The sequence below is a fragment of the Haliotis rufescens genome, unplaced genomic scaffold, assembly GCF_023055435.1.
Source record: "Haliotis rufescens isolate VD_foot unplaced genomic scaffold, xgHalRufe1.0.p SCAF_24, whole genome shotgun sequence".
Taxonomy (NCBI): domain Eukaryota; kingdom Metazoa; phylum Mollusca; class Gastropoda; order Lepetellida; family Haliotidae; genus Haliotis; species Haliotis rufescens.
In genome coordinates, this window is record NW_025963935.1 from 8,858,183 (window position 1) to 8,930,271 (window position 72,089).

Below are 72,089 nucleotides of genomic sequence, written 5' to 3' on the forward strand. Positions count from 1 at the left end.
CAGCGTCTGGTCAAGTGTTTGTGTACATTGACCGTTATTCGCCCACGTCCAAGACGCCACTTACCAGTGTGCGATGGAGTTTGTTGTTGCAAGGTTACCCCCTTCATATTGAAGGTGTGGACGATGTAACAGCGAACACTCTCTCCCGAGCACCCCTCATAAACTCTTTTGGTAATTGGAAGTACCACCGACAAATTCGAAATGAACGATTACAACCCGGGTTGTCTAATTTTAAGAGCTTCACTATGCCTGGGTTGTCTAACCATGCATGAGTGGTTTCTCCATGTCTCAGTGTAATCAGTGTAGTCACTGACCTGTATGATCCGATTGGGATAGACTTTCAGTGGGCATAGGGGTGTTTGGGTAGGGACAACTTGAGAGGGAGATAAATTTAGCAGTGTATTTATTCAAATTCTTAGTAAAGGAATACGATTAATTAAATGTTTGTTTTCAATCAAGAAATGTACATGTAAGTGAAAAAACATAGTTTGACGACTCAGAGATCAATAGCAGATAATAACCACAGGTTGGTAGATCAGATGTTACTTGATATTTTAATAGCAAATGTGTGTGAAACATTTGATCATGTGTAAACAGGCAAAATCATTTTTATAACATATCCGAACAGTGAAGTGTCCATGTGGAATAATTGTTGAATCGTATGCTTGTCATAAACGTTAAAGTGTCTATGTGGAAAAATTGTTGATTCTAATGCTTGTTTTGAACAGTGAAGTATCTGTGTCGTGTATTTGTTGACATCATTATGCTTGTGGCTCATCTTAAGTGCTAAGATAGTAAAGTAAACAATGCATGGAAGTTTTTCTTTTTCTTTTAATTTCGTGTAAAATGGATCGATCCACATGCCTACTTTGTCTGACTAGCAAAGTCATTCATCCCTGACTATACCTGCGTTGCCTAATAGCTGCTGTTTACCTGTTTAAAAAAAAGACGAAGCGGGTTGAGTAAGTGAGTGAGTTGGGTTTAAAGCCGCTTTTAGCAATATTCTAGTTATAGTACAGCGAGTCAGCTTAATGTGGGAGGAAACTCTGCACAGCGATTCGAGGCGCCTTATACTAATTCTGTTTCATTTGCACATTTGATAACTTCATAGAATCTAGATTTTGAGGATGCCTCCATAAAAGAGTGCCATTGTTGTTTGAACTTATGTTCAGGACGTCTTCATGGAGATTTATTGACCCAACAACCATTGTATCCTGTTCTTAAAGGAATACTTTTATTTGTTGTGATCCATCTGTTCACCATAACGTGACTGGTGATTCAAATCTATTGTATAGGACGGTTAAGGCAGGCTTGTGAGGAACCTGTCACACAGGAAATAGGAAAATGTGCTGGAACAATATTAAACTTTGCCCACAATGGTGTCTGTACAAATGTATCATGTCAAGACCCGCAGATCTGTATCTACAGGTTGGAGTGTATGTAAATTATGTAGTTGTTGGGCATGCTCTGGAAATACAATATCAAGTCCTTTTATTGTTCTACTAAAGTGGGGCGGTCGGGTAGCCTAGTGGTTAAAGCGTAAGCTCGTCACGCCGAAGACCCGGGTTCGATTCCCGACATGGGTACAATGTGTGAAGCCCATTTCTGGTGTCCCCCGACGTGATATTGCTGGAATATTGCTAAAAGCGGCGTAAAACCATACTCACTCACTCTACTAAAGTGAAGGAGTGATACACATCTTCCGACTCTAAGCTGTACGTTAATATGCACATTCAATGCATAATTGATCCGTGAAGATGCAGGGTAGAATAGGTCTTCAGCAGCCCTTGCTTGCCGTAAAAGGCGACTATACTTGGGCGACTTACGGGATCGGGTGGTCGGGCTCACAGACATTGTTTTCGCATGTCATCGTATCCCAATTACATGTATCGATGCTCATGATATCAATCACTGGATTGTCTGATCCATACTTTGTTATTTACAGACTTCTGTCACATAGGTAGAATATTGAGTGCGGCGTTAAACAACAATTAAACAAACAAACAATAACTTGCAATAATGCCTGGGTTATTCCTTCCCATCTATGCGAATTGACAGTGCTTCGTAGGCATGCAGTAACAAGTACTTCAGCATGCAGATGTTGTTCTTCTTATGTTCCAATAAAGGTGTAGTGACACACACCTCCCATCTCTAAGCAATACGTAAATATGCACATTCAAGGCCAAATTAGAAGAAACATTCGAAACGAGTGATATATTTTGTGAAGGGGCCATAAAACCTTCTCTTTTCCATTAAACTATATGATGAGTGGACACTTTACTTCAGGACAGTGCATGGCAGCAACGCTTCTGGCATCTGTTTCACCTCTTGCACCAAGGACATCTTTAAGATTTCCACGACTTTGTTAAAACATTTTCTGAGTGAGTGAGTTGGGTTCAGCGTCGCTTTTAAAAGTATTCCAGTTATATCACGGTATGTCAGCTTAATGTGGGAAGAAATCCCGAAGTGATGCAATCGTAGGTTTCTGGCGTGCCCAAGCGACCCAACTCTGTACAGCGAAGCACTGCACCTTTAACGACTGGGCCACCCATGCCCCCAAAACATCCACTGTATATGAATGCGAATATGTGGTCACCAAGGGCTACCTTATCGCATGGGGTCTGGGCGCGTTTGTGTCGTCTTCCTGAATTTGAAGAGAGAAAGAAAGTATAACATGTTCAAGGTTTCTTCCAGAAAAAAAGACAGATATATTATCTCAGGGGTCTGGGTATTATCACTATTATGCAATGATCTTATTTATCCCTGGGCATTGTTCATGTAAACACTATGTTTATAACGAACACTTTTATAACAAACTGCATTTGGTCCCGGCATATACTGTATATATGCCGTAAATATGCTTTACTTAGTGGTCCCTTTCAGTTCGTTATAACCATAGTTTACTGTACATTTCCAAACGTTAGACATTCATACTATTTTAAGATGTACATATACAAATACATAAATAAAGTTTCTTACAATTCTTCAATTAAACAAAATGAGATAACGATTTAAGCTGTTTCTCAAACACATCTGATACAAAACAGTTAATACATGTGACACACTTGTGTGGGAAATATATCTTTGAGCGTCATTTTTAATAGATGATACTGTTTTAGGGTTTGTAATTTTTCAAAATGTGCCAAGCTTACCTTTCATGGAGAGATGCTTCAGTGTCAGCACCACGAGAACAATGACATGGCAGAGAGCAATCGGAGCAAACATACTCCCAACAACATATGCAGTCGTCAAGGAGTTGCGTCCATTGTCATTTGACTTGGCAGCAATAACTGACAATGTCATAGCTGAAATTAAGGAATTCATGTACAAGAATTTGAACATATACACATATACTCGATGATAGCGACAGGAACAGACCAAAACATGTTCTCATATTGACGTTTGTCATAAAGCTATCAATCAATTATAATCTTGATTATATTATCAATAACAATGACTGGCAGTGGTCATCTTCCCGAGGCAAGAGAGTTAACGGACTTTAAAAGTCCACTTTCCACCCTTGCCAAACCAGGCTGGAATTCCTGGGCCCGATCGTAGAGCCAACATTGGTTATTATGAGTTATGTCCCTTCTAAGCCTCTACTATGGATAAATCAAATTCCACCTCTCGTATCACGTAACCGCCGAGTCAGGACGATCTGATCGATAATCAAGATCTATCTTGTGATAAAATGGGTCTTACATCGCGAAGTGCATCAAATCACGTGAGCACCTTGTTTAAAAATGTGAAAAGATTTGAAAAATATCTATTGTCCCAATCCAGGTTTTGTCTCTTGAAGGCCAATTACACTACTGCCTAGAAGTTCATTCCCCTTACACGCATGGGCAACGCGTTACGCAACCAGTGTGCATCGGGTTGGTCACGCGTGTGATACCCGTGTGCAACGCGTTGCACACGGGTGTGCACCCCGTCCGCCACTCGTGTGCAACGCGTGACACACTCATTAGAGGGGTAACAAACTTTTGACCAAAGGAGGACCCGTCTTAAGCTGAACCTGGAGGTGGTAACAAGGAGAGAAAAAAATTTTATCCTGACGAAAAATGATAATACACATGTATTTGCTAATGTCTCCTTTCTTTATGTGATTTTGTGGGAATAACTTGAATACTGTTGTGTTTAAATAGATCTGTCTTGTTTTATACGACCATTGCTTCTAAATCCGATGGTGTTAAGAGAATACATGGTCCTGGAACATGTTATTGCAACTGAAATGCTTTTATTGTGATTTGACATTAACCGTCTGTAGTACGACTTTCAGTGATAATATTATGAGGTTTGGCGGGGCATTGTTTTTATTGGACCCTAATTACTTTATGATGACTTGGACTCTTTATCTCAGCTCCATAGCGGTGAGGCTGGGAAAGAGCAGCATGTAATTAATGAGGCTGGGTTATATCATTGAGGATACACTTGAGGGAGAGAATACTAATTACCGTACTACAGGAAGAGACCTGTAGACGTAAGCGCGGGGTTGTGTTTTAGCTGGCCGTTCGATAATGGCCGCCAGGAGAAGTGAGCTTTGACTGCGTCATCTAAAATAAATAGTAAGAAACAGCAGTGTTATTTTCACGGGTCTGTTGAATAAACTCCCAGCGCTACGGTCAATGTATCTTCTACTTGATCCTTGATACATCATTTGGGCATTCACAATATATAGTAATTAAACGCACAAAGGAGCACTGATCTAAAGCAATTCCGCGGGAGTAGTTGTTACCTGTGCATTACTGTATTTTCCCAGTGAGTACCCGGTTGATATAGCAGAAATCTAGACTTGTTCGCGACCTGTGCTCGCCATTCGTAAGCGCATTTTTATTGAAAGTAGAAGGACGTATGGTCACATTGATCAACAAAAATGAAATACAGTTTTGGAAATGTAGGTATATTTGTGGGGAGCATCGGTAATGGTGATGCAGTTTTGGTAAGTCACTTGCTTGGTAATTGTGCGATCTTTGTGTACACTATTTTGACTTGCAACACAAAGTAAATATTTCATCTGAACATTGCTGATTTTACCGTGTGTATATGTTTACATTCAAAATGTAAACATATTTCACTAAGGAAATTTATTAAACGCCTAAATATTCAGTTTATTTTACAAATTAACTGAAATTTATGTCCATCTTTATTAATATGATAACGAATTCCAAATATTTGTTTATGATTCATATCATCACCAAGTACAGTTCTGTATTGTTGGGCTTCTTTTCTTAGCATAATTAATATATTGTGATGTGTTTAAGCTCTTTTGATCGTCTTTATCATTTCTAGCCTGTCGGTTAAATAAATGAATGGATTATTCAGTCAATTTGTAAAATGACTGAAATATTTAGATATTTAATAAATTGCCTGAGTGAATCATATTTTACACATTGACTGTAACATATACACGCTTACAAAAGAAAATACTTGTGAAAACAACGTCTATCGCGCATCGAAAAACTTCCCAAACAAACGGAAAGGAACAAGAATGATTCTGTTCAAAGCTGCAGCGAATGAATGAAAACAAAATGCAAATATAATTATTACAACCTACCAAAGTTATAATGTATCCGGGAATATCAACATAAAGGAACAATATCCATTGCGTCTGCAGCTGTACAAAAATACTTATTCGATGTCAAATGTCTATGTGAGAATCAAATACTTTAATAATAATTATTTGGAAACAATATTTGGAATATATATGAAATATATTAAAATATTTAAATATATCGTTTTAAACGTTATTTAAATGTATCGAATATTATAACCCGTGTTTGTTTCTTAGCTGATCACTTAGTTTGTTTCAATTGTTTCACATAGCTGCCAAGTTAGCTGAGAAAGCCCACGTGACAACTATTTTTATAATGTCCTCGGTTCTTAAAAACATACATTGAGTTAGATAACAATGAACAACCAGTCAGTGTATTATCGGTTACCCTTTGAACAAAGTACGTTGTTTTTACATCTGTACTTCACGCCATGATATGAGTGTATTGCCTAGGTTTAGTAAACCTACCTTCACATGTTAACACTTACTTTTGACATATCCACTGTGCAAGATAACAGTAATTAATCAATCAACGTATTTCCTGTTGATCCTTTGATGTCTGGGAATGATCAGTCGATTTACAAAAAAAGTAAAGCAACTGACCATACATCTCTTGCTGGGTTGCCACGTGCGTATCACATAACTCACATTCCACCTCACTTCAAACCTGGATTTAGATTGAATAATTACCCCAGGTACAAGAAAGACCAAATTTGAACCTTTATAATCTGAGTGGTGCTACAACTATGTATACATGTTATAAATTCATTAACTGAGCAGCAAGTGAATTACGACAAATACACAAGTGTAGGGTTATACCAGAAAATGTGGATGACAACAAGGGAGTAGTAATTGTATCATCCACGCAATCCGAAATCCGCAAATGCTTTCACTCAGGGATACTTTTTTTTATTATTAAACTGTAACCATCAGGGGTATTTCCAAATACCGACATCCGATGAGCTTTCGCCGTTATTTGTCTGTTTGTTTAGGCTGAAGAAATTAATTACCATGCGCCCTTTGTTGAAATCTTCATAGATCACGGGTAACCAATCAGTTTTCAAAAATGCGTAAGCTTATTTGGCTGTCCTTGCAGACTGGTAGCCCAGTCTCTTGTCACGCTCGGTTGCGTTAACGAGCAAATTGACTCACGGCAGCTGGAAAGCCCAAGCGGAAATCCAAAGGTCGTATTACCTGAAGAATCAACCTTCATTTGCGAAATATCTACTGCTCTCAAAATTAAAGTCAGAACTTTCTAACCAAGGATTACCAGTTGAAACAGGTCGATGGCTGAACGTTCCCAGGGAAGACAGCCAGTGTCCACTCTGTGAATCTATCGCTATGGGAGATGAATTGCATTATTTATTCCAATGTGAAGCTTTTCACCAACGGCGATATGAACTCTTAAATAAGCAATATCTTAAGTTTCCAAACATTTAAGAAAATTATGACCATTAACAGTGTAAGAAATCTAAAAGGCCTATCTAAATTCCTTAACAATGTGTACAATACAATTGGTAAATTGTATTAGTATCCACGTATCCTATTTTTATTATTTTTGTTAAATTGTACATAATAAAAATTGTAGATAATTGTATGTCATGTTATTCTAAGAATAAATGAGTTTGAGTTTGAGTCCGACACCCGAGAAGAAGCCAGAGATTAGTGCCCCTTTGTGAATAGTTTACAATCATGTGTTTTAGGGTTAGCTGTGTTGGCTTAAACGTATTTTTATTTCAAAAGAAATCTGGATCGGTAAACAAGCAAAACTTGCTTATGTAATACCACTCCAGGTAACAACTTAACAACAGCTGGATATATATAAGAGAGTGATGAACATAAACATACAAAATGCACAAATGAAATACACGAAGCCAATACACTGAAGCAAGTGGTGTCTGTGAAATAAGGTAATGCAGTTTTCCTTTACTACATGCATAAAATTAAGCTACTCAAACCTTTTGCTTTTGACAATGATGTCGTGAACTGATTTAAGAAGAGTCATGTTTGTAGCACTGCTTACCTACTGCCACGTAATATCATTTTTAGACCATACCCATGTGTGTAGAAATACACAGTGTTTCTGATATTATCGTATTTTTTGACAGTTATAGAAAAAGTGAATTGCATCTTCAAGGTGATATCCACAAGTGCAGTCTGGTATGTCTGATACATGTCGTCTAAACTTATCAGCGTTTAAGTCACTGCAGCCGAGCCTAAGGCGACAGTGGACAATTTGGCATGATCTATGAAAATATTTGAAGTCAAAATTATTAGTAATTGCATCAGAACGATTAATTAATGATTTGATTTCTTTTAATGAGCGAGCATTAGTTACTTCATCGGATAGAGGGTTCCGCAGGTTGATCATATCCAGAAGAAATTATTATTAAGCATAGGTCTGTGTTCTACATTTGATTGTTTGTATGTTGAATCTATTTCTAAGGTTATATTTGCTGTTATCAGAGAATTGAATATACACTTTTCAAATATTTTGGCTGAGCAACTGTCTATAATTTGAGCATTCATGTTCATCGCTGAAACTGACACCGCATCAGCCCGGCAGTGGACTTGACACAGTTATTTGCGCACCGATTATATAACTCCTACAGACAGGGTGGGGTGGTTGTTTAAAGCGAAACGGACGACCCCGTCTGTTATCTAATAAATGCTGTGCGGCGCCTTTGATCTTGCCTCAAAACATACACCTTATAGTAGTAAACGACGATCAGGATGGCCTGGAAATAAACACAATTCTGTCTGTCCAGTGTATCCACAATTAACTAGAATGCTTCATATCCACAAATATATATATAGAAAATAGATATTTGCCCACAGCAAATATTCATTTGTTTAATTGCATCAGTATGGTTTATCAGAACATGTACAATGCTTTCTTACGCTTGGTGTGGCAGACTGAAATTGAACATTAGGATAACGTCAGCAGGGATAAAAGAGGTCATACCAAAGAACTTTTATTACTAGTGGAAAAGTCAGACATTCCGATCAACCACTACCAGGCCCGGCCGGATCACAAGGTTGACCAGATCAACACCCCAAAGGAACATCTCTACGCCAAACAAGGAGTCCCTTTCGTCATGGTGCACAAGAATGGGGGACAGGACATCGAGTACGACATCACACACTACACAGACTTGTACCACTTCTTCCAGAGTAGTGGCGTACCGACCTCAAACCACTTCGTCGCCAATACCGCCGCCCTCCTTGCCAAGAGTCTCTACCAGAATCCCAACCCCCAGGATGAGAAGCTGACTAAGAGACTACTAGAAGGATACCGCCGCTAGACTTCTAGCCACACATGCTTGCCAGCCGACGCCGTGCCTTCCCCAACCCCTTTAACTTTATTAGAATAGGCTGTAAACTTATATTTTTTTCGGGGGGTGCACTTCTTTATTTAATCATTACGCTTTTTTACCCTAATAGTATAAGTGCTTCCCCGTGTGCGAGATAGACTTAAGTCGGAAAGCGCACGTTAAATCTCCGAGGTACCTATCTACCAGAACTTTATTTGCTGTTCTGGTCATACATAAATATATGTAAGTTACGTACATGGGGAGGCTAGATTATTTACAGCTAACAGCCATATAGTGCAAATATTATGTTCAATAAAAGAAAACGTTGATAGATCTATAACACACTTTTTGTACTATTAAACAAACTGTGGACTTTTAAGACATTTTCGCTTATTGTAATAACATCTAGCTAACAAATCATGTCTATCTCTGAAATCCACAAGCATAGTTGCTGTCAAACCTAAAAAACATATTCAGGGAGGTCAGTTTTGACTTTCCAAGCACCTTAAGGTGAGTTTATTTTTAAACTGTCAAAAGCGATTGTCCCTTCAATACTAGTATATGGCTGGAAGCTGTTTCTCGGACTGTTATGAGTTATGATGTATTTTATGATATTCCTGGGGAATGTTCAAATTAGTTACTGTCATTTAATCCAACGTTCTAACTGTCAACTGTCTCAACAGGACCATAGGTTTGGTTAGATATCTCCTCCCTGTCTCTATGTCTTAAGTTGTTAATCGGTAACTGCGGTCCAAATGTATCAACTTATTCATCTATTGTTGCAAACTTAACTGATTTAAACATATCTAATTGATCATGAACTACTCAGTCAGTCAAGCACCTGTATCAGAAATGTAAAACCAGCCATGTTTCATGTAGTCCCAATATCACTGAAAAATGCCGATGAAACGTGACATATAAATTTACTCACAGACAATATATTTTTCGTGAGAGTGAAGCACAATTTTATTAAAGTTTTATTAACAATTTCATAAACTATAATAATATTAATATTAAAATTCATCATCACTTGCCAAGTTTATGAACATGTCCCCATTTCGGAGATGTCACATATAAACAAGGATTCGAACTAAGTTTGATCGTCTTTGACACTGAGGTTTATCCCCACTTTGCCAGCAAACTGCAGAAGATTAACAGTGAGTGAGCATCGTTTCTATGTTTATACAAGAAAAGATAATTGCCAAAAACGCTCACAGTAGTTAGTGAGTAAACTCACGACCTGTCATGACCTGGTTGAGTGACTTCCTCCAATCAACGTGAAAGGATTACCCACAGAGAAAGAAAGGATAAAAGTCACCCATAAATCTTATCCTAACGTAGTACTCCAACTTCTAAATGCCTCCCAAAGAAGGATTAAAATCCTAAATATATCCTATGTACGTGGTATAGGTACTCACAACCTCTAATAATAAACTGTTACGTTTGGTATCCCCAGCAATACTCACTATGGTCATTGGGCAAATGTAAAAATCACAAACCCTAACGAGATTCTGTCTACATGGTCACACCCGGTGATTGTGAAGATCTCAAATTCTATCAACAGTCAGACAGCATGGCTGTTCATATTCATTTATAACATCCTCTTATAATTAGTATAAAAGTGTCCCACACAAAACCTTCTTTTATTTATTCTTTCAAAATACAAAACAGAAAGTGGGGTGTGGGGAAATGGGACATATTCCTACGTGAAATAATGAGACATTAGTAGTGGTGACGGCTATATCATAATTGTACTGTCTAAAGTATAAATTTGGCGAACGAAAAACGTTATATTTGCAATCAAATGGAATGACTCGTGTGGGCAAATGAATATGTTCGCAAATCCACAAACAATCATTTTATTAATGGCGAACATTTACCAACCCGCGACAATCGTGTCAACACGGGGGTTCCCCTAGCAATAAACTTGCATCTAAATTCACTTCTGTTCTACTGTCGGCTAGCCACAATGGCTAGACGGGACCCTAGTGGAATGGTTCATGCCATAAAAGTCTAACACCCGAACACGAATTAAGACGGGCCGACCTTGTATTTACGGTCTGGTGAACACAGCTCAATGGCCGCTCATTAACTCAAATTTCACATCTCACTGTTTTGTTTTATCTCACTATTCATTTGATAATTTTGTCAATTTCAACTGGAACCCGGTCCCGTGTTACAACGGGTTGCACACGCGATGCACACCCGTTGCACACCCGTGTGCAACGGGTGCTCACCCCGTGTGCAACCCGTTCTCAACGCGTGTTAGGGGAATGAACTTTTAGGCAGTAGTGTATGTATATGTATGCAGTCCACACACACTTAAGCTAAGGAAGTTCATGTCATCTGTAGTACTACTGGTACCTACTGTTGGAAGGCCAGTGTTGGAAATCTAATACGGACAATTGAAATATGAGTACGTGACTCCGTGATAATGATTAAAAAAGTTATCTTCATAAAAAATCTAATCCACTCAAAAAAATCATTTGGAGAAAATTCTAAATGTGCATCTTATATTATGAGCATAACACTGCTCCACGATGCATGTCACATTACACTTTCATCGCCATAACCATTGTACACGACATGCAGACTGTACTAGGAAATGTATACACGTTTGTTACACTTGCATCGCCACAGCCATGGTACACGACATGCAGACTGTACTAGGAAATGTAGACACATTTGTTACACTTGCATCGCCACAGCCATGGTACACGACATGCAGACTGTACTAGGAAATGTAGACACATTTGTTACACTTGAAATAGATAAACGAAACCATTTATTAGTTAAGATAGGGTGTATTACCGAAGGATATTAGACAGCTGTGATAAAGGGGTGAATAGGCGTATAGTGTAAAGATTTATGAGCATGAGGTACCCCCAGCTTGTAGTAGAATTCGGGAGGAAATTGAAGACACAATTTAAGTTTCCCGGACTAAATTAAAAATTGCTCTCCGAGAGATGGGATTTCGATACAGTGCGCTGGGCGATGGCCGATCAGTTTTCAGGGGGAAATATTCCATCCTGTCTAAGGTCACATTATCTCCGCACCATTCATAACTATCACAGTCAGGACTCCCAGGTCATTTATCTTGATGAAATCTGGATGAATAAGAATCATTCCACTCGCTACATGTGGCTACCGTCAGATGGACGAAAAGCACCCAATGGTACCATCAGAAATCGTGTCATTGTTTTGCATGCCATAACCCGTGATCTGGAGCTTATTTGATACATGAGAGCCGGTTTTCGAGGCGATAAAGGAAATTGGTGATTATCATAAGGAAATGAAAGATGGTTGGAGATCAGCTTCTGCCCAATCTAAACAACCTTAGTGACTTTGTTGTGGATAACGCCAGTTGATATAACGTCAAGAACCTGATACTGTCGCGCCGTTTATGAGTAGTCTCAAGCCGACCGTTTCCGGAATATATTGGTTAACTGTAAAGGGTTCGAGACAAGACATAGCACAGCATTCAAACTCACACATATCAAACGGATGATAAACACAGCCTTGTTGAACCAGTTATCATACCTTTGGGTGATAGTACGGATTCATATACAATTCATCTTTAGAACAAATACTTCTTGATTAAAAAACTGCAACCAATATCCAGTGAAAGAAGTATGTGTTGTGAATCATGAGGTGAAATGGGGTTTAACGTCGCGTGCAAGATTATTGAACATGTATAGCGATGTGCATGCACTTGTGTGTATGTCCCGACTCAGACACAGTATACGGACTTCACGCTCTTCCACTGGACCACGGAGGCTGTCCGCGTATTGAAACGTTTGTCATAATGGGAAGAAATTATTATGATGGGACTAACTGAAGCAAACCATGTACTTCAGCAAGCTGACTATATGTATAAGGTCGACCACAACAGCTTAAATATTTGATATTGCAGCTTTTCAAACCGACCCCCTTGAGATTGGACACCATGCACAGTAACTTGGCAACATGGTAATCGAGTCAGAAGTCTCATTGTATGTACCTGACAGAGAACAGGCCACAGCACTGACATCTGGCGTTGCTTCAATGGTTGTTTTCATAAATTTTGAATGTGTTTTATGAGCACTGACTTAGATTTCTGGAACTTGAAAACTCTTGGGGGAGTAAAGGACAAAATTGACATCACTGGCCCGGAACGCTTTATGCACAACATGTAAACAATAAACAACAATTGCACAATGAGCGGAATACCTGCTCTGACAACACAAACACACACAACACAAACACGGACCTTCCAGCTCAGGCATACATGAGGTGAGCGGAGCTTCATCTCAACCTCAAACCTCAGGACGTTTCCTACGAGCAGCACATCCTGCTCGAGGTCGTCCCCACACAAACACTAGGAATACACAGCTTCCTAACAGTGTAATGGTAACACATATATAGTAATGAACAACAATGGACAGACAATGACGTTGCTCTGGACATGGAACTTCTGGGGGTGATGAACCGACATTGCTCAGGGGATGAACAATTAAGGCAATAAATGTCATAGTACAGATAACAGTAATTAACGGAAAGTGATATAGTAGCCCAGGCTGGCTGACAGTCAATATATGAAGATAAACAACGGGGATTAACAGGGTAATTAGCCTTTTAAATCAAATGTTCTTCAGACAATGGTTGTCGTGGTTGTTGCAATGTATTATACTTGCATGCTGCGACAAGTGAAGTATTGAGCTCCCCAGGATTGTTATCTGACTACACACAGATCCAGTTGACCTGACCGCAATGACAACATGCTAGGGCTTTGCTTGTATATGTGTTCATATCGGATACAATGGATAAATAAAATCAAATAATAAAAGCTTCAAAATCACTTTCATGATTTTAGGAAATCTCAGCTAAAAACAGAGTTAATTGTATTCTGTTATATCTTGAGCGTAAATTTATAAATCACTGTCACATAATAATAACACAAAGTGTTACCGAAAAGCTTGCCCCGTCAGTAGCATCGTCAGAAACTCATGCTAAGACAAGGCATTTTTTTTCAAGTCCAAAAACGCATATTGTACAAGTCAATATAGTAACGGCCTATGACGTTGACGCACACATCTTCCATCATGTCCCAGACATGTGGGGGAAAGGTCCGGGTTGATTTCTGGCCATGGGATTCTATGGATGTTGTGCAGCACGATGAGCACGGGCGTTGTCGCCCTGACAGACAAAACCTCGATCCACACGCCTTGCAAACGTGACAACAAGGGTGCCAGTGTGTTATCCCAATAATACTGTCCAGTGACCCTTCCTTGCACTAATGGTGTGGGGTTGCGCCAGCCATAGTGATGCCATCCCTCACTATAACCGATCCAAAGCCAAATCTGGTATGATCTCATGTTGACTTGAAGTTCATTTCGACGTCGCCAGGCACGATCACGGCTACCAAGAGAGAGCAAAGTGAATCGGGACTCATCTGAAAACATCACACGCGACGGGCAACGTTTTCCACAGTTTCGACGTTGTGCACGCCATTGACTTCCGTTGGCAGTATGATGATTTATAAGATGCGGCACAACACTGGTTTCGGATCAATCGATTCTGCAGACTACTACCAATTTCCAGCGTGTCGATAGCACGTAGACGCTCCGTGCTTTGCAGACGCCTAATCACTAACAATTGCAAAAGTAAATCACAACTGTGTGAAGAAGAGTACTAAGACTGAGAGAAATAATGGTCCACATTGATTAATCCTTGAAAGTGTCAAAATCAAGAATAACACCCTACGCTTGTGCGTACTGCGTGAGGTACATGGAAACAATAGGATGCATTTTGGTATTATAGGTAACAGACATAAACGTTCTTGTGTGGGATGTTTGTCGTTATAATTTATCTGTGTTCTAATAGATGGCATAAACGTGTCCTGATCCCCAGCTTGTTTGAAGAGCAATATCCGGTAACCTCAGAGAGGCTTGATTGCTGATTGACGAAGTGGATGTTTGTGTTTTCAACCTTTAAGGTCAGCGTGAATTGACGTAGTTAGTTAACCACTATGTCTGCAATCCACCATAGAGTTTAATACTAATTCTTACTATTTTGGCCATTGTTTTAACAGGCGCTAATTATGACATCAAAGGTTAATGTATTATTAATTAATTGTATTAATGGACATTATTATCAAGTCCCTGATAAACATGATAAAAGTACCGAATCAATTGCAAAGGACGAAACTGGCAGCTGGTGTGTTCAGATTTGTTTTGTCCACATAATGAGTCTCTTTTCCTGGGAATGTATAATTTAATATCTCCTGAACACAAACGTAAGCGATCATGAAATTTTTGTCTCATTTTATTGACAATTATCATAATTTGTTGAGCTCCCTTAGTCATTATCTAATTTATATATCGTCATAACCCTTCTCAAGTATGGTCAAGTGGTCGAGCGCGTCTGCCCTGTGAGCGGAAGATCCGGACTAGTACAAGCAGCCACACGCGCGTGCACGCACGCACGCACGCACGCACGCACGCGCACGCGCACACGCACACGTGCATTCACGTCGCTTTATAAATGCAATAATCTTGAACCTCACCACCTCGCCTTCTAAATTAAACAAAATGACAAGACACAGTTTTGATTGAGTAGCAACCTGCCCATTGTGTGTGCCAGGATCTGCTAAATTGTGATCAAATTCAACATTTCCCTCGAGTTTGTTCCTTGGTAGGTCAGCATCATACCAATGTGTTGGAAAACGCCCAGGACATTTTTACTGAAAAACTATCCATATCTACAATGGTCGAATTCTCTAGGCTGTCCTTTTCGCGAGCCAGCATCCTACGATCGTTGTTGAAAATTCCTGATTAAATTCCTGGGATAATGAATCTTGGTTTGTCAGTATATTGTACATGCTCGTGAATAGAAAGAACGGAATTTCGCAGCTAGTGTAAGTATGTGATATGGGTCATGTCGTCAGTTCTCAATCCGAACTCAACAGCTTAACAAACTCTATATCACTGAGAAACAGAGTTGCAATCGACTTTTCTGTCTGTTTCCCTGTGTCGTTTGGTACAAAAAAACACCATGTTTTAACTGTAAAGCATTGTTTGCAAGCTTCATGGCTTTCTTCTATCAGACGTTCAAGCGTAGCATCTCATGGGACATCCATGGAAAATTGAGTTATATTGATTCTATGACAATGGGTCACATGATATAAGAAGCTTTGTCGACTATATCCCTTCCTCAATCAATTCTTACTTATCTGCTTACGAGAATATCTAAGACCTCCTATTGTGGAATACCTAATGTAGAAGTGACGCCAAACTCAAGTACTGTTTCTAAAAGGGGCGGTCTTATCCTCAAACACAGTAAGCTCACAAAGAGATGTTCCACTCAGGAATTGTGTATGGCTTTCCATAACTGAGGACAGGTAGGGTGACAAGGTGACAATATATCTACAAGAACTACGTTTTCGTCAGCAACTTTCATTAATACTTCTCACTTACCGATCTCGTTTCTCAGAAAACGGAAATGCATTTAAGACTTTTTACCGTAGTCCTATTGCTGACTGGTGTTGGATCAGGTTGTTGCACTTGCTTCAACGCCTCTTCTGTTGTGGCGTTAGATGCGCATATTGAACGTTACGTATATCGTAAACTAGGGTCACCGTCTCTCTATTCCTGTGCATCGGCATGTCTCATGTCTTCAGTCTGCATGTCCTTCAACTTTGAGACCAAAACTCGCATCTGTGAACTCAACAGCAACAGCAGTGACCAAGTGGCCGTCACAACGCAGCCAGGATTTCTCTTCAGTGACATCAACCACTGGCCTAAGGTATTGTTATATTATTAATTATTTCTAATTTTCACGCGCATTGAGGCTACATGTATGTTATGCATATATTGTCGCCGGGCTATATACATGTGTGCCAACGTCGGCGACTATATATGCCGTGATAGGGTATATAAATGATACATGTCAGACACACACACTGACAACTAACACCACTGAAATGCCACGACAGACACTCGAACAAGGCCAGCGCGACCTTGGTGTAATACAGATGGGGGCCACCCATGCCCACATTGCAAGAACATTTGTTGCTCCCTTTTAACTGTAACTAACCTGATGAACGTTACCGAAAGACCAGACCTATATCAGACAGGCCACGAACAGGCAGACCCAGGGTAACTACGCGCATCGAAGACCGGTACTGTCATACTTTGCATCTCCGGAATCGATTTCTGACAGTGACATCGTCTGCCTTAGGGAATATGGCTACTCGTCAGACAGTGGCCAGGTGACTCAGGGCTCAAGGAATTAGGGCTTACAGTTCTTACAGAGGACAGTGATTGACATGGCAACATCGACGTCAGAGAATGAGATGCGCCCGGACTGACTGGCGGCGATGTGACTATCTGTTCATAGCTAATGCAAGACAACGTATTTAGAACGATCGGCTGCACTTTGCGTTCAGAAAGTCGTGCCGTATGGTGGAGGGGGTGTTATTGTGTGGGGGAGGTATTTGTGACCAGAAGAGAAAACCACTGGTGCCATTTTACGCCCGATTGTCCTACCAAGTCTATAACAGCTGCCACGCGGTGTCCTTTGTCAGCACCATACAGGCCAGTCTTGTGACGTGAGATTAAACTTGAGCGAAGTTAAGTGTGTGTGCCCTTTGTCCATTCCGTTGAAAACTTGTTTCTGCTACACCTACTCAATTAAAGCAAATGCCATGACAATGTCTAAAGCTGTATTACTGTTATATTAAAGGCTGATTTCGCTGAGATTTTGATCTGTTCAATACATTTACTTTATTTTACTTCATGCATCTAAGTAGAGCGGTTTAAAACTATGGTAAAGTCTCTTTTGGCCGTCCATTTATTATATTAACGAGAATTAACGGTAATTGTTTTTGTAGTTGATCAAATTTTAACATTTGCCATTTAATCCCTATGTCAACTGTAGGTATATGTATATCTCAAAACCTGGGTGATCATGGAAGCTGAGGTTACCTCATTTCTGTTTACCAAGGTTGCTTAATTCGAACATGAATTAACATGAATTTACCAGTGTCAATCAAATGCTAACTTATGACACAATCCGACTTAAGGACATAATGCCAAAATGGCTGCCGCAAGTAAATGTACAATAGGGTACAATAGTGAGTGAGTGAATATGGTTTTACTCCGCTTTTAGCAATATATCCAGCAATATCACGGCGGGGGACACCAGAAATGGGCCACACACATTATACCGATGTCGGGAATCGAACCAGGGTCTTCGGCGTGACGAGCGAACGCTTTAACCCTACACTGTAGATATGGCTGAAATGAAATTGCATCACAACGCTTTGCACACCATTGTGCCTTCATTTGTTACCATGACGTCACAATCAAATGACATCACTAATGGCTTTGCTACTGAAGCTGTTAGCAGTACTTTTTACACATAAGACAGTGCTTATTAGTGTCTACAAACTGAAAAAGTTTGAATAATGAAGGAGATTCTCTATATATTTAACGCCGTGTTGTTTGGCCTGTTGGCCTCTCGTCCCTTTCTCCATTCAACAAGGGTTTTGATGTATTTACAGATGACATCCCAGTGGAATCTTCTGCAATTTTAATCAGCTGTTTACATAAATAAATCAGCCTATTCAAAGAAGATGTCAACAACTGTTCCATTCAGTCTGATTAATTAAAATGAGTTATGGCTGGTAGACGCGCTACATTTGAAGTATGGGCCGTCAGATGTCTCAATAATTTCCCAGTGTTAAGTACAATACTAATGACAATAGTTTTCATGTTATAGTCATTAATAATTACTACTGCATTTGCTTCAAAGACTTTTTCTGGCAATGTGTGTTCATGGGGAGGTCAAATCAGATTGAACATAAATACACAACCTCCTCAACGAGCATTACCATACACAGGGTTTTACAGCTATCCCCATGGGGAACCTGGCTTTGAGCATTCGAGTGGAGAAGAGTCGGAAAACAAGAGTTGTATTGATTACTCTTTTGCAACATGCAGGCAAATCCTGGCATCTCTCAAAACGCCCTGACAGATGTGTGTTGCTGCAGATGCAACACGATCTGTTAACTCATCCTTACTGCTTGTATTGAACTAGCAATTTATTCAACCAAGAAAATCATGAATGTCAGGGGCGAACTACTAAGCATTTGGGGCGGTCGGGTAGCCTAGTGGTTAAAGCGTTCGCTCGTCACGCCGAAGACCCGGGTTCGATTCCCGACATGGGTACAATGTGTGAAGCCCATTTCTGGTGTCCCCCGCCGTAATATTTCTGGAATATTGCTAAAAGCGGCGTTAAACCATACTCACTCACTCACTAAGCATTTGGTGTTTTGGGCATAGGTGCTGTGGCATTTGGGACTAATCAAGTTGACTGTGCCTCATCTCTGTTTGCCCCCTGAACTTGATAGTTAAATGTACAAACAGGCATGGCAGGTCGAACAAAGGGTGGTCTAAGTTTTACAAATCGTTCTTTTCAATTTGTTTAACACACACAGTGGCTCCTTATAATTATCAAATGAGTTGTGATCTAAACTGATCAATGATCCTGAAGTGAACAACTAAATCACATTTTTCTGAGCTTTTTTTCATCTACTCTCCGATATATCATGTGATATAGCTTGATGTGTTATGGCTTACAGTAAACTACGGTTATAGCGAACCAAAAGGGACCACACATTTTAGAACGTTATAAGCACATATTCAGCATATATAAACAAAAAAATGGCCGGGACATGAAACCAGTTTGTTATATCAACAAGTTCGTTGTATGTGTGTTCGTTATAAACGTGCTTTACTGTAGTTTTAAGTGTTAATAGCCCTAAAGAACACCACTGGGCAGGACACATCTACCCTGTTCATGACGCCTGGTGTCTTTTGCTGATTTTCAGTGAACCGTTCATAAAATTGTCATAAAGTTGTGAATGAAATCTATTTCCACAAAGGAGTTTTTGACCATCTAGTGGAAGGTCAGACCTACACGTACTTAAGGATGCAGGTAAGAGATACACTCCAGAATGCCCATAGCAAAGACAAACGTCGGGCAGAATACAAATGTAGACTTAGGAAGATGTGTAGTCCAGAGCTGAACGCTCGCCAAAAAGTCAAAGCCACACATACTCACGCTGCACACGTCCGTATGACACCCTCACACGAAGAATCATGTCAGATCATAGATCCAACCACCCTCGCTCTTCCCTCAATCACTTACCCTTACCAAAAACAAGTAGAGATTGCTCCAGTGCATCAATTGTTCCCCGCCAGATAATGTCATATGCAGAAGAAGGAAGTATAAGCAATGAAATGAGAGGACTGGTGCAGAGTTCAAATTGGTTGATGATAATGCAGTTATCTTTGGATAGCACAATAAAAGAAACAGTGTCTTCAATTGGTCAGCACAAGGAGAACCAAGGTTTATTGAACACAGTCATATTTTATATAATACTTCATCGTGTTGAACAATAAGTTGCAATAGCAGTGTGAAGGGAGAAAGATTGAATGCGCTTGACCCGAATTCCTCCCTGGAACCTTTCTTGCTGACTGGCGCCTGGATAACATACGATACCTTGCAAAAGTAGTGCGCAAAAGAGCTATTCGGGGCAAGGAGATAATCACTCACTTACAGTGATACACCTTGAATAAGATGTACTGCATTGCAAGGTCAGTGCGTGATATAGCTCCATACTTCGCCTGTAGCTAAGGAGATAATCGCTTAATGCGCGATACATGTAGTTTATTCTTACAAAATATAGACCGGTTAACTTAAACGAAAGGAGACATACACTGCAAACACGAAAACGTCGTTTTTTTTCGTATATGGTCATTGGACGGAAAAACGACGTTATTTGGACGTTTTCAAACCATCGTTTTTCCGTCCAAATAACGTCGTTATTTGACATCGGAATTTACTGGGAGAGAACGATAGCGTTCAGCTCCTCCCTTTCTTGATTGACATTGTCAATCAAGCAACAGCGTCTACCGGTATTTCTACTTCTCAGATTTCATTGGTCAGTCCCCGCGTGTTAGATTACAAGCCCGCGTTTGACGCTGCACTCGAAGCGCTTAGCGGAAGTACTGAAATCAATCGTTCTGCGCATGCGGATTACTTAATGCCTTGACCAAATTTTCCGTTCTGTGCATGCACGATTTCGCGTATTGTTTCCTAGATTTAATGTCACCACTATTTGACAATGGTTCATAAACACAGTCACGTGAAGGTTCGGAATCGTAACGAGTAACTCCATTTAAATTGAAGAGGATCCCCAGTGATATGGGAGATTCCAAGATGAAACTATTCTATGGCTATCTAGGCTGCCACCCAAACCGACCTAAACGGGACCCGATAGCTTATTGTATGCTATATAGTCATATGGAAGTGGACAAGAACTATACATTGTATTCCGGCCGATTGTTCTAACACTTGCATTCACTTATAAGTCAGGAAAATGGACTTAAAAGGGGAGTTGTTGAATGTAATTATTTTAATTATTAAATGTTGCCTATACACTTATCTGGACGAACTTCTCATTGTTCTGTTTATGTCATCCTATATACTATTAGTATGTTTTCGTTCTAAAGTCAACCTCTCACATAACATTATATTGTTCATAGTATCAAAGTTTAATCAACAATATCAAGAGCAGCGATTTAAACCACTGAAACACCCAAACACAAGGCTGTTATCAAGCGCTAGTGCTGACGTGATGCATTGTAAAAACTGTATCGTGATGTCTTCAGAAATACAATTATACAACGAGATAGTACGGCTAACGCTGACTCACCGGTGGAACAAAGACAATATCGCTAATACAGATATAACGTATTTGAATGTTAATACTAAAGACAAACAATCATTATTTTTGCAGTGACGATATAACACGTATACACGTTTATTGTTAACTTTCATCAGTTTTGCTCTTCATTTTAATAACTTTGTTTTCACATATATATGTAGCAATACCCGACAAGCATGTCATACATAATTATGGGGCAGTTTTCAATCTTGTACTGACTTACTCTGGTGTTAATGAGCGAAGTTTATTGGCTTGTGTGTAAAACCCCGTTTTTCTGGTAATCCTATTATAACTTAGTTTATTTCTATCTAATGACACCCTGTTCTCTGGATCATGGCTCCGTGACTATCCATAACAATTAAGATGAACATTCAGTTCAAGTAAATGAATGAGTTTGTTTTGACACTACAGTCAGTCAAAAAACCAATGCTGTGAGGTTTGATAACACACTTCTACCAGGTCGAACATCGTGGATCCTCATTTTCTGCCTAAAGAGAATCGTAGTTCATATGCTAATCCATCTGCGAATACCCTCCCACTCAAGATGACCTTACTCGTTGCTAAATCTATCATCTATCCCCCCAATCTCACCCCCCACGCCCCACCCCCACACGCACGCACGCACGCACGCACGCACGCACGCACGCACGCACGCACACACGCACGCACACACGCACACACACACACACACACACACACACACACAAACAACTGACCTAAATTACCTGGACAGGAAATACTGCTGATAGCCTCTGGTCAACTCAGCCGCGCCACCGCAGAATGTTCGTCCAACTCTGCAGGGGGCATTCTCAGTGGCTTCAAACGCGCTGAAATGTTTTCGCCTTGCATCCAAGATGGTGGACAAGTGAAATCGTATGAAATTTGGCTATTTTAGGTCCTATCTCTTTTTTGATTACCCAATAAAGTCAATTCATAGTTACACGGTTGTGAAGAAGCTTACAACTTTATGAGACTTATTCATCTCATTCCAAAAAAGCTACTCGCGCTCACATAAAGTTGTAGTTATTATGTCACTGTTTTATTTCTTTAAAAATATATTACATGTTCAACAATAACAATTAAGATGAACATTCAATTTCCGATATAAGTAAATGAATAAGTGTGTTTTACGCCACAATCAGTCAAAGACCACGTTGTCCGGTCTGATGACACACAATCTACCAGGTAGCACATTGTGTACACCCTATCCCCATTGAAGTCTCCACTGTGGGTATTCCTGGGGACGAAAAGGCCCCATGTACCTAGGAATTTCATCAATACATTCATGCGCGGCATTCTCTGCCTAAAGAAGATCATATAGTTAACATGCTAATCCAACTCGAACTACCATCCCGCTCAAGATGAATGTTTTATGTAACATCCAACAGGCCCACATTAACGCACGCACGCACGCACGCACGCACGCCCACACACATATTTGGATTTACCAATCCCTGAATTGAGAAGACGTGCGTTACGAAGCTCCTCCAAGTCATCATCAATATCCGTATTTGTCTGTGATATCATTACCCATCCAAAGCCGTATATACATTTATTGTGTTTTCTTGACAACAAATGTTATAATTGGGATAACACTTTCTGAGTAAAGTACAGATTCTCGTACTTTCTTGGGTTGAGTCCCGTCCGGGATTTGAACCCACAACTGTGAGTGAGGCACCCAATCGCCAGAACACAAAGTTGGCGATCTAACCCAGCCACCGAACCAAAAATGTTAGTCCAGATGACGTATACTTTGTGTACTCCTCTGACAAGAGAAAAATGGCACGGCTTCTATGACCGAAAGCTTTGAACCAACAATGCCTTTAAGAATGTGGTCAACAGTAACACACATTATATTTGGATACCACTTTCTCAGTAAACTACATATTTTTAGGGTGGAGATAATAGACGTTGATGGTTGATTATCAATGGACAAATTAAAGCCAAAACTTAACTTATGAATGATTGGTAATGGGAAATGGACAATGGGCAAACGGGAGGCGGGATAATCAGCGCCATGCCAGTTATCTGTTGGCTTCCCTTGTTGCGTTCCCTTCTTTGCTATCTTTTTACTTTTGTTGTTCTTACAGGTACAAATATATGTTCTCTGCCTCATAGCATTTAATAATATTCACCTGAAGAAGGAGAAAGTATATATTCCGAAACGCAGTGTTCCTCCGTTGACATCCATAAATATTTTTCCTTGTGTGTATAAGTTCTTAATGCCCTTCAAAGACACAATCTAGCTTTGTTTTTAAATGTGGTGATATTTGCGTAGAATATAATATGGTCATGCCTATATACATTTGGGTCTTTGTCTACATAAACATTTCGACATACAATTTAGAGCTAAGGACATTGCTAATTCTGCAGGCATGAAGTACACGTCATAGCAAGCTGTGATCTTTATTCATACTTTAGATATTCGTAATAGAGATCTGTAACTGAAGTTTACCGTAATCTTCCGCAACTCTCACCTCCTGACCAGTTGAACGTCTTAGTGCATTCAGATGCCATTGTAGAAAAAAAGGCTGCCCCTCTTTCTGTCATGTTTTGACGGATGAAATCTATTGCGTTATAATAATCTTTGTTTGCTGATATATAATATGTAAATGTTGTAAAATATTTACGATATTTTAAACGTGTAATTCGATGCATATGCAATGCAATGTGAACATAAGTGCGGATGCACGAAGGTGGTTATAGTCATAGTTATGCTGCGATGGATGTAGGGGAATGGTAGGGGGGTGTATGTATGTATGAAAGCACGAATACCGATACATGAGGGCGGATATAGTTAAAGTTCCACACACACACACACACACACACACACACACACACACACACACACGCATTAATTGTTTTATTAAAGGTATCTTCGAGAGTCAGTAAGAAACTAGAAATAACTGCCTTTGTTCTGTAAACCTCACCAAGTTTCAGCTTTCGCCTCTTCCTTTGTGGACTGAGGGTTCACATTTGTAAAATGATCTCTCTTATCTGTCTGTACCATCAACTTAACTGCCCTCACCTCCTGCAGTTTTCCCGTCCCATATTGCCAAGCAGGTGACCCACAAGGAGGAATACCGCCCTCCCTCAGTCCAGTGATACTGTGCCTAGCACAATATGTTTGGGATACGTAGCCTTGCTGTGGGCAAACATTTTGTAACAATTTGGCAAACTTTGATATGTAAACAGCAACTATTATTCAGTTTTATTTCAACAAAAACGGAAAAAATCGGATCCTACTTATTTTGTGGATACCATAACAATAAATCAAGCCAATAGATCGTTTGAGCTGGCATGAATATAAAAAAATAATTAGCAAGTCGATAGTCATAATTCCCTCTGTTGGTCCAACGTGAAATGTTCTTCATGAATAGAATAGATGGCTGATAGACGTTCGACCGAATAATATCATTTGCTAACTTCAACTGTTCATCTAATTTCCATGAATGTATGTTACATAGTTCATATGTTCATGGGCTTCTTCACTGAATGTATAGTGTGGAGGACTACTTCACTTGAGGATAAGTAACATAAATAATGATGATAATTATGATAGTATTGCCATTATTATTCCTTCAGATTATTAAAAAAAAGTTATTATTTTTTCATAGAGAGAGAGAGGTATGGAGATTGTGAGATTATTTTTAGCATCGGAATTGTTAACATAATTCTTAAAGATATTATGTTTTGTTTGTTTGTTGTTAAATGCTGCACTCAGCAACGTAAGGATATTAAAACATTACATTTAGGTTCAGTTGTATTTTTATATTTGTATCATTTTGCAAATGTTACAGAGACCTGATAAGGGATATATAATAATGTATAGTCGCTATTCTTAAAGTAAGAATATGTTAGATTTATCAACCAGAAATATTGCACACAAGAGGATAATCATATTTCATGACACAATTCAACGTCGAAGTCAACGATATTTGTGTATGTTATTGCTACATGACACGGATACGTCATGATAAAGCAATTAGAAATTGGCATTTGATGATATAAGATAGCTACGCGATAAATCACAAAGAACAAAGAAGGAAGCGATATTTATTTCATGGTAAAACATTGTTCTATCATGACGTCATTTATTGAGATTCGAACATGTACTCGCAACTTGAAAAGTAAAATTTTTAAATTTGACCTTATTTTTGAGAGGTATGTGTCTAGTGAGTTGTTCCCAATAAATGTTGCTGGAGAATCCGAAAGTGAGAGTGATATGACAATCGGTATTGGGAGTAAAGGTACAGATGATTGACGAGAAAATTGTGAGAATATGCTGGACCAAACTCAAATCCTAAAATGGATTTATCTAGCATGGGCGCTGTCGGGTTCTATTAAAGGAATCATCATTATTTAAGTACGGGTAAATATTGTAAAGCGTTTATTTTTTCCTAATTTAACACCCTAAAAGAGGCTGTACGTAATGTTGATATCTCATATAGAAATAAAAGACTCTCGGTCGTTGTTTATCGAACAATAAACAACTCCCATTCGTCGTTTGTTTCTTAATTACATGACCATATACACTAACATTATATCTTTTCATGTTTATCGGTCAACAAAAGTGACATAAGCATTTCCATTATCATGAGAAACCCTTGCCAAAAGTAGCGCCAACTGCACCATTGCGACAACATCAGGAGCATGTTTCATGATTCATCATAATAAATGATGACATTGGATGCTCGCAAAAACGCGAGCTCATTCCGATCCACTAGTGGCACCCGCCACAAACACATCCAAAGGCAAGCCAATTGTTCACCCGAAAAGGCAGAGAATTGCATCTGACATCATTTTTGTCATTGATACGTCAAACCTGGAAATGCCGTCTACACGTCCAACACAAAGCCCAAGCCAGGACCCAAATCCTTCAAACCCGGCCTAAGTTCTGTTAATTACATACATTTCCCCCTAACCTTAAATAATCTATACTAGTTCTGAAGTAAATCGTATTTACCCGTTTGAATCGTCGTATGTTATTTATTGCCGATAAACAGAATATGCACACTTTCTGAAAGTACTCTGTGATAAGTCACGCACCAAACCTATACTCTCGATATACATGCTGCTCTTACTTAAAAAAGAATATCGGGTTAACAAGATACGTATATTAAAGTACCATGCTTTCCTGATGTGCTCTCATTCTAATTTGAAATAATGGCATAAATAGTAACCACTCATCTTTCAATATTTTTCAAGGTTGGGTTAATCACGAACATATTTGAATATGTACAACATCTATACTTACTTATCTTTATACTTAAAGGCATCAGGTTTGTCTGTCATAAGACCCCGAAACAAATATGTCCAACACAGCCCAATATTTGGCTCTTGGCTCCTTGTTCTTATATTTTATAAGTATTGTTTAAACAACTGTTTTTTTCTGTAAAATATGTTCATTTCAGAAATTAGATGTTATTCTAGCATCAGGTCTGTGGTACGTTTACTGCATCAGCATTACATTAAAACGATATTACATTATATAAATCCACACAGAGGAAATGTTTAACATTTATCTTTTAAGGAAGAGTGCAGGACGACTTGCTTTATACATATAAATGTGGACATATATGTATGGACATTTGGATGATACAGATATACCTCCTTAAAGATAGTGTTAGCAGATGACTGTAGAAAATGGAATAATTATGTGAGTAATCGGGTTAATACCACGTTCAGCAATATTTAGCCATATTGCGATATTGGTTTCCAACATACAAGACGGACCATGAAATTATGACTTGAATTTGGACCTGGCTTTCTGGTGTGATGTAACACCCCAGAATCTCCGGTAGAAAAAGGGCTCAAAGCACGAATTAAGATCACGAGATGATACTGATGTATGCATCTGGACATATATTTGCGTAGTATTACTACCTTAATTCATCAGTATATATGTATTTTGCATAACAGGATATTATAGGATCGACGCTGACATGCGCATATAACCTATTCACTAGTGCTGTACTATTTCATTCCTTCTGACACATATCGACACGAGAAATTATATTTAAATTTAAAAGGAGCCCAAGTGGGATAGAAATTTGAGTCTGAACCTGTTGAACAAGGCTTGTTTCATTTTGGTGTCTCCTTCTTATTTTCTATTTAGATACATGTTTTAACTTTAAAGTAATTATATGTATCTCATGTATTATTGGTATCTGTGATGCTGGTACCGTTTTGTTGCCATTGTGTAGCTTTTGTGGAGTTATTATGAATATCAAATACATGCCTTGAAATATGGACTTGTGAAAGAACTCATCATTGAATCATTTGCATTTAAATTACTGCATATACCATTTACTTGGCGTGTATGGACATATTATCCATATACAGAATTTCATTGTACCTTATTATTTAAAAAAATACCCGTGAAGATCCGGGTTAGAATAGGCATTCAACAACCCATGCTTGTACGGAGGCGACTTGGCTCGCTGACTTGGTTGATGCATGTCATCGTATCCCAAATGCGTAGATCGGTGCTCTTGATGATAATGACTAAATTGTTTGGTCCAGACTGGATTATTTACGAACCACCGTCATATAGCTGGTATATTGCTGAGTGCGGCGTTAAACACCAAATAATCAAACAAAATCTATATAATTATTAAACACCTTCCAACAATGAGAAATTAAACTTATATTTTCTAAATATTCTGTTATATTTATAACATAATTTGATTCATAATTTAATTATTGCGTTGCTTTCTTCCCTGTCATTCAATGTGCATGTTCAAACCCCTAAACTTTTAATATTTCATTTTTTTATAAATGGCTACGTCAGTGCGTTGCCTAGATCTCTCGTTACCTACTCACAAGAATAGATTAAAATAATTTGTTTTACTATCATATTTCTGTTTATCTAATTCATAATACGAAATTGATAATTCATTTATAATAGTATAGATCATATTCGTGTATATCACTATCTGGTGCTAAGGTTTTATTTCAGAAAATATAATTAATTCAAAATGTAGAAAGATACACAATTTGCCATTATTTGACTTTTAAACTGTACAAAGTATGATATAATGATCAGAATGCCTGTAACGGGTAGTATTTAAGAAAGAAATATTTGTCGAGAAGTCCCATTTTTCAGATATGCACTTCAGTAGTATTATTGCATATCTCCAGAGAGAGGTTTACATTGTAGTTCTCATTATTTGTGAATAATTCAAAAAGCAACATAGAAAATATATATGCTACCATGACGAAAGAATACAGAGTATACATAACTCGCAATTCTATATATTGAGCAAACAGCCCGAAACCGAAACTCCACAACATATCCGATTACACTGATTAAGGCTGTCCCAGTTCTCCATGCGATACTGACGCCCGTTCGTCTCCCAGACCATACAAAATACATTTAAAAGGAATCCAGCTCAAGTCTAGAACGATTTGGCAAGCCTAGATTGCCTTAATTCTATCCATGAAAGTAAGCATTAATAAAAAATATTGTTCTTGTCTGCTTCAGATTATATTTTGTAGATACTTATTTTAACTAGGAAAATTGTACTGACACCGGCACTGTCCCTATTGAAGCTATCCATAAGAATTTCGAATTGCCGTCCATTGTTCGATGTCAATACATCGATGACAAGTGAGGATAACATAAAGTAATCGTTGATGCCGCGCTACACTTTGATAAAAATTATAATCAAGTTGACTGGTGTGTACATTACTACAGTGAACATGTACATGACCATGCCCTAATAATCAAATGCCGTAATGTCAAATACTAATTTATTATTGTGTGATGAATTTAACTGGATCAGTGGTAACATGTGATATTAATATTCCATCAATTTCTTTCCTGGTTGGTCCATCCATGTCTACAAAATGAAAATAATACAATTAAAATGGAGCATAGAACAATTCTTAATTTCAGGCTAGAGCTGTGGAAATCTAGACTTTCCCAATCATTATAGACTTGAGTTGGTCTCATGTTTTTACATTATTCTCTTGGGTCAACGTCACAGCTCATACCATACACTAACAAGACCAGCTTGCCCCCCGCTGGAGCTCCCGGATTTTGGTTATATCATCTAGCATGGCCAACTCTGCTCTTAAGTAAACAAGAACCTAATCAGCGAGGGGTCCTTTATCATCCCTATGTGGCTGCTTATAAAAATCTGATATCTTTTCCCAAAGACCTGGTTAATAATATATTTTCTGCTGAATATTCGAAACAAATAGAGTGAGTTGGTACTACATGTACATATGTATACGGTTCTATTTTAAATGACTGCAGCGCTCCATTATGAAAACAATTTGTTTTCACGCCGCTGTCAGCAGTATTCCAGTGATATATGACGGCGGTCTGTTGTATATGAAATATATGCAAATTGAATTTTGAATCTTGAAAGTTGTAACATTTCCGCAAATAAGTATCACATGCAGTATACAGTATATCAACTGCAATATACTGTATACATCAGTATACAGTGTGTCGCGAGCTCTGCGCTGGGCTGGAGCACACATTTCCTACACCTCTCCCTTCGGCAAACACATCACGAGGGTTGCAACGAGGTCACAGGTCAGGCGTGCACTCCTCAGTTGTCTAATACGGTCAAGAGTAAGATCTTCCGGAAGACCACTGCACTGGAGGTATGTGGATTATTGAGGAGGTACTACGTGTTTGGAACTGGGAGTTGAACACTAAGCACTTTTAGAGAAGAGCTCACAATAAAACGTTTTGGACTCGCGGACGGACTTGTGTTTTCATTTCAAGACGTACATTTATCAGGTTGAACTTCCTAACTGTAACAATAACTGAACTTTACGCCTTTTATACACATTTGTGATGGGGTGACAATGCGACAACGAGACATATTTTGACCTTGAAAATGTCGCGTTACGGCATCGTCGCCCTTTTGTAAAATAAAGAAAAGGATTATCAAAGATCGACAATGCAAACACGCGACAATGCGATAAATGGCCAATTGTCGCGCTTTTGTTAATTTTGACACGTTTTGCTTGTTTTTGTAAAGGCGTCAATGCGACAATGCGACAACGAGACAATGTCCCTTCCATAGTAATCGTGCAAATACAACTGAGTAATGAAACAGAAGTCTGACATGCCAGTTAAAAGAAGTGTTGCAGCTTCTGATGTCATAGATCTTCAAGAAGGGTTATCAATAATGGGATGGGTGATGAGTTCAACTGCATACGCTGTGATTAACAATAATGCTCCGAGTCAATACATTTTGTCAAATGTATGACATGTATTACGTGAATGAACATATTGTTTATACTCGTCCATGTTTTTGACGGACAAAATAATTTACATGCTCGGTTAAACTGAGGACGGGCATCATTAGAATAGAATATACTTGCGTCAGTGTATTTTATTAACGCCCCAAATCGTAATTTAAACACATAAAATAACAGATCACGCATGGTGCCTTGACTTACTACTAGATTTAATGGGCCACCCCGGAATAAAATAGTTCCCCCGAAAGCGAGGAATATATGTTTTAGTATGTTTACAAGAAATATATTCCAAACAATATCCTCATTAGATGAGAAGATCTTTTACAGAATTACCTCAGTAAGTCAATTACAATGACAGAGCATCGTAATACATTTACATCAAGTACAATACGTCAAAATGGCCGACACGATAAACATGACGGGAGATATTTTCGAAGTTGTTAATTAACCTGTGGCTATTTCAAGCCTTTGGCATCACTGATCAATTGGCCGATCATTGAAAGGTGATTGTGAAGATGTGTCAAATAGATACTAAGGTAAATTCATAGATTTCTGTAAATTGTCACTGCGACAGTTTGGATTTTTTTTCGTGTTTTTTTCTCTCTGGGATGGGTTGTAGCGAGGGTATCCTTAAATGGGCTTGCAACCACGCTTCTGTATGAATTCGTACCAGGGAATTCCAAGGGTTTTCCTCAGGAATGTGGAAGTAGTCAGTGTTTACGCCTTTTCAAGAATACAGTCACGTGAAGAACGTCATGTGACCGACCTCGCGTCCAAGTCGTATATCTTGTAAACTTCACATTAAAAAATTAGTTATTGTTATAACCAAATGAAACACAACCCATTATCCGATAGGGGTAACTGTATATAGCCGTTACCACAATAAACTTAGTAACATTGTTTGGTTTGACTTCTTGGCGCGTGTCTGAATTCCATTAACATGTAACATATCCTAAAACTAGCTTATCAGCAAATCTCGCTGCACTGCGCGCGACAGATACTAGAGCAAGGCATGCCAGAAATACGAAACCTAAAGCTTCCGAAAGGAAGCCTTGGACATCACGTGCGTCGGGGGACCAGCGCCATCTGATTGGCCGTTAACAGTTGTACAAGGCGGAGCAAAAAGCATCGTTTTTCCGTCCATTTTACGCTTGAAAAAGTCGACCCTTTTCTGGACACTTTCTAGACGCTGACCAATTAATCAATTTTAATGAATTTTTAGTCGTTTTTCCGTCCAATGACCATATACGGAAAAAAACGACGTTTTCGTGTTTGCAGTTATATTTCCCCTAAATATGTTTAGCTCTCTTAAAAACAAAATGAACAAACTGCACGTATTATCTACATTGTGAGTCACAGAATGTGACAGGCGATTGGTGAAAGCATGTCCAGATAAAGTCAGTCTCATTTCATTTTAATAACTCCAAATGTTTTAGAGAAACCAAAATGGCGCTCTCCTTCAGTCAAAACAAACAGGGCGCAGACGAATAATGGGAGTACCCACTCGAAACCGTCAATGCGTGATTTCTTTTAGCACAAACACGGTATCTTAATGATGGCCTGGCTGGATTATTTTATTACCTTCGTCGCCATGCTTGTGGTTTTGACACAGAGGTCCATTCATGTAACGACCCGGAATATGTAGAGGGCGTCATGGAAATTGATAAATTCAAAATTCTTTGGAATAGGCCCGTATATAGCTTAAGTCTTATCCAGGCCAACATACTTGGATACCTTTTTCATTAATCCAACGAAATCATATATATTATTAAATTCCCTGTCCCTTTTGATACAAATGTTATTGTCAAGATTCAGGAAAAACAAGGCAAAATGATATGCACACCTCACTTTCGAAATGTCACGCCTGCATCCCAAGTACCCAGTTGTCCAAATCTTCATTATTCTGTTTGCCTTAGGTTGGGTACCTCCCAATCTGTTGACTGACATTGGGAGATTGGACCTATGGGTACTCGCTTTTCATTCTCAGCTCCCTGGGGTGTATATAACCCAAGCCGCCTTGTGAAACCCTTGAAAGTTAACAGTCACGTTTATTCTGTATCAACAGCTGCTAGAATTACTGGTTACATGTTACATTCCCCGACTCGGCTGGCTGAAAGTCCAGCTGAGTCGTTTTGTGTTTTGGAAGCACAGTAACGCCATATGCATGTATTGTTTTACATAGTCACTCGCTGGCGCCTGCTCGGAGAAACCTTGTCCAATGTCCAGATGTTATCTAGATCGACTGGGTCGGGCATCATGTGAGGCAGGTAAGCTATTGATGTAACAGAACATCAACACTATTTCACGTTATCACTCATTGGAATCATTTGGCTTGGACTGGAGTGAGGAAGCATAATGAGAAAGTGTGTCTGGCCGCAGAGGTCGGTGGTTCGACCCTGGGTCGCGTCCTATTGAAGGACGTAAAAGCGGGGACCTTTAATTACTCTTTAATTACATTTATCGGATGTTAATAGTGGGCTTGAGATCCAAGATCCTGATAATGACTGATTTGTTAAGTAAAATCTATATCGCCTTCGTTGTTATTTAATGTCACAGAGTTTCAAGGCTGTGCGGCACCACCTGCTGTTGCCAATGCTGAGATGCATTATGACGGAGTGTACGAAGGAGCAGTTGCAGTGTACACTTGCAAGGACAACTTCAAAATGTGCACGGATAGAAACAGCAGAGTCTGTCAGTTGACAGGAAATTGGAACGGTTATGTCGGCCCGTGCGCACAGTACAGTTGGGACAACCCGGTAAGATTGTTATGTGGTACAATGAACGATGAGTATAGTGTAACGTCACGTCCAAGATTATTTCACTTTTACAGCGACGTTTATGCACGTGTGTGTGTGTGTGTGTGTGTGTGTGTGTGTGTGTGTGTGTGTGTGTGTGTGTTAGCACTCTGAGATACAATGGCGCAGTTTAACATGAATACCCCACTTAGACACAGTATACTGACTCCGAGCCGATCAGTCCTTGGTTTAGCTCCATAATGCCTCGAGCTAGGCAGGGCAACATCATGTACCATCTGCACTTGTGTGAAATATAACTGTAACTGTGTAAGAGAGGGAAGGAATAGTATGTGGGAATTATTGTGTAACGGGTATTCGATTCGACATCCATCGCACAAAGGCAGGTGTCAGCAACAACAAAGACTTTCATACATCAAAACACATATCAGAAGCGGCATTCAGTTGCTTTGGCAATACACATGTGTGCACAACTGTTCCATAAACAGCATATAAGACCATGAAATTATTCGGATGCTGCTGAGACAGAGACAGTTATTGTACAACTAATACGTCTTGCCATACAAGTATTTTTTTTATAATCCGCAAGTTAAAGTGGATAGTTTGATGCCATAAATAAGCAAGAATGATTTCCAAATATCCCGAAAGAAGTTACGAAATCAAACGCGTAAATCAAACATAAAAGACTCGAGTTCCCGTATGTTGTGTTCAAACATGTTTTGTTGTCTGAATTATGTTTGTTTATTTACGACTTCTCATGAAACTTTCTTTATAACGTGGATGTTTGCGAGTCGTACGTAAAATGTTCACAAAAGGATACAGAAATTATCGAATTTGTGAAAAATATTTAATACTTTTTATGTTTACATAGGTGATGAACTCCCTCATGGTCGTGCCTTGTGGGAATTCAAGGAGCTTCAAAGTCTCAATGAACATCACTCCAACGACCGTTAATCGGTAAAGGATAGATATTCGCATTCACAATTTTGATTGACCAAAGAATAAGTGTGAGCGCTCAGAGAATGTTGTTACATGTATTGAGTATGTATTTGGCCCTGTGGACTATTCCAGGTTAGAGTTGTTCCCAAGCAACATATGCTTGCGACCAACGGTTCGAGTGGTCAGGCACGGTGACTTGATTGGCAGCGTGTCACTTTCGCCTACGACGGTGTGAGTCGTTGCTCACGAAATCAATCCCTGGATGATCTGATCCGGACTCGATTATTTACAGGCTGCAGTCATACTGCTTGAATATGACAGACTGCGGCGTTTAATAGCAAACACATACGCTTATTACTTTAATTGTATTTTGTTGTTTAACATTGCAGTCAGCCACCTTCAAGCTTTATGATGTAACATAGGTCGCCTGAATTTCACCCACATTACAGCTTCTCTGCTAACAGTAGGACATACATCTGCTGCACTCAAGGCCTAGGGACAACATAATCTGCTCCTACGTTAAAAGACAACCTCTCAATACAGTGCATATGGCTGGTATTTAAAGCAACGCTGTACATATAACCCCCATGTGCGTTTATGCTTATAAGTGCTACTCTATCACATGTAAGTCAAGAATGACAAGAGATAACCCATATTTATTCCCATATGGGAAGGAAGATGCCTGGTATTATTTTTTCTGCAACCTCTCTAGGGAGGTTACAACAGTCGCTTAATGTCGATTGGCTGTTTTATAATTCCTGTAATTTCATGAGTTAAGTACGCATTGCTGAAACTACATTTTTCCATGCATCATGTTAATTCATCTTTTACCACAAAAAACATCTCTGCCATATGAAACATTTACAACGTAAAGCATTCTAAGAACAATATTTTTATTCATTCAAATGAAATATCGTTAATGAAAATGAAAATCTAATTAAGATTTGTAGATTAAATTTGATTGAATAAATCGTCTGCTGTAACATGCATGTAAACAACAATGGCGACATTGTTGTCCGCGATAAAAGTGAATAATCTTGTGAAGATTTGCGGAAAATTGGTTGGAAGAGTAGTGAACATAATACAGCCATTGAACAGTTTCAACGTTTTTGTGGTGAAAACTGACATGGATGAGCGGCAAGTCCCATGTAAAAGATTACGCGTGATTTCTGAAACCGTGACTTCAATGTCTGCCACTCCCCAACCTTTTGGTATAAATCAATTTGGATCAATGACATGCATCAGCCGAGTCAGCGAGCCTGACCACCCAATCCCGTTAGTCGCCTTTAAGGACAAGCTTATTCACCTTTTACGGCAAGCATGGGTTGCTGAAGACCCTTATTATAAGAAGATGTGAACGTTATGTGTCATCATTCATGTTCGTTGTCTGCAACCAAAAATTCGACGAATTCTCACGCGTATGAATATTATGAAAAGTGACTTCGCCTCTGTTATAAGCATAAACTGTTTCTTGTCTTTTCAGCTTCATATCTTCATAACGTCACGATGGGTATTAAAAACAATAAACTTCTCTTGACGAGGAATGACGGATTATCTGTCTCTCGTAAATTGTCTTGGTATTTCATTGGTTGGTAGATCTAGTCTTCTGCCAAATGAACCCGCCCTTTCGGCCTTGAGAAGCTATAACCATTACACGAACCCAAGAGAAGCGACAACTGGCTGCATATATGGTACATGCCTTGCTGCGAACATAAAGTAACCCAGAATCCCACTGGGATACACACTCTTCTTCCATGGCTCTGAAAAATGCTTCATTGACATTTGTATCTCGTGTCATTCAATACCTCTAAAGTAGCATGCCTTTCCATATTAAAATCTTGCCAATTATAACCTTGTTATATATGAATGCCTATCTGTCACCTCTGTCAAAATGACTGGGGCGGTATGACAATACTGATTTGAAAATGTTTCCAGTGATATTTGTTTAATGTTTATTATTGGGTAGTGTGAACTGCACGTTCATACAAATGTGCAATCTTGTGACAGAAGTATGACTTTTTTAAAGTTGTCTCCCCTAATTGTTTGGAATTATCCCCCATTTATTTCTGATGTGACGTTAAATATTAACTCACTCACCATCTCCGTTTCAGTGATTCGATTATCGCAGTCACGAGCATTTTAATTAAACTCTAATGTCATGTCCACATTGTTTCAGGTTACAGAGTTAAGAAAGTTGTAGCAATACATGACATTTGTCAGCCGATCGGGTAGCGTTTGCTCGTCTCACCGAATACCCGGATTCAATTCCCAACACGCATACAATGTGTGAAGCCCATTCCTGTTGTTACCCGCCGTAATATTTCTGGAATATTGCTAAAACTTTACTAGCATGACATTTGCTTTCTTTAAAAAAATCCGTCAAACATATTTTAACATAGAATTAATACTTTTTACTGCTTGAATCAAAACTAGGCCACCTTTACGGTGGACAATGGGAACACTTAGTGCAGCATGACTGCAGCCTGTACATCTTGACTTATATTATAAGAAATACAATGCTTATGTAGTGATCGATTTGAAATAAATAATGAACTCCCTTCAACAATCGGAAGTTTGTGTCAGACAACAGTTTTACGTTACATTAATTATCACAAATAATAAGTTTGAGACAAAACATTATGGCCACCAGCATCTGTTACCTTATCACATCATCTGTCCACCATTGAACATGGGCATTTTTTCCATATGTCAATTCTGGAGGCTACAGATCAACCCGTTATAAAGCATGTAACTGTTCAAAATTAAACATATTTGATTGGCTACAAATACTAACAAACAGCTTTTATACCAATCTCGTCAAGTATGTAATCACTTTGCTCCAATTCCATACACCTTTGTTAATCAAACTTCGAATGAAGATTCTACATCGCAAAGAAAAAACTGGTAGGACCACCATCGTGTTTTCCAAAATTGGTGCCTGTTTTGTATTCGAGCTGTAAACATTTTTCCAAGTATATACTAACAATATGTTCTCTTTTTTTAGTCTGAATATGGATTTTTTCGGAGGAGAGAATCGTCTGTACCATATTTCCTTCCGACTGGATCAGAACAAGTTAGTATTCAACTCACACTTCTCCGGTGTGTGGGGAATAGAGATTAGGCTAACGCCGGTCCCATTGGCAATTGGTACCGAGTCTCTGGTGGAGATACGACTGGATCAAGGCATGTACATGGTATGTTGTTGTTTCTTCAAAATCCTCTACGTGAGCTTTGACACGATCACAAACAGGTAGTCATTACTGCGTCTGGGTCTGATCAACAGTTAATAAGACAATATACGTTTTTGAAGCAGTGAAGGCAATTACCCACTGTATACCATCCAAAATGTCCAGCAGACTTGTAGGTGTTCCCGACCGTGATAGTCTGCATTAACAAAAATCACACACTAAATTGTAACGGTCCCATACAATGTAAAGAAACCATTGCCCTGTTGAGCAGGAGGTTTGTTGTCTTTGGTATCCTATAGACATAGGAGTGTGTGAAGTAGTATTAGGCCTTTTGGGAGGTGTATTTAAGTCATATCAGGGCAAGTCCAAAAAGTTTACCACTTTGGAGAGACCTAACAGCAGGGGGATAGGGTTGCCAAAGCAAGAATAATAATGCGGACAAATTTGAATTGGCAAAGTCATTGGACGTAAGTATACACATCATGATTCTAATTTATTTATTTTCATTTTCCGTCCTAATATAAGAAAGCCAAATAAAAATGCTACCATTTTCGAAAATATATTACTTCAGAATTTTAACTTTAACTTTCAGTGGATATTTATTTAGTCACCTCAAACAAAAGAATGAGACTTTGCATTGTAAAATCAAGATGCAACTTTTTTTCATTCTGTTCAACCTTCATCCTCGATTACGTATTGTATTATATCTCCATTCTACTATTGTCAATACACTTGAATAATTTTTTCTTAAGTGATTTCACCATATCCATGTCTCCTATCAATAACTTTGCAAAGAATGTCTTTCGATAATGATAGAAATGTGCTTAGATAGTTAGCGTCTCCAAAAGAGGCTGTGGTAGGGAATGTGTCCATGGTAAAGAAAGTAAATAAAATACACTGGATAATCGAGGATGTTCCATTTGATTCCTTGCAGCTAGCTATAGATGGATCAAGCATACATAACTTCACAGACCGAAACCCGAATGCGATTCCGGAAAACATCTTGTTCGAGGGAGACGCAATCGTCACAGCACTGTACATCACCATGTAACGTTGTTGTCATGATCAACTGACTCTCGGTAACAAAGCCTGCAAAACGAAAACATCCCACAGCAAAGCTAAACAGTTTCTGGACATACAAAGCAATGTGAACATTGTATCATTGTGCGCAGTCAGCGGAGTATCAGACGTTTCTTTCCAAACCATGGGTGACACATTTGGTGGTCACTCGGCTTCTGTACTACTCATGTCGCTTTTAGATGACATTGCGGTTTCAAAAACGTATATTGTATAACGTATTCAAAAAAAAAAAAATATTTAGGGATCTTATATTTGTGACACAATGAAACCGTATTGTAAACCATGCACACTTGCTTGATTATCTTTTTGACGGTATTAGTTGATTTAAAAAGTGAATATCTGGTATTTGCTGTGCTTTCTTTCCTCCTTTTTCGAGAGAATGGAAGAATCCGCATGTTCTATGTATTGCCGATAATATGTTCTTGTTGATTAATCTTTATGAAAATCACAACAAACGATACCTCTGGAATGTCATAAGAGATGGCGACACTTTTTGCAGTAGTTTGTACTGCCTCTGAAACGTCCCTTATCCCATCATCGGGCTGTGGATAGTCTTTTCCATTTTAAATGCTTATGCAGGTGTTTCGAGAGATGAGAGGCTATTTGGCATTTCAAATCTGTCGTGATCGTTCAGCACCTAACTGTCGTATGGAATACCCCTTGAGAACAGAGAGACAGCATCGTCCGTTTCATATTTAGATCCACATTGTTTGTTCAAGGTTTTCAAAATTCAAGCCCCCAGTAAAGCTTTCAAAAAAGTTTTTATAGTAGACAAGTGGAGGACATTTGACGCATCAGTGACAACAGTTATGTCCGATGCAATTTCCCATTTTGACTCTGATGCTCTTTTCAGATGAACACTTGGTTTGGCTTTGCATGTGTTTGTGATGGTACCATTGTTTTGACTCGACCTGTAACCTGTGATGGGATGTCGTCAGATTTTTGTGTTGCAGTAGCGATCACTAAGGCCTGATTTTAATAAGATTGTTTCAGCCCAACCATAAACTTTAGCTCTATTCCACCATGTACAACAATGCTTGAACATCCTTGTCTGCAGTGTTAGTTTTAATTGTACATTGCACAATTAAAAGGAGTACACTTCAAGTATATGTGTAGTATATATTGTGCTCTCTCTCTCTCTCTCTCTCTCTGTCTCTCTCGCATGATTTTATTCCGAATTCAATTCCTCAATATCTCCATGACTTCACGAAATTAAAACTAACAGAAGCAGTCCACATTCGCCGCCTTGAGCAATCAGTCAACAGAGATAAAGGCTATTTCATCCCATCCGCCTACTATGAACATCCTTATCTGCACCGTGTTAGTTTTAATTGTACATTTATAAGAAGTTGATTCCACAATTAAAAGGAGTAGTACACTTCAAGTATAAGTTTAGATATGCCTCTTGCACTGAGGGGTGGTAATGAGCACAGGTCCTTAAGGATTCTCTCACTTGCTTTCCATTCCTTACACACTGGTATTGTATTTGCGAAAAAAGAACGTTTTTATTGGTCTACAATAACTTTCGCCATCAAATCCCTAAGGTCAACCATACACTTTGTGGTCTGGACACATAACACCAACCTCGCTCATAAGTAAAATAAAGAAGTTGTTATCTATACATTGTGTCTACTTTGTCATCCGCCAACTTCTATGTAATGCCTATCAAACAATACCCTTCAACACTGAGGTATACGTGCAATCAGCGTCTGATCAAGTGTTTGTGTACACTGACCATTATTCGCTCACATTCATGAAGCCACTAACCAGTATGTGATGGAGTTTGTTGTTGCAAGGATACCCCCTTCATATTGAAGGTGTAGGCAATGTAATAGCGAACACTCCCTCCGAGCACACCTCATAAACTCTTTTGGTGATTGGCAGTACATCCGACAAACTCGAAATGAACGATTACAACCCGGGTCGTCTAATTTTAAAGGCTTCACTATGCCTGGGTTGTTTAACCATGCATGAGTGGTTTCTCCATGTCCCAGTGCAGTCCGTGCAGTCGCTGACTCGTATGATCTCATTCGGAGAGACTTTCAATGGGCTTACTTCTCGTCACGATATGGCTGAAATATTGCCGATGTGACGTAAAGCATTAACTCAATCACTCACTCACTTTCAATGGGCATAGCGGCTTTGGTAGGGACAACTTGAGAGGGAGATAAATTTAGCAGTGTATTTATTCAAATTTTTAGTAATGGAATACGATTAATTCAAGGTTTGTTTTCAATCAAGAAATGTACATGTAAGTGAAATAACATAGTTTAACGACTCAGAGATCAATAGCAGATGATAGCTACAAGTAGGTTGATATTTAAATAGCAACTGTATGTAAAACATTTGATCATGATTAAACACGCAAAAAGCATTGTTATAACATTTCCAACAGTACAGTTGGATTTTATGCTTGTTGTGAACAATGACGTATCTGTGTCGGACATTTGTTGACAACATTATGTCTTTTTCTTTTAATTTAATTTCGTGCATCCCTGTTCACAGTAAAATGGATTGATCCACATGCCTACTTTGTCAAACTAGCAAAGCCACTCATCCCTGACTATACTGGGCTGTCTAATAGCTACTGTTTACCCATTTTTTTAAAAAGTCGAAAAGGGCTGAAACCAAACGTATTATACCTATTGTATTGTATTATGTATAATGTGTATTGTGTACATAACAACCCCATTGATCTGTTATGTATTGTATATTGGGGCTAAACATCAGCGAATTTCTAAAAAGGATGGATATATTTATAGGGATAAGTAATACACGTTTCACAAATTAAGACATGATGATACTCATTAGAAAAGAGTGCATCTACAAAACGGACATGTCCTCTATTTAATGGGGGTTTTTTACCAGCGACCTTTTCCACATTTTTTTGTGGTATTTGGGGGGTAAATTTCTATCAAGGTAGAATTCTGTTTCAATTTCACTTTTGATAACTTCATAGAATCTAGAATTTGAGGATGCCTCCATATAAGAGTGCCAGTGTTGTTTGAACTAATGTTCAGGGCGTCTTCATGGAGATTTATTGACCCAACAACCATTGTATCCTGTTTTTAAAGAAATACCTTTAATTGTTGTAATGCACCTGGTAGTATAATTATACACAAAACAGGATATTTCCCAATGAGTAATTTCTGTTCTGAGAGCAGCCATTGCCCTCATTACAGTGATTTAAAGTGGTGTCATCCGATTTCTGCATACGGTAATAGAGTGGATTATTCCTTTTGATAGGTTACAATTTCTAATAAGATCAAGGTGGGTCTTTTACATTGAAGAGCAGTTTTCAAAAACCCAGATCTTGGAACCATAAAAATAGGATACTTTCCAAAGGAATAACGTTTGTTCAGAAAGCAATCATTGCTCTCATTCCAGTGATTTGACTGCCTCCATAGTCTTGTGGTGGACCGTACACACAGAGACCTAAAGGTCCGGGGTTTGATAAATCGGCATCGACCCGGACAAGTACAAGCAGCAACACGCACGCACGCACGCACGCACGCACGCACGCACGCACGCACGCACGCACGCACCATACACATCGTTATATAAGTGATATAATCTTGGACGCGACGTTAAACCCAATTTCACCTAACTTCATTACAGTGATTTTAAGTAGTTTCATCCGATTTCTGCATATCTGATCGGAGTACTAAAAAGTCATTTCCTTTAAAGAGCAGTTTTCAAAGGCATGTATCGATGCTCATGGTATCAATCACTGGATTGTCTGATCCATACTTGGTTATTTACAGACTTCTGTCACATAGCTGGAATTTTGAGTGCGGCGTTAAACAACAATTAAACAAACAGGCAATAACTTGCAATATGGCCTGGGTTATTCTTTCCCATCTAGGCGAATTGACAGTGCTTCGTAGGCATGCAGTAACAAGTACATGTACTTCAGTACTGTAGATGTTGTTCTTCTTATGTTCCAATAAAGGTGTAGTGACACACACCTCCCATCTCTAAGCCATACGTTAATATGCACATTCAAGGCCAAATTAGAAGAAACATTCGAAACGAGTGATGTATTTTGTGAAGGGGCCATAAAATCTTCTCGTTTCCATTAAACTATATGATGAGTGGACGTTTTACTTCAGGACAGTGCATGACAGCAACGCTTCTGTCATCTGTTTCAACTCTTGCACTAAGGACATCTTTAAGATTTCCACAACTTTGTAAAAACATTTTCTGAGTGAGTGAGTTGGGTTTAGCGCCGCTTTTAATAGTATTCCAGTTATATCACGGTGTGTCAGCTTAATGTGGGAAGAAAGCCCGAAGTGATGCAATCGTAGGTTTCTGGCGTGCCCAAGCGACGCAACTCTGCACAGCGAATCACTGCACCTTTAATGACTGGGCCACCCGTGCCCCCAATACATGCACTGGATATGAGTGCGAATATGTAGTCACACCTTATCACAGGATGTCTGGGCGCGTTTGTGTCGTCTTCCTGAATTTGAAGAGAGAAAGAAAGTATAACATGCTCAAGATTTCTTCCAGAAAAAAAGACAGATTTCTTATCTCAGGGGTCTGGGTATTATCACTATTATGGTATGATCTTTTATAACAAACTGCAATTGGTCCCGGCATTTACTGTATATATGCCGTAAATATGCTTTACTTAGTGGTCACTTTCAGTTCGTTATAACCATAGTTTACTGTACATTTCAAAACGTTAGACATACATACTATTTTAAGATGTACATATACAAATACATCAATAAAGTTTCTTACAATTCTTTTAAAAAACAAAATGAGATAACGATTTAAGCTGTTTCTCAAACACATCTGATACGAAACAGTTACTACATATAACACACTTGTGTGGGAATAAATCATTGAGCGTCATTTCCTATAAATGATACTGTTTTAGGGTTTGTTATTTTCAAAATGTGCCAAGCTAACCTTTCTTGGAGAGACGCTTCATTGTCAGCACCACGAGAACAATGACATGGCAGAGAGCAGTCAGAGCAAACATACTCCCAACAACATATGCAGTCGTCAAGGAGTTGCGCCCTTTGTCATATGACTTGGCAGCAATAAATGACAATGCCATAAATTAAGGACTTCATGTACAAGAATATGAATATATACACATATACTCGATGATAGCGACAGGAACAGACCAAAACATGTTCTCATATTGACGTTTGTCATAAAGCTATCAATCAATTGTAATCTTGATTATATTATCAATAACAATGACTGGCAGTGGTCATCTTCCCGAGGCAAGAGAGTTAACGGACTTTAAAAGTCCACTTTCCACCCTTGCCAAACCAGGCTGGAATTCCTGGGCTCGATCGTAGCGCCAACATTGGTTATTATGAGTTATGTCCCTTCTAAGCCTCTACTATGGACCAATCAGATTCCACCTCTCGTATCACGTATCGCCGAGTCAGGACGATCTGATCGATAATCAAGATCTATCTTGTAATAAAATGGGTCTTACATCGCGAAGTGCATCAAACCACGTGAGCACCTTGTTTAAAAATGTGAAAAGAGTGAGTGAGTGAGTGAGTTTAATTAAAGTCACATCGGCAATATTTCAGCCATAATGTGACTTGAACGAGTTGGACAAGATTAATAAAAAACTGTCGACGAAGGACAGTAGAATAACTAGCAATATATCACAGATTGACTTAAAACTAGTTTTAGAACATTAAAACTATTTGATCAGTTGGATACGACACAATTTAAAAATGGGGCTATAGATCACCAGCAACAAGGTTAAGGTCACCAAACTAGGGACCAAGGGGACTTACGGTACCTCTGCTACCTGCATGGTTCCCCAGCAGGATTTACACCTTTACCCAAGTTACTGGTGATTGTTGCAAGTTTAGCCAGAGATTAAAATCAACACATATTCTGCAGTTAAAATAGAGGTAGATATAAATATACTTTGAAAGAGGTGGTCTGACAATCATTTTACACTACTTCAACCCCCGTCAAGGGCATAGCCACGAACAATCTCTGTTTATAATCATACACTACCGATTCATAAAATACATATCAAAATTTGTGAATTAGTTCAATATCTTTTAAAAAGTTAAGATTTAAATATGAATTAACATTGTGAAAAAGGTCCTTAACTGTTTTGACACTGAAATATTGATCCCTTGTGATGGAAAAATAGATACAGTCAAGCAGGACATGCTTGACTGTGATTCTTTCATCACAGGGGATGCAAAACGGAGGATCCTCACCTTTCAATAGATAATCATGAGTATATCTGCTATGGCCAATACGACATCGTCGCATAACGACCTCATCAAATCTGGACTGACAACCCAAGTAGGTGTAACCAATATTGGGTTTAATGTCATGTAATTTATTGTCTACTTGGGTGTCCCACTCCTTTTGCATTAGATCACGGATGTAAGATCTGATTGCAGGTTTCAAATCACTATATGGCATCAGAAGTGGTGTCACAGACTTGTTGAGCGCCGCCTTTGCAGCAGCATCGGCCATTGTATTTCCAGGAAAAGATTTAAAAATATCTATTGTCCCAATCCATGTTTTGTCTCTTGAAGGCCAATTATGTATTTGCATGCAGTCTACACACATTTAAGCTTAGGAAGTTCATGTCATCTGTAATACTACTGGTACCTACTGTTGGAAGGCCAGTGTTGGAAATCTAATACGGACAATAGAAATATGAGTACGTGACTCCGTGATGATGATTAAAAAAGTTATCTTCATAAAAAATCTAATTCACTCAAAGAAATCATTTGGAGAAAATTCTAAATGTGCATCTTATATTATGAGCATAACACTGCTCGACGATGCATGTCACATTACACTTTCATCGCCATAACCATTGTACACGACATGCAGACTGTACTAGGAAATGTATACACGTTTGTTACACTTGCATCGCCACAGCCATGGTACACGACATGCAGACTGTACTAGGAAATGTAGACACATTTGTTACACTTGCATCGCCACAGCCATGGTACACGACATGCAGACTGTACTAGGAAATGTATACACGTTTGTTACACTTGAGATAGATAAAGGAAACCATTTATTAGTTTAGATAGGGTGTTTTATCGAAGGATATTAGACAGCTGTGATGAAGGGGTGAATAGGCGTATAGTGTAAAGATTTATGAGCATGAGGTACCCTCAGCTTGTAGTAGAATTCGGGAGGAAATTGAAGACACAATTAAAACTTCCCGGACTACATTAAAAATTGCTCTCCGAGAGATTGGATTTCGATACACTGCGCTGGGCGATGGCCGATCAGTTTTCAGGGGGAAATATTCCACCCTGTCTGAGGTCACCATTCATAACTATCACAGTCAGGACTCCCAGGTCATTTATCTTGATGAAATCTGGATGAATAAGAATCATTCCATTCGCTACATGTGGCTACCGTCAGATGGACGAAAAGCACCCAATGGTACCATCAGGTAATCGTGTCATTGTTTTGCACGCCATAACCCGTGATCTGGAGCTTATTTGATAGATGAGAGCCGGTTTTCGAGGCGATAAAGGACACTGGTGATTATCATAAGGAAATGAAAGGTGGTTGGAAGATCAGCTTCTGCCCAATCTAAACAACCTTAGTGACATTGTTGTGGATAACGCCAGTTGATATAACGTCAAGAACCAGATACTGTCGCGCCGTCTATGAGTAGTCTCAAGACGACCGTTCCCGGAATATATTGTCTAACTGTAAAGGGTTCGAGACAAGACATAGCACAGCATTCAAACTCACACATATCAAACAGAGGGTCAACACAGCATTTGCTAGATATCAGCCTTGTTGAACCAGTTATCGTACGTTCGGGTGATAGTACGGATTCATATAAAATTCATCTTTAGAACAAAAATACTTCTTGATTAAAAAACTGCAACCTTCCAATAATCATCCCTTTCAAAGCTTTGAACTATTCCAATATAATGCAGTACATATCCTTCAATGCTACATCGTCATCGCATATCTCAGTTAGTACAATTACAGTAATATTTTGAGCCCACCCCCATCTTTGGTGACATTAGCACCTGTGCGAGTGCCCTGGTGGTTTAACGCCAGGTAATTACCTCGACCATAGGCCGTTTCAAACTTGCATGACAAGACACGAATATTTTCTAACCTATAAAAGTACCTTTTAAGGCTGATTACATTATCAGTTGGGATGGGTTTGATAAGGTGGATTTGCGTTATTAGGGCTCCAAGCCGAAAGGCTGTAGAGCCCTATTGTAATCGTTCGATTTATTATTAGGGCTCCAAGCCGAAAGGCTGTAGAGCCCTATTGTAATCGTTCGATTTATTATTATTATTATTATTTATTATTATTATTTATTATTCCGCCGATTTTTGTACCTGCCCTAGCAAAATAACCACTGGCTCGATTTTGTTCAAATTTTGTGTGTGTATGTGGACTGTTGGGTACTAGTGCCCGCCAAAAACCCAAGGCCGTAGGCCCAAAGGCCAAGAGCAGATAACTGAAAAACAAGTATTTTTTGACGATATATTTTGCCCTGCTGCTCCACAACCGTTTGTCCGTTTACTTTCAAACCTTGCATGTATCTGCTGCTTCACTTCTTTGATATTTTTTGTTCTTTGACTTTGGTCATTGATCACGTGGTTTGGCAGCCATATTGGATTCAATGTTTTCACAGGGTTTTTGGGCACCTGTCTTCAAATACTATCTCCTCTGAATCCACTGCATGAAATGATTTCAAACTTTCTGAGAATTGTCTCCATACAGAACGCAACAAATCAGCATAGCCGTTTTTCGATATCTTTTTTAGTTGCGGCCATATTGGATTTTGATTTTGATAATTTTTTCACTGAAATTTTACTTTAAAGATCATATCTTGTAAGGTTATACACAGAAACTATTGAAAGTTTGCATAAAGTTTTGATACTATATGTACTTGATTTTTTTCTGGGTTGCATACTGAAAGCACCACTGCTTGGTTGTATTACTTGATTTTAGTAAAAAATATTGAGTACAAATTGACTTGAGTACAAATACTGAAGGAAGCGCCTCATAAATCTACTATTAACCCCCATTCACTGGCTTTGCAGATACTCAAGCGTTCTCCCATTCTTGTTCAATATTATGTGTACTACCCTTGACGACCAGAGTTAGAATTGGCCTTTTTCAACCGATGCTTGTCTTAAGAGGCAACTATGCTTGTCACAGGAGGCGACTAATCGGATCGGCCGGTCAGACTTGCTGACTTGATTCTTCATTTCTCAATTGCCAATTGCTACGGTACCTTATTTTTGACGGCGTTGTTAAAAGCAAACCATTTGCGGATTAGAATATGGGAAACTGTGGCACAAGCCAATTTGGTAGCAGCAATGTCCTGCAAACGGTGACTATCTTTTGACGGAGTTGATACAACCAAACCATGTGCGGATTCGAACATGGTCGAAGTCAAACTTGGGTTAAGAATACACTGGGACACATGTCATGATGTCTCACAAGCGGTTTATTACATTTAACGGCATTGGTACAACCAAACCATTTGGGGATTCCAACATGGTCGAAGTCAAACATGGGTTAATAACACACTGGGACACATGTGGTAATGTCTCACAAGCGGTTCATTACATTTGATGGCGTTGGTACAAGCAAACCATATGCGAATTCGAACATGGTCGAAGTCAAACATGGGTTAAGAACACACTAGGACACGTGTGGTGATGTCTCACAAGTGGTTCATTACATTTGATGGCGTTGGTACAAGCAAACCATATGCGAATTCGAACATGGTCGAAGTCAAACATGGGTTAAGAACACACTAGGACACGTGTGGTGATGTCTCGCAAGCGGTTCCTTACATTTGATGGCGTTGGTACAAGCAAACCATTTGAGGATTCGAACATGGTCGAAGTTGGTGATTGGTTAAAACATCCTGGGACACCCAGGCACATGTCAATTTAGTAGTGGTGATGTCTCACAAGAGGTTCCTTACATTTGACGGCGTTGGTACAGGTAAACCCTTTCAGGATTCGAATATGAACGAGGTCGGAAACAAGTTTAGCACTTTATCTAAGCAATGCGACAGGAACCCGGGGCCCGGCCGAACGCAGAACGCTTATCCGTATGACTGGAGCCCAACTGACAAAGAAGTTACAGCCTGTTAAAGAGTCACCAAGCCGAAAGGCTGAAGAGCCCCAGTGTTATCGTTTGATTTAATATTATTATTATTCCGCCATATTTTGTACCAGAGCTAGCAAAATAACCACTGGCTCGTTTTTGTTCAAATTGTGTGTGGGTATGTAGACCGTTGAGTACTAGTACCCGCCAAAACCCCAAGGCCGTAGGCCCAAAGGCCAAGGGCAGATAACTGAAAACAAGCAATTTTAAAAGATATAATTTGCCCTGTTGCTCCATAACCGCTTGTCCGATTACTTCAAACCTTGCATGTATCTACTGCTTCAGTTGCTTGATATTTTGTTCTTTGTCTTTGGTCATTGGTCACGTGGCTTGTCAGCAATATTGGATTCAAGGTTCTTACAGGGATTTTGGGGTACGTGTCTTCAAATCCTATCTCCTCTGAATCCACTGCATGAAATGCTTCCAAACCTTCTGCGAATTGTCTACACACACGACACAACAAACTCTGTAAGCCGTTTTTGGATATCTTTTTAGGTTGCGGCTATTTTGGATTTTGATTTTGATCATTTATTTCTCCGAAATTTTACTTTAAAGATCATATCTTGTAAGGTTGTTGACATAAACTATTGCAAGTTTCCATGAAGTTAGTGTGCCATATGCATCTCATCTTTTGTTCTTGGTTGCATGTTAAAAGTAACACCGCTTGGTGGTAATATTTGATTAATATTTGGGACTACTCTTGAACACGCCAATTTAGTAGCGGCGATGTCCTGCAAACGGTAACTATCTTTTGACGGAGTTGGTACAAGCAAACCCTTTGAAAATTAGAACGTAGTCAGAAAATAATTACGAACACCATGCGTCACTCCTCAACACGCAAATTTCTTAGCGACAATGTCCAGCAAGCGCTGCCTACATTTGATGGCGTTGTTATAACCGAACCATTTGGGTCAAGGTCAAGTTGGAAATGGATTTAGAACATCCTGGGACACCCTAACACATGCCAATTTCGTAGTGGTGATGTCGTACAAGCTGTTCCTTACATTTGACGGCGTTGGTACACGCAAACCCTTTGAGAATTCGAACATGAACGAGGTCTAAAATAGGTTTAAAACATCCCGGCACATTCTCGGACACGCCAATTTCTAGCGTTGCCTACGTTTTGACGGCGTTGTTACAAACAAACCATTTGAGGATTCGAACATGGACGAGTTCGGAAATGGGTTTAAGCACCCTGGGACACTTCGGCACATACACTTTCGAAGCTGCGATGTGCCGCAAGCGTTTCCTTACTTTTGACAGCTTTGTTGGAAGCAAACCCTTTGAACATTCGAACATGGACGAGTTCGGACATGGGTTTAGAACACTCCCCGACACTATGGGATACACTGATTTAATGAAGGTTATATGCCGCAAGCGTTACCTTACTTTTGTCGGCGTTAGTACAAACAAACCATTTGTGGATTCGTACATGGTTGAGGTCTGAAATTGGCTTAAAACACTCTGGGAAACTCCGGCACAAATCAATTTGGAATAGGCGATATGCCGCTAGCGTTTCCTTGCTTTTGACGGTGTTGCTACAAGCAAACCCTTTGAGGATTCGAACATGGTCGCGGTCTGAAATGGGTTTAGAACATGCTGTCACTCCCCAGCACATGTAATGTCGCAGTGGCGATATCTCGAAAGCTTTTGACGGCGTTAGTACAAGCAAACCATTTGTGGATTCAAACATGGTCAAGATCATAAATGGGTTTGGAACACTCTGGTACACGCCATTCGTATTGGTGATACGCTGCAAGCAGAGCATTACTTTAGAAAGCAATGGTACAAGGAAACCATTTTTTTAATTCGAACATGGTTGAGGTCGGAAATGGGTTCAGAGCACCCTGGGACATTCCGACACACGCCAATTTCGCAAAGCCTAACCTTTGACGTTGTTGGTACAAGCTAACCGTTTGAGGATTCGAACATTTGTGTAGCGTACAATCGTGGGCACACCCGTATGTGAGAGAGGACGCTTGTGTGTACATTTATGCGTGTGGACATACGTATGTACGGTGTATCAGTGTGTACGTCTGTTTGTGCATGCTTTTGTGGGCACCTACCTGCTTACGTCTCTGCGTGCGTAAGTGCGTGCATTTTGTGTGTGCTTGTTTCTCTGCGTGTCCGAGTTTATTACGTGCATAAGTTTGTGCATGTGTAAGAAACTTTGCGTTTGCCCGTGCGTTTATGGGCGCTTCCGTGCATACGTTAGTACGTGCGAACGTGGCAGATACAAAGGAGCGATATCCTGATGAGGAGGGGACTCTTTCTTGGAGTACTACTCAAATATAACAATTTGTTTCAAACATGCTATTTAACCTATTGTTCATCACCCGCTCATCCAATAACTGTCAAATTTTTGTTTTTACAATCATGAGATGCCGGTCACCTTTTATTCTTTGACGTCATAGGTGATCTAGTGTGGCAGCCACTTTTTATTAAACATTATAAGTGTCACATGATTGAGGGTCCGTTTTCCAGAATGTTCTCCGATGAACGTACATATTGAAATGTATTCTAATGTTCTATATAGTTTCAATGTATCCCACACCAAACCTATTATCTGAATAATGAACGAATAATGAAAATGTCTTTTGGTGGACAACAAATAGGATTTTGCTTCTGATTGATTATTCAAAGAAATAACACCTGGCTGAATGATACATATCTTTTTAATATTTCAAGTAACATGATACATAACTGAAAATGGAACATTGTTATTGAAAACATTTAGCCACTGTGTAACTTTGTTGTGCTTAACATAAAAAAAAGTTATTTTTAAAAAAGCTATCATTTTAGGGGATGGACTAAAATAGCCCCATACCCCTTACAGTCTACAAATGTAGCCAAGGAGAGCAAATGCGATCTGTTCTGATCGTAAAATGTTCCACAAGATTGATCAGTTGATGCAAGTAGCATGTTTTGGTGTACAACCCACTCTTAAGAACAGGAAAGTATGGGTTGATAAAGGTTTAAGTTTAAGTTTCTGCACAAAAATAGCTCTTGAAAAATAAGATGATGAAATACTCAATGGTATTTCTGTGCGCTATATACCCTCTTGGGAAGAAATTAGGGAACACTGAAACTACGAAAACTTCGCTTTTACATAAAATTGTGAAAGGGGTCGATTTCTGATTATAAGAATTGATCATGGGTCAGCTGATAACATGAATGAAGAACTGGAGCTTGAAATGATGAACTCTGATGGATTTGGAAGGATGTCCCTGAAATCACATCTGTTATACTAGTGCTTGACTAGTTACTGACAACACTTTATGATGTGGCATGTTGACTTTGGAGTACAATTTCAAACATTGGTCCAATCAAATTGGAGACAAATTCAATTGTTCACAGTCAGGAATCCCTTTTAAGGTTGAGTGAGCACACAATACAAGCGTTGTCATACATCTGGCACCTGTTATCAGTGAAGGTAAAGGTCACGGCATTCTGTTACTCTCACACAAGTCAACAGTTCTTGTTCAGTTTCCATATGTACCATCTGATGTCCACTGGTTGCATCAGAAAGATAACAGTTTTCGTTGATAGAAGATGTACTTGGTAATAGATGACAATTTAAGGTACTGGTCGTCCTCAGGTGATTCATCATCTGTTGAACTCTCATTGAGTCTGCAGGTAACGTCGTGCATCTTCTTCATTTACTAGTAAAATGATGTGTCTTCAACTGTCATATACTGTATTTGAGAAATGTTTTCAAATACAAGGTAACCGATTCAGTTTTCAGTCCAGACACTTGTCATCACAACATATTTTGTTTACCGTTCATTGAACATGTTGAAGCAGAACCAATTAGTTCCAATCCAGATCGACCCGGTAACAATGTGGAGAAATCGGTGATGTTTTCTTCATAACCACCTGTTCATTCAATAATACAACAGGAGATTGTTGCCGAGATAAAATACTTCTACTGAACTCTTTTTAAATATTAGCATGATAAGTATTCCCTAATTTCTTTCACACAGCAAGAACACATGGCTAAGAGGAGCATTACACAATCATAACAAGCGTATGCGTGACGAAGTCATCCATACCCCCACCCATTTTAACAGTTTCATTGGAAAATATTAAGCGGCTTATGAGTCAAGCTCTGGAAATAATGTCCAGTAATATAAATTTCGAAAATTCTTAAATACCAAAAGGCAACAATTCAGCATGTGTCTTATAGATGTGGAAAATTTCATCTGGAATCGAACCCTACCCTTACTGTTTTCTAAGTCCAATTTGTTTGTCATGGAAACGTAAAAGAATAAAGATACTAAAAGTGCTAAATACTAAAAGGCACCTGTTCAGTATGTGTCTGGTAAAGTTTTGTTAGTAAGTATTGAACTCTAACCTATAGAACCTAAGTCCAACTTGTTGCCCTGGAAACTTAAAAAATGTATAAAATTCCTAAATAGCAAAAGGCACCAATTCAGTTTTTGTCTGGTAAACATGCAAAGTTTTGTTAGAAAGAATTGAATGGATTTTGGGTTATGCTCCGGAAACGAACTCTACCCTGTAGAACCGAAGTCCATCTTGTTGCCATGGAAACATAAACAAGGCACCAGTTCAGTATGTGACTGGTAAACATGCAAAGTTTTGTAAGAAAGTACTTAACAGGTTTTGAGTTATGCTCCGGTAATGAAGTCCAACTTGTTACCATAGAAACGTAAAAAATTAAAAAAAATAAAAATCCTAAATAGCAAAAGGCACCAGCTCAGTATGTGGCTGGTAAACATTGCAAAGTTTTGTTAGAAAGCATTGAATGGATTTTGAGTTATACTCTGGAAACAAACTCTACCCTATAGTACCGAAGTCCTACTTGTTGCCATGGAAACAAAAACATTTTTTTTTCTAAAATTCTTAAATAGCAAAAGGCACCAGTTCAGTATGTGACTGGTAGACATGCAAAGTTTTGTAAGAAACTATTAAACAGTTTTTGAGTTACACTCCGGAAATGAACACCACCCTTATAGAACCTAAGTCCTAAATGTAAAAAATAAAAATTTCTAAAATTCCTTAATAGTAAATGCACCAGTTTAGCATGAGCATGATAGACATGCAAAGTTTCATAGAGAAATATAAAAACGGTTTCTGAGTTATGCTCCGGAAACGATTTCGGGACGCGCGCACGCACGCACGCACGCACGCACGCGCACATACACACGCACGGACGGACGGAATCCATTACAATATCCCTCGCCAACTTTGTTGATGGGGGGCATACTTATAATCGTCAAGTCGTACACTGAAATAGACACATGTAAAAATGTCAATCTTTCATGAAACGGGAAAACAGTATATCAATAGGCATAACCAGCTCACCTAATTGACGTCAGACTATTCATAAATCAGTTGTTTTGTACACATTTACAATCTACAGGGGGCCCTTCCAGCTCAATGCCACACCCCTACTCCCTACACGCCTGGCTTTGATTATCATTATTACGTGACAAATTGTTTTCATCATTTGTACAGTTTGATTCATAGTTTAATTTCAATAGCTTCATGGTAACCATAATAAGTTGGAAGAATATGCACAGATACATTCTCAAGTCCTCGGACATATACATGGTCAATAAGCGTTCCACTTTCAGTGGTAGATTCTGAAACAATTTGTGTGAAACCATTCGATTCCATCAAAGTCTGTATTGAAGATGACGAAAAGACATTCTCATTGAAATCACCCATTATAATCGATCGAGCAGAATGTTTTTCAAGTTCCTGAACAAGTTGCAATAAATGCTTTCTGAAAATATCAGCTTTGAATGAGGTCGGCCTGTAGATGATAACAACATGAGCTTGCCGTTCTATGACATAAAATGACAGATACTCCAAATTGGATACTGGAAACTGAGGAAATTCACAAGCTTTGTCTTCACTACAATAAACTCCAACGCCACCATGACTTTGATTCTTTAATTCCATCAGTATTGGTTCAGACGATTCATAAGACTGTGCTCGGGGTTTATGATGCAATGTAAATCCATCAAGTTTTGGTTCATCAAGTGGATGTGTATCAGATAACCATGTTTCTGTCAAGCAAATGAAATCGGCCTCTAAAAACCTACGGTCATTCTGCAAATCTTGAATATGTGATTGAAGGCCCTCAATGTTTTGCATAATGAATGTACATGTAGCATGACCATCATGTAGTTTCTGATTTGCATTCATAAACTTTGGCATACTAGACACTGCTGCCTCGACTTTTTCACTGCTGTATATGACCGACTCTTTGAAATTCTCAATGATAAGACCTCCAAGAGAGGATACTCGACTTAATGCCACATAAGCTTGTCCTGCTGCAAAGATCTTGCCCAATGAAACGACAGCTTTGTTCACTGTTATCCCTTGTACTTTGTGTATGGTGCAAGCCCAGGCTAGTTTGAGTGGAAATTGTCGTCTAATGCCTCCATTGTTTGAAACTGTTTCTTCAAGTGGTGCGATAGGAGTACTGTTTGTTTGTAATGCAGATGCAGTCTCTTTTAGGGTTCGTAATTTGTGACCAACTTTATCATTGTCAAACACAACATATATTCTCGAAGGAAACGCTTCACCATCAGTCAAAGATATGTGGCTAATAGTTCCAAAGACTCCATTCACAAGACCATCTGATGTATCAATATTTTTTGTGATCATCACACGAGCACCAATTGCTACAAATAGACTTTTTTGTAAGACTGAGTTATAAACTTTCACATGAGGGTTTTCTCTCTTTTCAAGTTTTCCTGTTTTTAGGTTTCTTGAGAAATCTTGTGCTTGAATGGAAATTGGATCTGTACATTTAGAATGAAGGGCAGTGACATTGAATTCATCAACCTGAGCGTTTGTTGCAAAAATGTGAATGCAATCAGCATCGTCTTCACCAGTTTCTTGTCGCTTCAGCATATTGATATCACTTGTTTCAAGAGGCTGTGATCTTTTTCGTGTTCGTAACCGATTCAGAAGTTGTGCAAATGCAGGGTCTTTTTGTCTCATGATCGTGGTCAATTCTGTGACAGAGAAATTGTCATTCCACAGGTCATATCCATTTGTGCCAACATATAAAGGTGTACCCTTAACGGGTGGTAACTGATAAAAGTCTCCAACAGCAATTACAGATACATTTCCAAATGGTGAATAATCAGAAGTTTGTTTGATCTGTCTCAGTCTACCATGAATGTATGATAACAGCTTGTGATCAACCATTGATATTTCATCGATGATAAGTATGTGAATACTTTGCAACTTTGATCGAAGGCTATTGACCTTTTCCTCACCAAGTGGCTGGTATGGCAGTTTTGCATCAATTCCAATTGAGAGTGCACTGTGTATTGTGGATGCATTAATGTTAAATGCTGCAACACCAGTTGGAGCTACCAAAAGTACAGAGATATCATCTGGATTGCTTTGGATGGGGGCTAGAAGTCGTGTAGATTCATAGCAAATTGCCTTGATCAAATGGCTTTTTCCAGTACCAGCTCCACCAGTCAGAAATAGCTTAAATGCATCAGGATTTTTGCCATTCTTTTTATCCAAACACCATTGTCTTATTTTGTAGAAAACATCAGCTTGTTCCTCATTCATTGATCTCAGAATAGTTTCTGCTTCTTGTCTTGACACTGTACTCTGAAGTAACTCTGTTTTAGATAGTGTTTTATCAGTCTGGAGCAAATCTGGCATGTTTCTAACAGATTCTGTTTCCTCATCGGACATACATGTATGTGCATCTTCACATTCTAGTCTTTCAGATTCAGTCTCTGGACAAATTTGAGCCCAAGCATCTTCCAATTGACCAGATTGTTCAAACAATTCCTTTGCGTCATCAATGACTTCGGCATCCTGCTCAAACATGGCTTTGTTTCTGTCAACAATCTCTTTCACAGTTTCTACAGCACAGTTTGCAATCTGGACAGCACCAGTTTGATAAAATTCTTCATATGAATTGAAGGCGGCTGGTTTTAACTGAGTATCAAATGTATATGGCAAGAATAGCTGCAGCATACTGTGATAGTATTTCTCAGGATCCTTTGTACGAGAAAATCTGGCATATCTGATAATTGCTGCATCAGTTCGAGTACGTTTTTTCACGTGACCAAGGCCATTTAGCAATGTTACAAGTGGACTATGCCGTTTTTCATCAGACACCCTTGTTACTTCAGATTTTGACACCACTCTGTATTCTGAGCAAAAAGTAGCAAGACACATGCTATTGAACTCATCACCTTTGGGTCTGCTCTTGTATCGATCAACAATGCTTGTCATCCACATTTCATCTTCATCTAGTTCACCACTCTGTTGTTTGTTTTTCAAAGTTTCAAGAGGCAAACTCATTCTGACAGGGTCTACGGTTGGTATGAACTGTACTTTACGAGATCCTTCCTTCAATCTCAAATTGCAAACTCGAAACACAGCTTCCTGAGCACTCACTTCTCGATTGTGTAAGTATACAGCACCAATTTTCTTCAGAGCAGATTTTGCATCAGTATTATCCTTATTTGCTTCCTTTTGTGCTTGATTCAACAGTAATCCCATTTCTCTTTCTGCCTTTGAGATATACGAAATAATGTACACAACACAAGAGTAGGCATCAACTACATACTGAATGTCCATGTTTGCGTTCCAGCATCTCAGGAGATCTGCATTGTACTGATTCACCCATACATCATTTGGCTTGCGTTTCAACACAACATTTGTTTTTGTGGATAGAATTGCACATGCTATTTCAAACATATCTTGTGAAATACCGACAGCAGTGAATAATGCATCGACTGACTCGAATGTTTGCTCATCATTTGTTAGTGCTTGCCAAATCAGTTTCAAAATTGCTTTTGCATCAATGTTGGTCATCAGTTTGACAGATTCACATGTTTGTTCCAAGGTGTTTGGCTCATCTTTATTTTTTCCATTGATATCTTGACCACCTGGTCGTGAAATGAAAGTTTCACTGCTTGGTGGACGAGGAAAATTGAACCTGCATGTTGTGCCATTTTTCTTACAAGACTTTGAATGTCTTGTGCTATGTTTCTGCACACTGTTGACAATATTGTACAATTCTTCATCAATCTCAACTGAAGGCATTTCACATGTGACGTATTTGTCAATGAATGATTTTACTGCTTCATCAGTGTCTTTATCAATCTTTGGCGCATTCTCAACCCAGAAAAGGCAATGAGTGTGTGGGGAACCACGGTGCTGGAATTCTACACGATAGAAGTAATCTTTTATCTTTCCAATTGGTTCTGCAGGAGACATGATAACCTCTTTCAAGAAGCAATGAAATCTTTGGTCAAACATTCGTGCCGCTGTCACAGGGTTCTTTCTCAGTACAAAACATTTTTCTGACCAGTCAAGTTCATAGGCTTTGCGTTTATCTCCCTCTGCTCTAAGTAATGTTTCGATCATTTCGGGCCACCTCATATCAGCCGATGAGAATGAACAGAACCAAGTTGGCACACCCAGTTGTCTCAACATTGCAAATAAATCTTTTTGAGCAGATTGCCAAAATGGTGGAGTTCCTCTTATGGGTTTCAAGAACCTGTATCCTTCATCAGATTTTAATATTCCCCTTAGGGAATCAGAATCTGTAAGATTTTCAGCGGTAACATTTCTACAATTTGACTGTGATCCCTTTCGCATGGCAATGGAAACATTTGACAAAACTTGTTGTATTTCTGAAAGATACTGAGCATAAAATATGTAGTCAGTGTTTTGAGCAAATCGACGATCAGCATTCATTAGGCGTGTGTGCAGGTAGCGTGCAAGTGTTATTCTCTCTTCACGATCATCATGGAAGGTAGATGACCCTGAAGGGAACAATACTGGAAATGATCTTGCTTCATTGCTTTCGTCTGTCAATACTCGGACAGGATTATTTTCTTCAGCAGGTGCAACACAGGTTATCCTTTCAAAGTGTTGATCAAGAACTTCTTGTCCAATATCAAGAGGTTGTAGACAGGTATTCAAAAGTAAGCCATGCTCTTTTTCAGTAATTTGTGTGTTTGAGCTATCCTTGTCAAGGTCAGGTAATGTGTCAGTATCAGTATCAGAGTAATTAGTTTCATCTTCTTCATCAATAACTGGCAAGGGATTGACCCATTCTTCATTAAAATTTACATCTCCATACCATCTATTGTTTGCTTGAAGATATTCTAAGGCATTCTTAACATGAGCTTTGTTGACAAACTGATATTGATAATGGCCTTTGTAAGTTAACTTTCTTTTTAGTTTCACTCTGATCATCTCATCGTCTACATCACATCTCGGTAACATACTGGTGCTTTTCTCAATGTTTGAAGGAACACATACTACGGGTCCGTGTACGCCATTTTGTCCACCTTTTGGTAATGCCATCATTTTCATAAAAGGGATATTCAAGGCAATCAAGTGCTGCTCTAGTTCATTGAGACATTGTAGTTGCATAGGAACAGGGGTCAGTTCAAGGTTGTTAACAACAGCTTCTCCAGGCATTTTGCCAGACAAAAGTTTCCTATGACAAGTATAGCAAATCCATAATGTGCCTTCAGTACTATTGACAAACGGACATTGGTCATCACAACTGCCTGTGCATTTATGTAGGTAAGTGTCAGTGATGCATTTCTCAGATACAGCTGCTACATTGCTTCCTTTGCTTTCATACACAGTTTTTTTGCATTGAACAACCTGTTTTTTGAAAAGTCTTCGATGACACACTGAGCACACAAATTCTGGACCTTCAGAAACGTTCTTCACAAATGATCCTGTAACATTCGCCATTATTTTCCTTTCTTTTGCAGTTTGCATAACCCTGGCTGACTGTCTCTCTTTCAAATTCTGTCTATGTTCGCTACTAGTTTTGTACTTTGCAATGCTTGCTGATTTAACGGATTTCCTGTGGACTGTATCTTTGTCATATTTGTCAGTGCTATAGGTTTTTACAGTTTCCCTGTGTTTGGCATCTTTTGCATATTTGTCAGTGCTATAGGTTTTTACAGTTTCCCTGTGTTTTGCATCTTTTGAATATTTCTCAGTGCTATAGGTTTTTACAGTTTCCCTGTGTTTGGCATCTTTTGCATATTTGTCAATGCTATAGGATTTTACAGTTTCCCTGTGTTCTGCATCTTTTGAATATTTCTCAGTACTGAGAGATTTCAATTTTTCCTTGTGCTTAGGATCTTTGGCATATTGCAGACTGCTATATGTTTTAAATGCTGCCCTGTGCTCAGAATCTGTGGCATATTTCTCACTGCTATATGTTTTGACTGCTGCCCTGTGCTTAGAATCTGTGGCATATTTCTCACTGCTATATGTTTTAACTGCTGCCCTGTGCTCAGAATCTGTGGCATATTTCCCACTGCTGTACATTTTGAGTGTTGCCTTATGTTTTGCATCTTCAGTGTATTGCTTTCTGCTGTAGTTTTTGACAGATTCCCTGTGTGCTTCATCATCTCTGTATCTACTTGAACTTGTCTCTTTCTTTCTGTTTCTGAATTCAGGTACAGTGTTGTACTTTTGTTTCTCTTTAGTCAGTTTACTCTGTTTCACATTCAAATTCGATGTTTCAGACATATCTTTCTCAGATTTTCTTTTGGCCTGGATATACTCTCTTTTGGCTTTTGCATACTTTTTTTTGTTTTTTTGTCCCTCAGCAGGTGTCGCTTCAGGAGAATGAATAGATACCTCGCTATCAAGTTTATGTTTTTTCAAAACTGATTGTCTGTCATCTACATGTAAAGGGTTAGCTTTTCTCTTCCTCATTGTTCGAAAACTGCTCAAATGTTTCTCACAATATTTGTCTGTACAGGAGTTTCTCAAGGCACCAAGAGCATTCACACAAACCACCACTTCGTAATGTGAACCACTAACATGATTTAGATATATGCATCTGCCAGTGTTTGGTACGTCTGTGTTTATCTGATTGCTTGGATATCTCAACCATCTGTTATCAGTGAATGTGCATATGTCAATACCGAGCAGATTTGCAGCTGCAAACATTTCTAGTTCTGTTGCCCATGTTCCAACATACCACATTCTTGATTGAGAGATGTATTGTTCAACAGAGTCATAACCTGCTCTTAAGAATGGATGGAAGCTTTCAGCATGTTCCCTTAGGTGTGCCACAACAGCCAGTCGGACTTTTCTGTGATTGTTTTCTTTGCCAGAGATTGCAAAGGACAAACTTCTAAAGAAACAATTGCCATCACCTTCAATATGTACTGTTCTACATGGTTCACCAATTTCCACACCAAACTCATGGTCTTGACATTTTGGTAAACAGTGATGTTGAATATTGAGTTGTTCGCACAACTGTTCACATACATCTGATGATATTGGGCAGAAAAGCATCGCACTTTGGTCAATGTTAATTATTTCCACACTACCATCTTGTGAATTCTCGTGTTCATCAATGTGTACCACATCATGTTCAGTTTTATTTGTGTCACTGGCAGTATCATCAGGCGGATTTCCAGAGTTGCTCAAATCATGATCATTCACATGTGCCTCAACATCAGAGGTGATTGTCATGCCTGTCACTTCAAATTGCGTGTCTGCATTTAGGTTCATTGAACGTGCAAGATTCATACAGTGTTGCTGGACCTGAAGGAGGGTTGTGTACTGCATAAGAATACTTGTCCCATTAGGCACTTGTAACCCTGCATTGTTTCGAGAATGAGAATCAAACACATAATATTTCTCGTTTCTTTTTGTAACGGCAAATGTTGCTCCTCCAAATGTCACAAATGTAGAGTTATGTTCTGAGAACACTGTGTGTAGTGCAGTATCGAGACATTTGACTTGTGGAGTATCTACACTTTCAATAATATCCTGAAGCACAAAGCCACTGAAAGATTCACCACGGCTGAATGTGTATTCTTTATCAAAGAAGTTCACGTTTGAACGAATCTCAGAAACCAGAAGGTATGGGTTATGAGTTGTTGAGGATCTCTCATCTAATGAATCGCCATAGAGTTTATTTCCTATGCATAGAACGTTATCAAGATCATAGCGATCCCATGAGGAAATGTCCAAAATCTGGTTAAACAACATTGCAGATGCGCTGTTAGCAACACATTGTCTACCACTGTTTTGTCCAAATCTAGGGTGACCTTGATGAAAGTTCCTTGTACACACAGTGGTTTTCTATTTACACGCAAGTGCTTTGATGTTTGGGCATTACCAGTGGATTGTTCATGACTTTTTGCAGTGCTTGTAGATGCACAGTTGCTTTCATTTGTCTTATCTTTGTGGTTTGCAATATCTCTCACAGGCATTTGTTCAAGAACATGTTCAGTGTTTGCGGTTTGATGACAAGTTTTAACGAGGCTGACTTCCTCAATATCATGTTCAAGGATACGTTCAGGGTAAGCTTCCCCCTGGTGATAATTTGTATCAAGACTGGTTTCATTTGTTTGATTGCTCAATTGCTCATTCATTTGATTGCTCATAGGCAAATTTTTGTGTGTTTTGTTAACGGGGTTTCGTTCCCCGGTATCTTTTTTAGGGAGGTGATACTCCTCCATCCGCTGCTGCATGGCCTGCACCTTCCTCCAATCCTTCCTCCGTGGCATATCTGAAACAAAACGAGAGTAATGAAATTCCCCCCGCCCAACAGATATACAAATATGCACCTGGAATAATGTTTACACCCTTGCGTTTGTTTTTTGACGCCACAGTCAGAAAAATTCCAGCTATATGACGGCGGGCTGAAAATAATGGAGTTAGAACCAGACAATCCAGTGATTGACATCTTGGGTTGCTGAAGACCTAATACCCCAGATCTCCACTGCGGACACCTAAAAATGTTAAGCTCTATCCCTTAACCCATGCTTGCCGTAAAACGCGACTATGCTTGTCGTAAAAGGCGACTAACGTGATCAGGTAGTCAGGCTCGCTGACTTGGTAGATGCTTGTCATCGATCCCACATTGCGAGGATTGATGCTCATGATATCAAGCACTGGATTGTCTGGTCCAGACTCGATTATTTACAGACTGCCGTCATAAAGCTGGAATATTGCTGAGTGCGGCGTTAAACAACCAACAAACTAACCAACCATCTTTTACATTTTCAAACTTCCCTCAAGTTAAATTCCAATTAAAGGGAAATATGTATTATCTGTATTCAGTATGACGGCCTTAACAGGGATCGAGTGGTCAAGTTAACCGACTTGGTTGATGCATGTCATCATATCCCAATTACGTGGATCGATGCTCATTATGTCAATCACTGGATTGTCTGGTCCAGACTCGACATGCATCGAACCACAAAGATAAGATAAATGAAAGCAACTGTGCATCAACCAAGTCAGCGAGCCAGAACACCCGATCCCATTAACGACAAGCAAAGTCACCTTTTACGCAAGCATGGGTAGCTGAAGACCTATTCTACCCCGGAATCTTCCATATAGCTAGAATATTGCTGAGCGTAGAAATTGACACAACACCTTCTTTACCCTTTAATAAATTGCAAATATCCCGCATGATTCCCCATTGATAGACAACACACATTTCTTCACTCTTTACTGTAACTGTGAAATTCTTGCAAAATAGGTCAAATCTCCAACTTGAAGATTCAGCTTGTTGTAAAGTTTTGATTATTATTTAAGGCCAGATTCAACAATATTTCAGTTCTTTTGATAGCAGTCTGTAAATAATCGATAATGGACCAGACAATCCAATGATCGGTCAGAACATTGGTTGGTGGATTAACTCAACTATAGTGAGTGAGTGAGTTGGTTTTAACGCCGCTTTTAACAGTATTCCAGTTATATCGCGACGTGTCAGCTTAATGTGGATGGGAAGCCCGAAGTGATGCAGGTCTCAGACATTTACCACTTCGGGGAAACACACGACCACGGGTATGGTGCGGACAAACCTAGAAACATAATCGGGGCGAACAGGGATTCGAACCCACAATCATAGGTTTCTGGCGTACCAAAGGGACGCAACTCTGCACATCGAATTGCGGCGCCTTAGGCAACCCGTGCCCCCTATTTCAGCTATATGACAGCAGTCTGTAAATAATCGAGTCTGGACCAGACAATCCAGTGATTGACATAATGAGCATCGATGACATGCTTCAACCAAGTCAGCTGGCAGGACCGCCCGATCCCGTTGGTCGCCTCTTACTGCAAGCATTGATCTTAATTGTGAGTGAGTGAGTTTTACGCCACTTTTAGCGATATTCCAGCAATATCACGGCGGATGACACCAGAAATGGGCTTCACACATTGTACCCATGTCGGGAATCTAACCCAGGTCTTCGGAGTGACGAGCGAACGCTTTAACCACTAGGCTGCCCGACAGCCCTCTTTATTGTGAAGAATACATGTATTTAACAATCCAACAGTCTTGGATATGTCTGTCTCCCAGACCATAGAAAATACATTAATTGAGTAGTCCAACTCAAGTCTACAATCATTTGGCAAGTCTAGATTGCCTCAGCAGGGAAATTAAGAGTCTGGGCTCCATTTGGATTATATTATACTTATTTTGTAGATATATATTTTTAAATAACATTAGCTTATTCCCCGAGACTAAACGTTAATCTATCTTATCTTGTATAGTTTTAGAAATGACCATGTTGGTTTTTGAAACCAACTACTAAAGTTTAAACATACTGTCACTTCAAAATCTAGAAATTGACACAACACCTTGTTTTCTTCACACTTTAATAAAATGCAAATATCCTGCATGATTCTTCATTGATCTTCAACTTCAAAATGTAAAAACTGACAACACACACTTTTCTTCACTCTTTACCATAACGATGAAATCATATTTTACTTATTTTGTACATATATATATTATTAAATCACATAAGTTTATTTCTGTGACTAAATGTTAATCTCTGTTACCTAATATTGTTTTAGAAATTACAATGTTGGTTTTGAAACCATAAACGAAAGTTTAAACATCGAGGAATTGAGAAATTGACACAACACCGTGTTTTCTTCACACTTTAATAAGTTGCAAATATCCTGCATGATTCTTCATTGATCTTCAACATCTTCAAAATGCAAAAACTGACACCACACACTTTTCTTCACTCTTTACCATAACCGTGAAATCATATTTAACTTATTTTGTAGATATATATTATTAAATAACAAAAGTTTATTTCTGAGACCAAATGTTAATCTATCTTATCTAGTATTGTTTTAGAAATTACCATGTTGGTTTTTGAAACCAACCACCAAAGTTTAAACATCCTGTCACTTCAAAATCTACAAATTGACAACACAACACCTTGTTTTCTTCACACTTTAATAAATTGCAAATATCCCGCATGATTCTTCATTGATCTTCAACAACTTCCAAATGCAAAAACTGACAACACTTTTCTTCAATCTTTACTATAACTGCGACTAACGGGATCGGGTGGTCAGGCTCGCTGGCTTGGTTGATGCATGTCATCGATCCCAATTGCGTGGATCGATGCTCATGATATCAATCACTGGATTGTCTCGTCCAGACTCGATTATTTACAGACCGCCGTCATATAACTGGAATATTGCTGAGTGCGGCGTAAAACAACAAACCAACCATAACTGTGAGATCATATTTGACTTATTTTGTAGATATATATAATTAAATAACATAAATTTATTTTTGAGACTAAATGTTAATCTATCATATCTATTATTGTTTTAGAAATTACCATGTTGGTTTTTGAAACCAATTACTAAAGTTTAAAAATCCTGTCACTTCAAAATCTAAAAATTAATAACACAACACCTTGTTTTCTTCACACTTTAATTATCAAATTGCAAATATCCTGCATGATTCTTCATTGATCTTCAACAACTTCAAAATGCAAAAACTGACAACACACACTTTTCTTCACTCTTTACCATGTTTACCATAACCGTGAAATCATATTTTACTTATTTTGTAGATATATATTATTAAAGCACATAAGTTTATTTCTGTGACTAAATGTTAATCTCTGTTACCTTATATTGTTTTAGAAATTACAATGTTGGTTTTGAAACCATATACTAAAGTTTAAACATCGAAGAATTGAGAAATTGACACAACACCGTGTTTTCTTCACACTTTAATAAATTGCAAATATCCTGCATGATTCTTCATTGATCTTCAACAACTTCAAAATGTAAAAACTGACAACACACACTTTTCTTCACTCTTTACTATAACTGAAAAAATTCTTGCACAATAGGTCAAATCTCGATCCAACTTGAAGATTCAGCTTGATGTAAAGTTTTGATTGTTGTTTTACGCCAGATTCAACAATATTTCAGCCCTGTAATAGCAGTCTGTAATAATCGATAATGGACCAGACAATCCAATGATCGGTCACAGAACGGTTGGTGGGTTGGTTTGTTGTTTTGCGCTGCACTCAGCAATATTCTAGCTATAAGATGGCAGTCTGTAAATTATCAAGTCCGGACCAGACAATCAAGTGATTAACATCATGAGCATCGATGACATGCTTCAAACCCAGTCAGCGAGCCTGACCGCCAGATCCCATTAGTCGCCTTTTACGGCAAGCATAGATCTTATTTGTGAAAATTAATTGTGAAGAATACAGGTATTTTACAAACCAATAGTCTTGGATATGTCGGTCTCCCAGACCATAGAGAATACATTAATTGAGGAGTCCTACTCACGTCTACAATGATTTGTCAAGACTAGATTGCCTGAGTAGTGAAATTAAGAGTCTTGGCTCCATTTGGATTATATTATACTTATTTTGAAGATATATATTTTTAAATAACTTTATTCCTGAGACTAAATGTTAATCTATCTTACCTAGTATTGTTTTAGAAATGACCATGTTGGTTTTTGAAACCAACTACTAAAGTTTAAACATACTGTCACTTCAAAATCTAGAAATTGACACACCACCTTGTTTTCTTCACACTTTAATAAATTGCAAATATCCTGCATGATTCTTCATTGATCTTCAACTTCAAAATGTAAAAACTGACAACACAGACTTTTCTTCACTCTTTACCATAACTGTGAAATCATATTTGACTTATTTTGTAGATATATATTATTAAATAACAAAAGGTTATTTCTGTGACTTAATGTTAATCTCTGTTACCTAATATTATTTAGAAATTACAATGTTGGTTTTGAAACCATATACTAAAGTTTAAACATCGAAGAATTGAGAAATTCACACAACACCTTGTTTTCTTCACACTTTAATAAGTTGCAAATATCCTGCATGATTCTTCATTGATCTTCAACAATTTCAAAATGCAAATACTGACACCACACACTTTTCTTCACTCTTTACCATAACCGTGAAATCATATTTTACTTATTTTGTAGATATATATTATTAAATAACAAAAGTTTATTTCTGAGACCAAATGTTAATCTATCTTATCTAGTATTGTTTTAGAAATTACCATGTTGGTTTTTGAAACCAATTACGAAAGTTTAAAAATCCTGTCACTTCAAAATCTAAAAATTAACAACACACCACCTTGTTTTCTTCACACTTTTATAATTAAATGGCAAATATCCCGCATGATTCTTCATTGATCTTCAACTACTTCAAAATGCAAAAACTGACAACACACACTTTTCTTCACTCTTTACCATGTTTACCATAACCGTGAAATCATATTTTACTTATTTTGTAGATATATATTATTAAAGCACATAAGTTTATTTCTGTGACTAAATGTTAATCTCTGTAACCTAATATTGTTTTAGAAATTACAATGTTGGTTTTGAAACCATATACTAAAGTTTAAACATCGAAGAATTGAGAAATTGACACAACACCGTGTTTTCTTCACACTTTAATAAATTGCAAATATCCCGCATGATTCTTCATTGATCTTCAACAACTTCAAAATGTAAAAACTGACAACACACACTTTTCTTCACTCTTTACTATAACTGTAAAATTCTTGCACAATAGGTCAAATCTCGATCCAACTTGAAGATTCAGCTTGATGTAAAGTTTTGATTGTTGTTTTACGCCAGATTCAACAATATTTCAGCCCTGTAATAGCAGTCTGTAATAATCGATAATGGACCAGACAATCCAATGATCGGTCACGGAACGGTTGGTTTGTTGTTTTGCGCTGCACTCAGCAATATTCTAGCTATAAGATGGCAGTCTGTAAATTATCGAGTCCGGACCAGACAATCAAGTGATTAACATCATGAGCATCGATGACATGCTTCAAACCCAGTCAGCGAGCCTGACCGCCAGATCCCATTAGTCGCCTTTTACGGCAAGCATAGATCTTATTTGTGAAAATTAATTGTGAAGAATACAGGTATTTTACAAACCAATAGTCTTGGATATGTCGGTCTCCCAGACCATAGAGAATACATTAATTGAGGAGTCCTACTCACGTCTACAATGATTTGTCAAGACTAGATTGCCTGAGCAGGGAAATTAAGAGTCTTGGCTCCATTTGGATTATATTATACTTATTTTGAAGATATATATTTTTAAATAACTTTATTCCTGAGACTAAATGTTAATCTATCTTACCTAGTATTGTTTTAGAAATGACCATGTTGGTTTTTGAAACCAACTACTAAAGTTTAAACATACTGTCACTTCAAAATCTAGAAATTGACACAACACCTTGTTTTCTTCACACTTTAATAAATTGCAAATATCCTGCATGATTCTTCATTGATCTTCAACTTCAAAATGTAAAAACTGACAACACAGACTTTTCTTCACTCTTTACCATAACCGTGAAATCATATTTGACTTATTTTGTAGATATCTATTTTTAAATATCATAGGTTTATTTCTGTGACTTAATGTTAATCTCTGTTACCTAATATTGTTTTAGAAATTACAATGTTGGTTTTGAAACCATATACTAAAGTTTAAACATCGAAGAATTGAGAAATTGACACAACACCTTGTTTTCTTCACACTTTAATAAGTTGCAAATATCCTGCATGATTCTTCATTGATCTTCAACAATTTCAAAATGCAAATACTGACACCACACACTTTTCTTCACTCTTTACCATAACCGTGAAATCATATTTTACTTATTTTGTAGATAGATATTATTAAATAACAAAAGTTTATTTCTGAGACCAAATGTTAATCTATCTTATCTAGTATTGTTTTAGAAATTACCATGTTGGTTTTTGAAACCAATTACTAAAGTTTAAAAATCCTGTCACTTCAAAATCTAAAAATTAACAACACAACACCTTGTTTTCTTCACACTTTAATAATTAAATTGCAAATATCCCGCATGATTCTTCATTGATCTTCAACTACTTCAAAATGCAATAACTGACACACTATTACCATAACCGTCAAATCATATTTTACTTATTTTGTAGATATATATTATTAAAGCACATAAGTTTATTTCTGTGACTAAATGTTAATCTCTGTAACCTAATATTGTTTTAGAAATTACAATGTTGGTTTTGAAACCATATACTAAAGTTTAAACATCGAAGAATTGAGAAATTGACACAACACCGTGTTTTCTTCACACTTTAATAAATTGCAAATATCCTGCATGATTCTTCATTGATCTTCAACAACTGCAAAATGTAAAAACTGACAACACACACTTTTCTTCACTCTTTACTATAACTGTACAATTCTTGCACAATAGGTCAAATCTCGATCCAACTTGAAGATTCAGCTTGATGTAAAGTTTTGATTGTTGTTTTACGCCAGATTCAACAATATTTCAGCCCTGTAATAGCAGTCTGTAATAATCGATAATGGACCAGACAATCCAATGATCGGTCACAGAACGGTTGGTGGGTTGGTTTGTTGTTTTGCGCTGCACTCAGCAATATTCTAGCTATAAGATGGCAGTCTGTAAATTATCGAGTCCGGACCAGACAATTAAGTGATTAACATCATGAGCATCGATGACATGCTTCAAACCCAGTCAGCGAGCCTGACCGCCAGATCCCATTAGTCGCCTTTTACGGCAAGCATAGATCTTATTTGTGAAAATTAATTGTGAAGAATACAGGTATTTTACAAACCAATAGTCTTGGATATGTCGGTCTCCCAGACCATAGAGAATACATTAATTGAGGAGTCCTACTCACGTCTACAATGATTTGTCAAGACTAGATTGCCTGAGCAGGGAAATTAAGAGTCTTGGCTCCATTTGGATTATATTATACTTATTTTGAAGATATATATTTTTAAATAACTTTATTCCTGAGACTAAATGTTAATCTATCTTACCTAGTATTGTTTTAGAAATGACCATGTTGGTTTTTGAAACCAACTACTAAAGTTTAAACATACTGTCACTTCAAAATCTAGAAATTGACACAACACCTTGTTTTCTTCACACTTTAATAAATTGCAAATATCCTGCATGATTCTTCATTGATCTTCAACTTCAAAATGTAAAAACTGACAACACAGACTTTTCTTCACTCTTTACCATAACCGTGAAATCATATTTGACTTATTTTGTAGATATCTATTTTTAAATATCATAGGTTTATTTCTGTGACTTAATGTTAATCTCTGTTACCTAATATTGTTTTAGAAATTACAATGTTGGTTTTGAAACCATATACTAAAGTTTAAACATCGAAGAATTGAGAAATTGACACAACACCTTGTTTTCTTCACACTTTAATAAGTTGCAAATATCCTGCATGATTCTTCATTGATCTTCAACAATTTCAAAATGCAAATACTGACACCACACACTTTTCTTCACTCTTTACCATAACCGTGAAATCATATTTTACTTATTTTGTAGATAGATATTATTAAATAACAAAAGTTTATTTCTGAGACCAAATGTTAATCTATCTTATCTAGTATTGTTTTAGAAATTACCATGTTGGTTTTTGAAACCAATTACTAAAGTTTAAAAATCCTGTCACTTCAAAATCTAAAAATTAACAACACAACACCTTGTTTTCTTCACACTTTAATAATTAAATTGCAAATATCCCGCATGATTCTTCATTGATCTTCAACTACTTCAAAATGCAATAACTGACACACTATTACCATAACCGTCAAATCATATTTTACTTATTTTGTAGATATATATTATTAAAGCACATAAGTTTATTTCTGTGACTAAATGTTAATCTCTGTAACCTAATATTGTTTTAGAAATTACAATGTTGGTTTTGAAACCATATACTAAAGTTTAAACATCGAAGAATTGAGAAATTGACACAACACCGTGTTTTCTTCACACTTTAATAAATTGCAAATATCCTGCATGATTCTTCATTGATCTTCAACAACTGCAAAATGTAAAAACTGACAACACACACTTTTCTTCACTCTTTACTATAACTGTACAATTCTTGCACAATAGGTCAAATCTCGATCCAACTTGAAGATTCAGCTTGATGTAAAGTTTTGATTGTTGTTTTACGCCAGATTCAACAATATTTCAGCCCTGTAATAGCAGTCTGTAATAATCGATAATGGACCAGACAATCCAATGATCGGTCACAGAACGGTTGGTGGGTTGGTTTGTTGTTTTGCGCTGCACTCAGCAATATTCTAGCTATAAGATGGCAGTCTGTAAATTATCGAGTCCGGACCAGACAATTAAGTGATTAACATCATGAGCATCGATGACATGCTTCAAACCCAGTCAGCGAGCCTGACCGCCAGATCCCATTAGTCGCCTTTTACGGCAAGCATAGATCTTATTTGTGAAAATTAATTGTGAAGAATACAGGTATTTTACAAACCAATAGTCTTGGATATGTCGGTCTCCCAGACCATAGAGAATACATTAATTGAGGAGTCCTACTCACGGTAACAATGATTTGTCAAGACTAGATTGCCTGAGCAGTGAAATTAAGAGTCTTGGCTCCATTTGGATTATATTATACTTATTTTGAAGATATATATTTTTAAAAAACCTTATTCCTGAGACTAAATGTTAATCTATCTTACCTAGTATTGTTTTAGAAATGACCATGTTGGTTTTTGAAACCAACTACTACAGTTTAAACATACTGTCACTTCAAAATCTAGAAATTGACACAACACCTTGTTTTCTTCACACTTTAATAAATTGCAAATATCCTGCATGATTCTTCATTGATCTTCAACTTCAAAATGTAAAAACTGACAACACAGACTTTTCTTCACTCTTTACCATAACCGTGAAATCATATTTGACTTATTTTGTAGATATCTATTATTAAATATCCCAATCTTTAGAAATTACAATGT

General features: G+C 38.4%; 1 protein-coding gene across 1 annotated transcript; it reads left to right on the plus strand.

Annotated features, from left to right (window-relative positions):
- Positions 1–16,065: 16,065 nt before the first annotated feature.
- Positions 16,066–40,441, plus strand: LOC125383585. Its single transcript, XM_048402149.1, has 6 exons — positions 16,066–16,647; positions 33,045–33,129; positions 33,419–33,618; positions 34,487–34,572; positions 37,559–37,748; positions 38,677–40,441. The coding sequence occupies exons 1-6, from the start codon at positions 16,345–16,347 to the stop codon at positions 38,791–38,793; spliced, it is 981 nt and encodes a 326-aa protein (XP_048258106.1). The 5' UTR covers positions 16,066–16,344; the 3' UTR covers positions 38,794–40,441.
- The last annotated feature ends 31,648 nt before the right edge of the window (positions 40,442–72,089 follow it).

Bases quoted from the DNA above. Each gene is read 5' to 3' on its own strand.
- LOC125383585 (XM_048402149.1), top strand. From the start codon at position 16,345: ATGCATTTAAGACTTTTTACCGTAGTCCTATTGCTGACTGGTGTTGGA. The intron at 34,573-37,558 runs GTAAAGGATAGA...CTCTTTTTTTAG, and splicing joins ACTCCAACGACCGTTAATCG to TCTGAATATGGATTTTTTCG. The intron at 37,749-38,676 runs GTATGTTGTTGT...GATTCCTTGCAG, and splicing joins TGGATCAAGGCATGTACATG to CTAGCTATAGATGGATCAAG.